The sequence below is a fragment of the Netta rufina genome (genome assembly GCF_964035555.1).
Source record: "Netta rufina genome assembly, chromosome: W".
NCBI classification, from domain to species: Eukaryota; Metazoa; Chordata; class Aves; order Anseriformes; family Anatidae; genus Netta; species Netta rufina.
Window position 1 is genome coordinate 9,938,444 of NC_140139.1, and position 70,488 is coordinate 10,008,931.

General features: G+C 45.9%; 2 protein-coding genes across 3 annotated transcripts; both read right to left on the reverse strand.

The window, feature by feature from the left end:
* Window positions 1-10,349: 10,349 nt before the first annotated feature.
* Window positions 10,350-22,568, reverse strand: LOC311220833 (haloacid dehalogenase-like hydrolase domain-containing protein 2; the record flags this gene model as incomplete). Its single annotated transcript, XM_084304481.1, is given in 5 exon segments — window positions 10,350-10,442; window positions 10,444-10,460; window positions 13,071-13,279; window positions 19,923-20,024; window positions 22,316-22,568. Coding segments are annotated over 4 exon segments (420 nt in total). The 5' UTR covers window position 20,024; window positions 22,316-22,568.
* Window positions 22,569-30,893: 8,325 nt separating this feature from the next.
* Window positions 30,894-49,060, reverse strand: LOC311220759 (immediate early response 3-interacting protein 1-like). 2 transcript variants are annotated; one of them, XM_084304316.1, is made up of 3 exons: window positions 48,732-49,060; window positions 34,219-34,320; window positions 30,894-31,094 (listed from the first exon to the last, which is right to left on the reverse strand). In XM_084304316.1, exons 1-3 carry the CDS (start codon window positions 48,991-48,993, stop codon window positions 31,039-31,041), a joined length of 420 nt encoding a protein of 139 aa, XP_084160442.1. In that variant the 5' UTR covers window positions 48,994-49,060; the 3' UTR covers window positions 30,894-31,038. The 2 variants fall into 2 exon arrangements, with proteins under 2 accessions (XP_084160442.1, XP_084160441.1); XM_084304315.1 differs by lacking the exons at window positions 30,894-31,094; window positions 34,219-34,320 and adding an exon at window positions 47,980-48,353.
* Between the last annotated feature and the right edge of the window lie 21,428 nt (window positions 49,061-70,488).

The following is a 70,488-nucleotide window of genomic DNA, read 5'->3' on the forward strand; positions in this document are numbered from 1 at the left end:
GCACTTTTCACCTTTTGCTTAAAAAATGCCAGGTAGGATGAATCAGTTGTTTTCCAAGCTGAGTTGGCTTTTGGCCTAACTGAGGGTCGGCAGATAACGGGATGTCTCAGTTAACAAGACATAACAGAAGGTTGACTCAAGTTATCTCAAGTCTCAGCCTGACTGAGGGTCGACAGATAACGGGATGCTTTAATTAACAAGAAGCTTCAACATAACAAAAGGTCGACAGGTAACAAGATGTCGTATATTTTGTTCTCATTAATTTTTAACCACAAGATTTATTCTATCCTAAAGTGAGTCTATACAATATCACCAGGTATGAGTCCACCCTTTCTCAGCCGTTCTTACTGTCGTCTCAGTAGTCAGGAGCACTTGGAACAGTCCGTCCCACTCAGGTTGCAGTTTCGATTCTCTCAATGTTCACATCAGAACCCAATCTCCTTCTCGGAATGGATGGATCAGGGCTACCGAGGGTGGGTTTGAGCTAACAGTCCACGGGTCCTGAGAGATGACAAAGAGGACGACAGCCTGAGTATATAGTTCTTAAGAAAAGCATCTTTTGTCTCAAATTGAGGTAATTCATTCCCTTTGTACAGCAATCCAAATAATATTTCACATGGTGAAACTCCCACATCGTTTCTTGGTGCAGTTTGAATTCAGAGAAGTGCCAAAGGTAAGCGCTTTGTTTGGGGAAGCCGAGTTTCCAGAACTTAGTCAATTGCTTCCTTACTGTCTGGTCCTCTCCACCCTTGCAGAAGAGGAAGGATGCCAAGGAGTGTGAAGTTTCCACTTGATTCCTAGAGTCCACATTAGCCCTTGCAATATTTCTGACATAAAGTGATTTCCTCGATCAGAGTCGGTATTTTCAACAATTCCATACCTGGTAGTTATTTGTTCTAGAATTATTTTAGTTACCATGTTTGCAGCAGCAGATACTGAAGGGAAAGCTTCCACCCACCCTGACAAATGATCTACTGAGACTAATAAGCATTTAAATCTACCTACTCTAAGGAGTTCTGTAAAATCTACCTGTACATTTTGGAAGTGTTGAATTCCTGGTTCTCGCCCCCTTTGGGCTGACTGTGGATAATTTTCCTATTTACCTTTTGACATACTACACAACTCCTGCGTACTCGTTCAGCCAGAGCATATATATATATTCCTACACATACATATTTCCATAGCACAGCGTCACACATTGCTTGAATTCCCCAATGACCCTCTTGATGCAAAACAGTTAATATTTGCCTCGTTAGCACTTTCTTTAGCATTTCTCTCCCTTCAGGGAGTATCTATTTTCCTTTGGAGTTTGTGACTCCTAATTCCTTAAAAACCTCTTTCTCTTAAAACTTTTTAGTTCTTTTTAGTTTTGGGTAGGGGTAGCTCAACAATTCCCTGAATCCCCTCTGGATTTATTCTTCATTCCCCCTCAGACACTAGATGCCCTAAATACTTGACTACTCTTTCTACAAATTTAATTTTAATTTCCAATATTTTCAATCCCTGTTTTCCCAGAAAGCTGAATAGCTTGTTAGTGGCTTCCTTCACAGATGTTTTCTCCTGTCCTGACAATAAAAGATCATCCACATATTGTAACAGTAACACCTCCTGTAACTTGATTATCTCCAACCCAACCAACACATCCTGTTGAGCAGACAATTGTGATAACTACCTGCTGCAAGATAACAATTGCAGTAACTGAAATGCCCAAATAAGGAAAGGACGATCAATCCGCAACGCAGAGGAAGACTATGACCTTCATCCCCGTGACCACCAGAGAGCCCGTGACGACCCCCTAGCAACTGGTTGCGCAACCGCAGAAGAAACCAGGATGTGCCACTCAACCCGGGACCACTAGACAATAAAAGGGGACCCTGGCAGGGGTAAGATGCGCGTCTTGGTGGAGCAGAGACTCCCGGCGCACCCAGCGCTGTTTGCTTACCTCTATTCATTTAATAAATTGTAAACTTTGATTGTAACCCTATTTGGGACTCAGTCATTTATAACAATATGAAGGAGTTCGATCTGCTTCGGAGGTGGTCGATACTGAAGCTGGTCCTGCGGATGGACAAGAGCCAAGGAGCAACTGAGTCTGCGCAAAGACAAGATGTCAACCATCAGTGATGAGGAAGAGTCATCAGTGATGAGGAAGAGTCATCAACCATCAGTGATGAGGAAGAGTCATCTCCTGGAAGAGCCAGGAGACGCTCTGCTCGGCTGTAGGATTGACTGCGGAGTGGACGCTCCTAGGTGCATCCGGAGTATTTTCCTCGGAGGAGCCTCCACTCTCAGCCGCTCACCGCGGAAGCAGACAAAGACCTCCTGTTTATGGAAACTTATGGAGTTTATGGAAATGACTCCTTGGAACTAAATTTAATAAAAATTAGTTCGAAGAAGTCATTTCCATAAACTCCTCCCCTCTGCGCTTGCGCGGTGCCTTCTGGTGGTGGGCGCTGAGGGTCGTGAGGATGAAGTAAGATGTCTTCATCAGGGTTGAACTTTTCACATCGTCTCCTTGCGCATGCTCTCTGAGCCCCTGGTCACAATCTGGGCCATAAGGTTGCTTTGGTCCGGTTCTCTGGGTCTGAGGGGCCCCTGTTATCTCAAGGCCTTGCATGTTTTACATCCTCTTTTAAGAACAGTCCTCCTTATCTCTGAGCCCTTTTTCACAGTCCAAACCATATGGTTGGTTCGATCTGGTTCTTGGGGTCCCAGGGGCTCCTGTTACCTGGAGGCCTAAGCACAGCACAGGCACATCGCAAATGTAGCACATATTAAGCAATGAGTGTTGCCTACTGTCGTGGTTTAACCCGGCCGGCAGCTAAACACCACGCAGCCGTTCGCTCACCCTCCCCCCTCCCTCTCTGGGATGGGGGAGAGAAATGGAAAATGAAGCCCGTGAGTTGAGATAAAGACAGTTTAATAAGACAGGAAAATAATAATAACAAAATAATAATAACAATAATAATAATAATAATACAATGGTGATAATGGGAAAATTATAATAATATGTACAAACAAGTGATGCACAATGCAATTGCTCACCACCCGCTGACCGATGCCCAGCCTAACCCCGAGCAGTCCGTCCCCCTCCCCCCGGCTAGCCACCCCTATATATTGTTTAGCATGACGTCAGATGGGATGGAATACCCCTTTGGCTAGTTTGGGTCAGCTGTCCTGGGTCTGTCCCCTCCCAGCTCTTACTGCACCCCCAGCCTGCCTGTTGGCAGGACAGAGCGAAAGGCTGAGGTGTCCTTGGCTTGGCATAAGCACTGCTCTGCAACAATTAAAACATCGGGGTGTTATCAGTACTCTTCTCATCCTAAACCAAAACACAGCATTCCACCAGCTACCAGGAAGAAAATTAATTCTGTTCTAACTGAAACCAGGACATCTATCCACCCCTTATTCCATACCATTTATGTCATGCTCAGGTTACACTCTTTTCCATACATTCTAATTAGTCACCTACAGTAGTCATGGTAGTGATAACATACAGTATTATATAGTAATTAACGTGGTACAATTCAGTTCATGGGCTATTCTCACCCAGTATTAAATCTCCTTGAGGTACACACCGGACCTCTCCCTTCTTTTGCATCACCCACCAAGTGTATCCAGGTCGCTGAGCGAAAACAATTCCACGAATGGGATTGCCTTTTCCTGAGGCAGAAGTAGCCCAGACTGTTTTACCCAGCATATTTCTTACATGCACTACAGGAACTTTATCCCCATCTACAGTACGTAACAGGTTTGATTGGGCAGGTCCAGCTCGGTTGGCAGATCCCCTAGTATTGAGTAACCAGGTGGCCTTCGCCAAATGCGTATCCCAATTTTTGAATGTCCCAGCGCCCATTGCTTTCAATGTAGTCTTTAACAGTCCATTGTATCGTTCAACTTTCCCGGAGGCTGGTGCATGATAGGGGATGTGATACACCCACTCAATACCATGTTCTTTGGCCCAAGTGTCTATAAGGTTGTTTCGGAAATGAGTCCCATTGTCTGACTCTATTCTTTCTGGGGTACCATGTCGCCATAGGACTTGCTTTTCAAGGCCCAGGATAGTGTTCCGGGCGGTGGCATGAGGCACAGGATATGTTTCCAGCCATCCGGTGGTTGCTTCCACCATTGTAAGTACGTGGCGCTTGCCATTGCGAGTTTGAGGGAGTGTGATGTGATCAATCTGCCAGGCCTCTCCATATTTATATTTCAGCCATCGTCCTCCATACCAAAGAGGCTTTGACCGTTTGGCTTGCTTGATTGCAGCACATGTTTCACAGTCATGAATAACCTGTGCTATAGCGTCCATGGTCAGGTCCACCCCTCGATCACGATTCCATCTGTATGTTGCATCTCTACCTTGATGGCCTGAGGTGTCATGGGCCCATTGGGCTATAAATAATTCACCTTTATGCTGCCAATCCAGGTCCACCTGAGCTACTTCAATCTTAGCAGCCTGATCCACCTGCTGGTTGTTTTGATGTTCTTCAGTAGCCCGATTCTTGGGCACATGAGCATCTACATGGTGTACCTTTACATCGAGGTTCTCTACTCGAGCAGCAATATCTTGCCACAATGCAGCAGCCCAGATGGGTTTGCCCCTGCGCTGCCAGTTGTTCTGCTTCCATTGCTGTAACCATCCCCACATGGCATTTGCTACCATCCATGAATCCGTAGAGATATAGAGAACTGGCCACTTTTCTCGTTCAGCAATGTCTAAAGCCAGCTGAGTGGCCTTCATTTCTGCAAACTGACTCGAGTCACCTTCTCCCTCAGCAGCTTCTGCAACTCGTGGTGTAGGACTCCATACAGCAGCCTTCCATCTCCAATGCTTCCCCACAATACGACAGGACCCATCAGTGAACAGGGCATATTTCTTCTCATTTTCTGGTAACTGGTTGTACAGTGGGGCTTCTTCAGCACGACCCACCTCCTCCTCTGATGATATCCCAAAGTATTTGCCTTCTGGCAAGTCCATAATCACTTCCAAGATTCCTGGGCGACTGGGGTTTCCTATTCGAGCCCGCTGAGTAATCAGTGCAACCCACTTGCTCCAGGTAGCATCAGTTGCATGATGCGTAGAAGAGACCCTTCCCTTGAACATCCAGCCTAGTACCAGCAATCGGGGTGCTAGGAGGAGCTGCGCTTCAGTACCGACCACCTCCGAAGCAGATCGAACTCCTTCATATGCTGCCAATATCTCCTTTTCAGTTGGACTATAGCAGGCCTCAGATCCTCTGTATCCCCGACTCCAAAACCCCAGGGGCCGACCTCGAGTTTCCCCAGGTTCTTTCTGCCAGAGGCTCCAGGTGGGGCCGTTCTCCCCGGCTGCGGTGTAGAGCACATTCTTTACATCTGGTCCTGTTCGAACTGGCCCAAGGGCTACTGCATGGACTATTTCCTGCTTGATTTGTTCAAAGGCTTGTCGTTGTTCAGGGCCCCATTCAAACTCATTCTTCTTACGGGTTACTTGGTAGAGCGGGTTTACAATCAGACTGTAATTTGGGATGTGCATTCTCCAAAACCCCACAACACCTAGGAAAGTCTGTGTTTCTTTTTTGCTAGTTGGTGGAGACATAGCTGTTATTTTGTTGATCACATCCATTGGGATTTGACGACGTCCATCTTGCCATTTTATTCCTAAAAACTGGATCTCTCGTGCAGGTCCTTTAACTTTATTTTGGTTTATGGCAAAACCGGCTTTCAGAAGGATTTGGACTATTTTCTTCCCTTTCTCGAAAACTTCCTCTGCTGTGTCACCCCACACAATGATGTCATCGATGTACTGCAGGTGTTCAGGAGCTTCCCCCTGCTCCAGCGCAGACTGGATCAGTCCATGGCAAATGGTAGGGCTGTGTTTCCACCCCTGGGGCAGCTGATTCCAAGTATATTGGACTCCCCTCCAAGTGAAGGTAAATTGTGGCCTGCACTCTGCTGCTAGAGGGATGGAGAAAAATGCATTAGTGATATCAATTGTGGCGTACCACTTGGCTGCCTTCGATTCAAGTTCGTACTGAAGTTCCAGCATGTCCGGCACTGCAGCACTCAGTGGTGGCGTCACTTCGTTCAGGCCACGATAGTCCACTGTTAGTCTCCACTCACCATTAGACTTTCGCACTGGCCATATGGGACTATTGAAAGGTGAATGAGACTTGCTGATCACTCTTTGGCTCTCCAATTGACGAATTAGCTTATGGATGGGAATCAGGGAGTCTCGGTTGGTGCGATATTGCTGCCGGTGCACAGTTGTGGTAGCAATTGGCACTTGCTGTTCTTCGACCCTCAGCAACCCCACAACAGAGGGGTCCTCTGAGAGACCAGGCAAGGTAGATAATTGTTTAATGCCCTCTGTCTCTACGGCAGCTATACCAAAAGCCCACCGGAACCCTTTTGGGTCCTTGAAATATCCTCTTCTAAGATAGTCTATGCCAAGGATACATGGAGCATCTGGGCCAGTCACAATGCGGTGCTTTTCCCACTCATTCCCAGTCAGACTCACTTCAGCCTCCAATACAGTCAACTGCTGAGATCCCCCTGTCACTCCACAAATACAGATGGGCTCTGGTCCTTTATAGCTCGATGGCATTAGAGTACATTGTGCACCGGTGTCTACTAAAGCCTTATACTTCTGTGCGTCTGACATGCCAGGCCATCGAATCCACACAGTCCAATAAACTCGATTGTCCCTTTCCTCCCCCTGGCTGGAGGCAGGGCCCCCCTAATCCTGGTCAGAATCTTCTTCGTTTCTGTGTTTGAAGGACTGTCTGCTGGAAGTTGGAGCAGCAAACTTTTCAGAGAATCCCTTTTTCTTGATTGTTTTCTTTTGCAACTCACGTACCCTTGCCTCTAGGGTCGCGGTAGATTTTCCATCCCATTTTCTCATGCCCTCTCCATGGTCTCGTAAGTAAAACCACAGGGTGGCACGGGGTGAGTACCCACCATATCGTCTTCCTTGTGTGGATGAACGCCTACCCCTGATAGCTGAGACACTGCTTTGTACAGGTGCGGAGGAGAATAATCTCTCTTCAAGTTGGTGAACCTTTTCAGAAAGTTTCTCCCAAGTGTTCTCTTTTGGTCGGTGGACACTGGTTGGTTCAGGTGGGGAGGACGATAGATTCTCTTCAAGTTGGTGAACCTTTTCAGAAAGTTTCTCCACAGCTGAGATGCAGGCCTGTAAGGAAGAGGAGAGACTTTCTTCGTACTGCCGGAGTTGTTTAGCCACTTCATCCACTGTGGGTTCCTCATCCTCTTTCCAGGCCATTATTGCCAATGAGCTGGCATATGATGATGGTGCACTCCGTACAAACTTCCGCCACATGGGTCGTGTACACCTGACTTCATCTGGATCTTTGGATGTTTGTCTGAGGTCTGGATCCTCATAAATCACTTCCCGTATGGCTAATTCCCTCAGGTACTGGATTCCCTTCTCCATAGTGGTCCACTTGCCTGGTAGACATACAAGTTCTTCCTTGAAGGGATACCTTTCCCTCACAGCTGACAGGAGACGCCTCCAGAGGCTGTGAGATTGTGCTCCATCTGCAATTGCTTTGTCAATGCCTGCGTCTCTAGCAAGAGATCCCAGTCGCTTGGCTTCCCTGCTGTCTAATTCCACACAATTGGCTCCAGTGTCCCAGCATCGGAGCAGCCAGGTGACAAGCTGCTCACCTATACAACGACCAAAATCTTTTCGCACATCTCGTAACTCACGCTCGTTTAGGCTTCAGGTAGTTACTGTTGATTTTTCGGCATCCTCATCTTCCTCCTCCTGAACCCTTGATGGCCCAGCGTCGTCGTCATCGTCTCCGTCGTCTCTATACCTAGATTTGGCAGAAGATTCTCTGCATTCTAAACGACCTGAATCTCTATACCATTTTTTCACCTTCTCTACAGGGGCAGCTTGCACTGCTACTGCTCGTTTCTCTGACCCCGTTACAGGGTCTGTCACAGAGGTTGGAATACCCTCTGCAGGGTCAACTTGCACTGCTACAGCTCGTTTCTCTGACCCAGCCACAGGAACTGGAGCGGCTGCAGGAGCTGGAGCAGCTGCAGGAACCGGAGCTGGAGCAGCTGCAGGAGCTGGAACTGGTGCGGCTGCAGGAGCTTGAACTGGAGCGGCTGCAGGAACCGGAGCTGGAGCGGCTGCAGGAGCTAGAACTGGTGCGGCTGCAGGAGCTGGGACTGGAGCGGCTGCAGGAGCTGGGACTGGAGCGGCTGCAGAGTCCACCGTAGGGGTCACAGCGGCCGTTGGATCTGTCACAGGGCTTGGAGTGGCCGCAGGGTCTGTTACTAAGTTGATAGCAGTATCCATGGCAGCTCGATAGGCATGAGCCAGGCCCCAGCATGTTACAATGATTTGTGTTACTTTGGAACTGCCAGAATCGCGACACCTTTTTTTCAAGCATTCTGCCAGTTTTTGAGGATTTTGCAGTTGTTCGGGGGTGAATTTCCAAAACACTGGGGGTGCCAACTGCTCTAGATGCCTGCCCATATCCTCCCATACTCCCTGCCACCCACAACTATACTGCCTCCGGGCAGATCTCCGGATGAGCTTCCTAAGTAGTTGTTCAGTTCCCAGTTCAAACTTGGAATGGAATCGATCTAAGAGGATTATGGGAGGGGGCTTTATGGGCAGTGATTGGTTTGCGAAAATAAGGATGGTTGTATTGGGGATATGTGGAGGATTGTTAATAATTCCATGTTTAATACCTTGTATTACCAGACTAATACACTCGGTTATACAAGGAATGCAAATATCTGCGGTACCTGTTGACCCAGAACCAGGGAAAGAGAAAACCCATTCCCTGATGATAATAAAAATAAACAAAGATCCAAAATTGGTATCAATTGGTATCAATTCGACAAGTATTGACTTGATTAGAAAGGAAAACACGAATCAATGCCATGAAAAAGGAGATGGGGGATTGTGAAATATGTTCATCTGATTCGTCTCAGTATGGAACAATGCTAGGACCGCATGGTATGATGAATGTGACCTTCTGTCTTACATACCCTTGTATAACCACAAGTCTAAGAAAAACAGAGTGGTTAATGTATATAATTCTTGTATCTTGCAAAGGAATGTTTTAGCAATTCGTGTCAATAGAGAGCTCGAAGGGAAATGTATTTGTAGGCTTTTCCTTGAAGTCTCTGATATCTGGGGGGTTTCAGAATAACTGCTAACTATTATGACTATTGCATGGGACACTATGCAAGTCTCTGATATCTGGCCAGAAGATTAAGGAGACGGGGAGAGCTGAAGAACAACTAAAAGACAAAGCTTGCAGGGGATGCTGCACAAGTCTCTGACATACAGCCAAGTTGGACAAAGGAGAAGGACAAGAGGGAGGAAGACTATGAGCCTTCAGCACGAGAGACCCACAGAGGGACCACTGGAGACTGATACGCATGCTCCAGTAGGAGGGTTTGGATTCCGGAAACTAATTATGATAACCCTGTTTTTTCTAGAAGTAGTACTGAATATGTATTAGCCTAGGAGCATAAAAATCAGCTGCTTGATGTAACTGGCGTGCGTCTTGGTGGAGCAGAGACTCCCGGCGCAACCAGCGCTGTTTGCTTACCTCTATTCCTTTAATAAATTGTAAACTTTGATTATAGTCCTATTTTGAAGACTGAGCCATTTATATCAATGACTTACAAGCAGCTCCCCTCTCCCTCAGGAGCCCAGGTCACCAGCTCAGATACAGACATCTGCACTGTAGGTATCTGCATTTAATCAGGTTCACCTTAACATTCTGCACACTGCAAATCCCAAGGGACTTAATTAGCTGAGCAGTAAAGGACAAGGCATATGGACATGACATAAGGCTCAAGAAGAGAATGCAGCCAGTAGTTAATGCTTCCTTTAGACCAAAGGAGACTGACACCAGCAGCAGTTTACTCACCACTTAGTCTACAGACAAACAGCGTACTAGATGTAAAACAGACCAGATGAAGTCCATAGCCCAACATCCTGTAATGGCCGCTCCTGAACACAAGATGCTTCAGAAACAATTGCATTTCCTTCCCTCTAAGCTGCGGGCCCTGAAGAGTCAGCTTTGAACACAGCAGCAGTCTTTCCTCTTGAAGCACTGCTAACTCGTTTCACCTTGATGACAACTAAGGCTGCACTTTTGTAGGTTGTTTACAGACTGAAAGCTATGAAACCTGGGGCCAGACTGCCTGAAGTTCACAGTTAAAGCCCCAAATGCACAAAGGTTCTCTCAGACACAGGGGAAGACACCACAATCCTCACTATGTAATGGCAATACCGCTACCAGCCTCTTCTCCCCACATGGAAGGATTTCCTTGCACTGTAGGGATGCAGCACAAGACAGCCACCCTTCAAAAAGTCACAAGGAGAGGCTGACTTCCCAAAATGCCTCATTCATCATCTTGTAGTGAAAGTGCTCAGGAGACAGTCTTATGACCACTGCATGCAATGGGGTCATCAGTGGCTATCCCTGGAAAATCAAAACATGGTACCAATGGTTATTCTGAGTGAAGTGAATCTTGGTCATACTTAGCAATGCACAGCCAGCGAGTGCAACAAGAGCAATTTAATCACTTTACAGCAAAAATGAGCATTTTCTGTCACAGACATCTTGTAGACGAGATTTATCTATGTTAGAAACAAGGTAAGTCTCTGTGGAAAAGGTGTTGATGTACACAGACTGTACCATCCTTCACAAAGCACACATCTGTGTCTAGATGGTCAGTGACTGTCTAGCAATGATTCTCCCACTGCCTCCACCGAGATGCTGCAGACTATAAATCACTTTTTTCACTGAACAACTTTTTGTGAGAGTCTCTCTCTCTCTTTCCACATACATTCATAGGCATTGCAAGACAGTAAAGCAGGAACATTAGTGAGTTCCACCCAGTTCTCTCACGTTCCTCTGGTCACTTAAGATACAAAGCCTGACCATTGTTCTATCTTGTCTGGTTATGGTAGCAAAGATGGTGTTGCAGCATGGCCTAGCACAGTTGTCTCACCAGGTTAGTTTTGGCTCTTCTGGAAGGTTCTGGAAGGCCTGTTTTTAATGCAGGCCAGTCCCCTTGAGAACAGCTTGCACCTCCTGTGTCCCTCACTAGGGGAGCATGATTGTTTTACATAGAAGTGTCTCCTCTGAAGGAACTAGATACAACCCTAAAAAGCCTGTGAAGAACTAAACCAGCAGTGAAAGAGTATCTGCAGAGTAGTATCTACAGGAGAAACTTAACCTGCTGTAAATAAATCTCTCATACTCTTGTAACAGCTGCATTTCTGCTAACATTTTTGGTCTTCCTTCACACAGCATATCCCCTACACCTTTACTATGACAGCTAAAGCTCCCAGGTCTCCAGAGAGTGTCATCACAGCCTCCTGGCTGATGTCTCATGCCACATGGCTTTCAGTTAGCTCAGACAGCAAAATGTTACATGCAGAGATGTCGTGGGGATTTGCGACACCACCCAAAAGCATCTGGCTCCATTAACTACGAATGGATTACATTCATCTATCTGTGACCAAATTTAAAGAGAGATTATCCAAGACTAATTCAATAGCAGTCACTAACAGGAATTTAAAACATTCTTCAGCATACTTAAATGTTTCAAGAGCAGCACTGAGAGAGTGTGAGCCAAACTGTTTGCAGAAAAAAAGAAACAAAACTATAACAGATCCAAGCAATGCAGAAAATGCCACCAATGTATTCTTCTGATATCTTTGCTGTTTTATACAGAATTAACATCAGCTACTGTGAAACTGATGGAAAGATCAGAAATATATAAGAGATTAAACTGATTTAACTTCAGTAAAATCAGCTGCCATCTCATCTGTTTCTGACCCAAGAAAGCCTTCCTGAGAACACAAGCACAGAATATTGCTGGGGGCCTATTTCTCTGGATACAATATCAGGTGGAACAGATTATCAGGCGTTATGGCTTTCACAGCACACAGAGGCTTTTCTCTTGAATACCTATCTGTCCAAAGATTACTGAATAGAGCATGGTACTAAAATTTAACAGGAAATGTTCAATTTTATGCATGTCTTGCTCCTAGAAAGAGTAGAACCTACTTAACACAACAGTGAGGATTTCAGTTCATAAGGCAAGAGGCAGGGAGCAATGGCAAGTCAGCTGCATTTTCACTGCCTAGATGCTCTAGATGAAAGACTACTCACAATCCAATATACTGATTCCAACTCTGAGCACATTAGATGTGTGAATTTCTTCACTACTCTTGAAATGAAGATGTAGTTAAATCAAGGACTAACTGTTCTAGTTTCAGGCACCTGCCTGAGGTATCCAGAATGGATCACCTTCTGCTGCCCTTATTGCTGTGGGAGGGAAATGGGCACATCTGAAAGGAAAGCAGCTTCTAACTGGGTCTTTAGAGGTGACTATCTGGGGAAGTCAGGGTGACAAAGCACCCATTTAGGTGTTACAGTTATGAAGTGAGAGATAGGTGGTCAATACAAGGTTTTACATTTAATAATCATCTATTAAGAGAGAAGTAGCCTCCAGTATGTGCCCACACATCAGCTTCTCAGCAACTTGTGTCACTGCTGGCCTAACAATAAATGCAGGACGCTTTGATATTGAACTTTCCCTAAGAAAGATCTCCACAAGACAGTAGGACAAAACATGCTGCAGCAGCATAGGACCAACATCAGACACGTGAACTACTAGAAGTACTAGTTCTTTATAGACATAATCTCTCTACGATAGCTGAGGGAAATCTGGTTTCCAATAAATCATCACATTATTGCTTTAAAACATTTCAACATTGGTAGGCGCAATAAATCTCCAATGATCTAATGATAAATATTACTTTCTACGCTGGAAATTAATAAAAAAAGGATCAAGTTCTTTCTGAATTCCTGCCTATTCTCACTACTCCTCAAGAAGCTATCACAACCGCAACTTCAAACTACTTAATGTTAAATTTAATAGAAGAAAGGATCAGGAGAGTCCATGATTCAGGCTTCATCGTGGCTAGCAAAATGCAGATGGCTGTCATTCCACAAAACAGAGTTCAGAATGTTTCCTTATTCAGCACCTTCTCCCATGTTGTTCTCCATGCACCTCACCTGTGAAGTCAGGAAGGGCCTTCTTGTCTACCAGGAGGAGAGGCTGCACCTGCTTCTGCTCCAGAAGATTTCTGATTGCTGTCAGAGATGTGAAGATTTCATTTTCAGCAATGTCAAAGCCCAGTTTCGTCAGCCTCTCCAGGAGGTCTCTCTTGCACTCCTTCATTGTGTTGGTCACAAACCAAATCATAACTGGAGCGCTGCGCAACCTCATGGATGAAGAGCAAAGACAAATTTGCCACAGAACGCTTTACATTCACACACTTCTTATGGCTCTTTGGGACTGAAAAAGGAACGTTCGTCTAAAGGCTGCACATGAAAAAATTGTATACATCCTAAACTATTGGTGCCAGGCTCAAAAGAAACAAGGCTGTTAGCTTCTGTGTGGAACGGAGGGCAATGTGAAACAGATAGCAAGAATTACAGCTACCTAGAACAAGATCAAGACATCCCTGCTTTGCTTCTACCAGGAAAAGGCTGGAGGAAAATGGTGATTATAAACTCCATCTTCACAGCAATATCAAGCACATCTACAATTAACTGCAACTAGTTTGAAAAGCTTTTTAATTCAAACAAGGTAATAAATAAATCAGGCCTGTGTCCTGGATCAACAGCATCCTAAAATAAAATAAATTGACAAAAGAAGCTTGCTGCTACGTTAACATACAAAACTCCACACGCTGGGTGAATTTCACAGCAGCTATAGCTCACTCAGAAGTTGCAGGATGCTCTAGGAGCTTGTGTTATCTTCATGGTGATTTTATGTCAGCTTTTGCAGCCATTTCTTCCTTTCCTGAGGAACAATGATCCTCACATAAAACCACGTTATTGCCCTACCCTGATAGTACATACTACTTAACAGCCGAATAATTTTAAGTGACAATTTCAGTGGCATCTTCTTTAATTATTCCCCTACCATCACTTTCTCTGTTGCTATAGAAACAAACACTGGCACCAGGACTGCATGGAGAACATCAGGATAAAGTTGGTCAACGCTGAAGACTTTCTTGCACCTGCCACTTCTTTTTCATTTGTTCTGATGTGCAGAAAGATGCACTGACCTTTCACAAGTATAAACTGACAAAAAAAAAAAAAAGCCCATGTTTGCTAATAAAGTTAAAATTATTATTATTTACTTTAACCTCAATACTAAAAGGTAACCCTAAAAATGGAATCTATCCATTTGTTCCCTAAGCAAGCCACAGGCCAATCATTTCAGCTTCTCTTTAAGAAGGACAGTGACATGGATGAACAGAAAAGAACATAAGAAAATATTTTTTTCGAACCTCTAAGCAAAAAGTCCTGGCTGTTCTTTGCAATGAAATGACATCTGCTCTGCATACCTGTGAGAGTTGGCTGAGGCTGACAAATGGCACCAGATGCTCCCTACACCTTATCCCTTCCCTAATTCCCTCCCTTGCCAAAACTAGGGCAGAGCCTGCCTGGGCACAGCTCAGTAAGAATCGAGCAGAAGCGCAGCAGGACACAGAGAAGAATCAGTGGATTTATAAAAGTTTGTCTTCTCATTCTGCAGAAGCCATTTCCTCTGTCCTGCCTGCTGCCTGGGGGTTTGGAGGTGAGCAGAGCCCAGGAGAGATACTGAGTTGCTCTTGACGGCATTACCACTTTACAATAGATCTATAAATACACAAAGCACACAAAAGTATGTACACACACATGGATTTCTGAGAATGCTGACTCTCATCTGGCACAAGTTCTCTCTGCAGCACAAATCACCAGGCAGACAGGATCCAGTGAATGAACGAGTAACAAAGGAACATCCAGCACTTCACTAGTTTTCAGTTCCTTGAAATTTTACATCTTTAAAAAATAAATATTGCCACAAAATTATCTGTGAAAAGTAAGGCAGTTTCCTAATACCTCTGAGCTTTCCATTCAAACAACAGTCTAACTTCAGGAGTCCATACAACTTCAGTAAAAATTTCCCATGCTTAACTCAGCCCTATTCCTCTCTCCTGACTAATTCTTATTGCTCCCCACACACACACCATGGCAGCACACATCTCTCTGTGTTACCTTTCTTCATCATTTGCAAGCTTAATCCTCCAGGTAAACAGCTTCAGAAAAGAGTACAAAGATCCTTGGGGTTCCACAGCCTACTTTGCAACTGACTAGGCTAAATTATTTTACTACACCTCAGTTTCTTTAGACATCCCTTTAATGAGAAGAAAAATAGGTACTGTCCTGGTTTCAGTTAGGACAGAGTTAATTTTCTTCATAGTAGCTGGTAGAATGCTATGTTTTGGCTTAGGATGAAAAGAGTGCTGATAACACCCCGAAGTTTTAATTGTTGCAGAGCAGTGCTTACAACAAGCCAAGGACATCTCAGCTTCTTGCTCTGTCCTGCCAACGGATTCTGACCAGGACTAGAGGGGCCCTGCCTCCACAGAAGTATAAGGCTTTAGTAGACACCGGTGCACAATGTACTCTAATGCCATCGAGCTATAAAGGGCCAGAGCCCATCTGTATTTATGGGGTGACGGGGGGATCTCAGCAGTTAACTGTATTGGAGGCTGAAGTGAGTCTGACTGGGAATGAGCGAAAAAAGCACCACATTGCATTGTGACGGGCCCAGATGCTCCATGTATCCCTGGCATAGACTTAGAAGTGGATACTTCAAGGACCCAAAAGGGTTCCAATGGGCTTTTGGCATAGCTGCCGTAGAGACAGAGGGCATTAAACAATTATCTACCTTGCCTGGTCTCTCAGAGGACCCCTCTGTTGTGGGGTTGCTGAGGGTCGAAGAACAGCAAGTGCCAATCACTACCACAACTGTGTACCGGAGGCAATATCGCACCAACCGAGACTCCCTGATTCCCATCCATAAGCTAATTCGTCAATTGGAGAGCCAAGGAGTGATCAGCAAGACTCATTCACCTTTCAATAGTCCCATATGGCCAGTGTGAAAGTCTAATGGCGAGTGGAGGCTAACAGTGGACTATCGTGGCCTGAACGAAGTCACGCCACCACTGAGTGCTGCAGTGCTAGACATGCTGGAACTCCAGTACGAACTTGAATCGAAGGCAGCCAAGTGGTACACCACAACTGATATCGCTAATGCATTTTTCTCCATCCCTCTAGCAGCAGAGTGCAGGCCACAGTTTGCTTTCACTTGGAGGGGTCTCCAGTACACCTGGAATCGGCTGCCCCAGGGGTGGAAACACAGCCCTACCATTTGCCATGGACTGATCCAGTCTGCGCTGGAGCAGGGGGAAGCTCCTGAACACCTGCAGTACATCGATGACATCATTGTGTGGGGTGACACAGCAGAGGAAGTTTTCGAGAAAGGGAAGAAAATAGTCCAAATCCTTCTGAAGGCTGGTTTTGCCATAAACCAAAATAAAGTCAAAGGACCTTCACGAGAGATCCAGTTTTTAGGAATAAAATGGCAAGATGGACGTCGTCAAATCCCAATGGATGTGATCAACAAAATAACAGCTATGTCTCCACCAACTAACAAAAAAGAAACACAGACTTTCCTAGGTGTTGTGGGGTTTTGGAGAATGCACATCCCAAATTACAGTCTGATTGTAAACCTGCTCTACCAAGTAACCCGTAAGAAGAATGAGTTTGAATGGGGCCCTGAACAACGACAAGCCTTTGAACAAATCAAGCAGGAAATAGTTCATGCAGTAACCCTTGGGCCAGTCTGAACAGGACCAGATGTAAAGAATATGCTCTACACCGCAGCCGGGGAGAACGGCCCCACCTGGAGCCTCTGGCAGAAAGAACCTGGGGAAACTCGAGGTCGGCCCCTGGGGTTTTGGAGTCAGGGATACAGAGGATCTGAGGCTCGCTATACTCCAACTGAAAAGGAGATATTGGCAGCATATGAAGGAGTTCGATCTGCTTCGGAGGTGGTCGGTACTGAAGCGCAGCTCCTCCTAGCACCCCGATTGCTGGTACTAGGCTGGATGTTCAAAGGAAGGGTCCCCTCTACACATCATGCAACTGATGCTACCTGGAGCAAGTGGGTTGCACTGATTACTCAGCGGGCTCGAATAGGAAACCCCAGTCGCCCAGGAATCTTGGAAGTGATTATGGACTTGCCAGAAGGCAAATACTTTGGGATATCATCAGAGGAGGAGGTGGGTCGTGCTGAAGAAGCCCCACTGTACAACCAGTTACCAGAGAATGAGAAGAAATATGCTCTGTTCACTGATGGGTCCTGTCGTATTGTGGGAAAGCATCAGAGATGGAAGGCTGCTGTATGGAGTCCTACACCACGAGTTGCAGAAGCTGCTGAGGGAGAAGGTGACTCGAGTCAGTTTGCAGAAATGAAGGCCACTCAGCTGGCTTTAGACATTGCTGAACGAGAAAAGTGGCCAGTTCTCTATATCTCTACGGATTCATGGATGGTAGCAAATGCCATGTGGGGATGGTTACAGCAATGGAAGCAGAACAACTGGCAGCGCAGGGGCAAACCCATCTGGGCTGCTGCATTGTGGCAAGATATTGCTGCTCGAGTAGAGAACCTCGATGTAAAGGTACACCATGTAGATGCTCATGTGCCCAAGAATCGGGCTACTGAAGAACATCAAAACAACCAGCAGGTGGATCAGGCTGCTAAGATTGAAGTAGCTCAGGTGGACCTGGATTGGCAGCATAAAGGTGAATTATTTATAGCCCAATGGGCCCATGACACCTCAGGCCATCAAGGTAGAGATGCAACATACAGATGGAATCGTGATCGAGGGGTGGACCTGACCATGGACGCTATAGCACAGGTTATTCATGACTGTGAAACGTGCTGCAATCAAGCAAGCCAAACGGTCAAAGCCTCTTTGGTATGGAGGACGATGGCTGAAATATAAATATGGAGAGGCCTGGCAGATTGATCACATCACACTCCCTCAAACTCGCAATGGCAAGCGCCACGTACTTACAATGGTGGAAGCAACCACCGGATGGCTGGAAACATATCCTGTGCCTCATGCCACCGCCCGGAACACTATCCTGGGCCTTGAAAAGCAAGTCCTATGGCGACATGGTACCCCAGAAAGAATAGAGTCAGACAATGGGACTCATTTCCGAAACAACCTTATAGACACTTGGGCCAAAGAGCATGGTATTGAGTGGGTGTATCACATCCCCTATCATGCACCAGCCTCCGGGAACGTTGAACGATGCAATGGGTGCTGGGACATTCAAAAATTGGGATACGCATTTGGCGAAGGCCACCTGGTTAGTCAATACTAGGGGATCTGCCAACCGAGCTGGACCTGCCCAATCAAACCTGTTACGTGCTGTAGAAGGGGATAAAGTTCCTGTAGTGCACGTAAGAAATATGCTGGGTAAAACAGTCTGGGCTACTCCTGCCTCAGGAAAAGGCAAACCCATTCATGGAATTGCTTTTGCTCAGGGACCTGGATACACTTGGTGGGTGATGCACAAGAATGGAGAGGTCCGGTGTGTACCTCAAGGGGATTTAATACTGGGTGAGAATAGCCCATGAATTGAATTGTATCGTGTTACTTACTATATACTACTGTATGTCATCACTACCATGATTACTGTACCCTAGATGAAAATGGTGATTAATTAGAATGTATGGGAAAGAGTGTAACTTGAGCATGACATAAATGGTATGGAATAAGGTGTGGATAGATGTCCTGGTTTCAGTTAGAACAGAATTAATTTTCTTCCTAGTAGCTGGTAGGGTGCTATGTTTTGGCTTAGGATGAGAAGAGTGCTGATAACACCCCGATGTTTTAATTGTTGCAGAGCAGTGCTTACACCAAGCCAACGACATCTCAGCTTCTTGCTCTGTCCTGCCAACGGGCAGGCTGGGGGTGCAGCAGGAGCTGGGAGGGGACAGACCCAGGACAGCTGACCCAAACTATCCAAAGGGGTATTCCATCCCATCTGACATCATGCTAAACAATATATAGGGGTGGCTAGCTGGGGGAGGGGGCCAGACTGCTCGGGGTTAGGCTGGGCATCGGTCAGCGGGTGGTGAGCAATTGCATTGTGCATCACTTGTTTCATGCACATTATTATTATTAGTAGTAGTAGTATCATAGTTGTTGTTATTATTATTATTGTTGTTATTTTCCTGTCTTATTAAACTGTCTTTATCTCAACTCACAGGCTTCACCTTCCTGTTTCTCTCCCCCATCCCAGAAAGGGAGGGGGGAGGGTGAGCGAACGGCTGTGTGGTGTTTAGCTGCCGGCTGGGTTAAACCACGACAGGTACTTAACTGTCCTGTTTATGAACACGTTGAAATTCCCACATAAGATGAACTGCATTATCAAACATTTCTCCAACTAGCAGAAATAAACTTAAAAATAAATCAAATCCACAGCTGAAAGAGCACATGAAATGAGGACTCTGCAAAAAATGCCTCAGTCACCAGGCCATAATGTTCTCCCTGTTATTCCAATTTAGCTCACCACAGGTTTAAGGGCTCAGACATTTTAGCAGGTTCCTGCAGCTAAACAAAGCACTGAGCATCAGGTGAGCTGAAGTGACTAGAATGGGGTAATTCAGGTTAACACCTTCCACTTCGGGCTAAGGCTGCAATCCCATGATTGAATGAATTAGCTGGTTTTGAAGTCTTTTTTTTTTCTTTCTAGAAAAGACTTAGAAAGGACCTAGATAGCAACCTAGGAAAGCTGCAGGGGCTCAGGTGGTACATGGTGGCATGTCACTGTCTATGCCCTCTGCTGAGTTCTCCTGGTGTTGTAAATGAAAGCAGAATTTGGCCACACATTTGCTTATCCATACCAGCGTAAAAAGGCAGAATCTTCAGGCCTGTTTACTTAAAGAAATGTCTTTGTGCAAGCAGCACTGACACAACCTATCAGAGGAAATCAAAAACGGTAGCTTGCCTTTTAAGAGCTTCCTGCATGCCTGGCACAGCTGAGTCTTCAACGTGAAGTGTGCCACTGAGATCCACCAAGACAGCTTTCAGTGCATGCTGAGCCGCCATCCTTCCTTCCCCAGGGAAAAGGCAAATAAATGAAACAACAGAAAACTGGTTAGCAGACAATGGATAATAAAAATAAGGAACTCAGTTAAGCGCCTTATTTGTGCCAAGCCCGGTATTACCCAGAACATTACTTGTAGTATTAAATGGGCCCCTTTAGACATAATAAAATACATAATTGATGGGGGTGGTATTTTCCCAAAGATGTTATATATGGAAATCAGGTGCCATTTGTTTTTTAAGTGCCTTTATTTGTACGTGTCAAAAATTCTCTAAACAACTAAGACTGTTGGGAAGAGGATCATTAGGTCTGGTATTGCTGGTTCAAGGCCTCAGCAAGCACATTTTGGCAAGTCCCAGCAACACCAATGGTGTTGTTCAAGTAAAATACAATACCACTAAGCAATGATAAATGGCTCTGACTATAAAGCTCAAAATGCTCTGAAAAAGTGGGTCCTGATAATTTTATTTTTGCAAACTGGATCTGCAGCAATCCAGCCCGCAGCGCAATTCAGGTGTCCTAATTCATAGGCTATGCAGTGGCTGACTACCTGCGTTCCAGCAAGGATTTTGCAGACTACTGCTGGCCTGGAAGTTCTCAGGGCTCCAGGACACTCAGCACCCAGAGGGGTTACTCCCTCCTCTTGCAGAGGGGGCACTCGAGCAGCTTTTCTGTCACACAAATGGGTGCACAAGAATTGGCCTCAAATAGAGGCCAGCCCTCGAAGTATAAAGGCACAGGGGAAGAAAACAGTGAGGTTAAGTGCAAGTCACCTGGCTAAAAGCTGTCTTCAGAAACTACTGTTTTATAGGTATGTTGCAAGTGCTGTTTATTTTTCCACACACAAGTTTTCCAAGCCTTCCTTAGCAAATATCCAATACAGAATCTTTTTTCCTGCTTGTTGCACAGTAACACCCATCCAATCTGTCATCATTGCATGTCCTTCTGATTTTCTGTTGGGCTGTTGTGGTTACAGGCACAACATGTAGCACGTATGTACTTTTTATAATACTTAAAATAGCCAGCACCATGACCAGAACTTGCCTTACTACATTTAAGTTTCTCTTGTGACATTTTTATCTTTGCAGATGGATTTATCAGCGATCAAGATCACATGAGCTCGATGTCTAAGGTACAAGACACACGCACAGAACTTTATGAGGTGCCACCTTTGTTATTCCTGCCAGTTCCCCACAATAAGAAAAAAATGCTTATTTTATAGTATGCCTGTGGCTACACAGGCCAAGGTTACGTATCAATGATAAGAAGCTGACACAACTTCTACAGGAGCATCCTCAGTTGCATGGGAAGAGGGTCTCTTCTCCAAGTTAAACATTTGTGCAGGTAAAGTGCTTGAATGGAACAGAATTTCAAAAAATCGCCAAATGGCCGAGGTTGGCAGGGACCTCTGGAGATCACCCAGATCCTGCCCAGCAGGATCACCCAGAGCACGTTGCACAGGATGGCATCCAGGTGGGTGTTGAATATCTCCAGAGAAGGAGACCCCACAACCTCCCTGAGCAGCCTGTCCCAGTGTTCTGTCACATCCTAGTAAAAAAATGCCCCCTCATATCCAGCCGGAACCTCCTGTGCTTCAGTTTATGCCCGTTGCCTCTCGTCCGGTCACTGGGCAGCACTGAGAAGAGACTGGCTCCATCCTTCTGACACCCTCCCCTTGTAAATTTATACACACTGATGGTTGTTTTTTTGCACAACTGCATGTTATCACTGTGACAGAAGAAAATAGATGGTGCAATTGAGAGAGGGAGTGAGGAGAATCTTATCAAGTAGAGATAGAGCACCGATGGCATTGAACTAGGCTGCTACTTAGTGCCTTTGCATTGTCTATGGCGCATTGTACAAATTAACTAAACAAGCCTTGGGCCCCTTACCAAGGTCAGCCTCCTAATAAGAGTGTGAGCCTATCTTAAGAAACTGGCAGAAACTGGTCCTGCAGATGGACAAGAGCCAAGGAGCAACTGAGTCTGCGCAAAGACAAGAGATTAACTAGCAGTGATGAGGAAGAGTCATCAACCTTCATCCCCTCGACCCCCGACAACCACCACCAGGAGACACTGCGCAAGCACAGATGGGAGGAGTTTATGGAATTGACTCCTTGGAACTAATTTTAATATGAAGAGGGACAGGTTATGAATATGCATAGGCGAATTGTAAAACTTCATGCATAAGTAACTCTTTACTGCATAGAACCAAGGCAAGTTGCCACATCAGGTGCACACGACCTTGGCGGGACTACCCCCCCGTGCTGCCCAGTGCTGAATAAACATACCTACTTTACAGTCTTACTGATTGTGCAGTCCGTTTTCCGCAAGTCACAATTGCATGAATCCCAGAGCCACCAGTGAGAGCTGGCCCCTTTGGGGTGCCAGCCATGTTGCCAAGGTCAGGAGGACACAATCACCACCCACCCCACTTCCACAGAGGTAATACCGCCTCACTCCGCGGCTTTACAAAGGGCAGCTGGGTCGGTCCACTCTCCGGAAGGGGTCTCCGTGATTAAAGCTCCCCCCTTCTGTGCCCTGCGTAGTTCCGTCCGTCCCGTTGTTGCTCTGAGAGGGCGGGCGCACTCGGCCGGGGGTGGAGCAGAGCGAGGGTACCCCGAGCTCCCCCCACCCTCCACCAACCTGGCTCCGTAAGCCTAGCGCCCCGCGGGGCCCTAGCGGAATGGGGCTACCAACCCCTGCGCCGCCTCGGCGGGAGGCAGCGGCGCTGAGGGGCGGCCTCGCTCTGCCCTCAGGGGCTCCCGGCAGGCACCACGTAAGACAGCCCGGTCCTTGCCGCCGTTGCCTCTCCTCAACGCAGCGGCTGAGGGGCGGTTGCCGGGCTCTCTGTGTATATATAGTTATATATTTATTTATACATATATTGTCTGTGCCCGAGTTAAAGCCTTCCTGAGGGATTATTTCACTCTTTAAAAAAAAAAAAAAAAGAGTGAAAAGGGTTTTTGTTGTTGTTGTTGTTTTTTCCACTCTTATTTCTTTTACGCTCTTTTCAGCAGTGTCCAGCGACAGGATGAGAGGCAGTGGGCACACTGCCTCTCGTCCAGTGGTTGCAGTGATTGGCAACCCTGCCCAGAACAGGGGGGTTGAAACTAGATGATCCTTAAGGTCCTTTTCAACTCAGGCCATTCTATGGCACACGGTGTGTAGAAAGAAAACTTAGGTACATTCAATCACATTTGAAGCTGTATGTGGCGTTGTGAGTAGGATTACTTAAGGGATGAGGGCATAGCTGTGAACTAAATTATGTATATTGACGGTTTTGTGTTGTGGTTGTACATCAAAATCCATGCTATCACTGTAAAATCACAACACTGCAGTGTAAGGTGTCACAGAATCACAGACACAGAATTGTAGGGGTTTGAAGGGACCCCAAGAGATCATCGGGTCCAACCCCCCTGCTAAAGCAGGTTCCCTAGAACAGGCTGCTCAGGTAGGTGTCCAGACGGGCCTTGAATATCTCCAGAGAAGGAGACTCCACAACCTCCCTGGGCAGTCTGTTCCCTCACAGTGAAGAAGCTCTTTCACATGTTGGTGCAGAACTTCCTGTGATCCATTTTGTGGCCATTGCTCCTTGTCCTGTCCCCACAAACCACTGAAAAGAGGTTGGCCAAATTCCTCTGTCTCACATATGTAAGATATTTGTAAACATGTATAAGATCCCCTCTCAGTCTTCTCTTCTCAAGGCTGAACAGACCCAGGTCTCTCAGCCTTCATAGGGAAGATGCTCCAGGCCCTGTATCATCTTTGTGGCCCTCCGCTGGACTCTTTCCAGGAGATCTCTGTCTTTTTTTGTACCAGGGAGCCCAGAACTAGACACAGTACTCCAGGTGAGGCCTGACCAGGGCAGAGTAGAGGGGGAGGATCACCTCCCTTGACCTGCTGGCCACGCTCCTTTTAATGCACACCAGGATCCCATTGGCCCTCTTGGCCACGAGGGCACAGTGATGGCTCATGGTCAACCTGTCGTCCACCAGGACCCCCAGGTCCTTCTCCTCGGAGCTCCTCTCCAGCAGGTCGTTCCCCAGCCTGTACTGATACTTTGGGTTGTTCCTTTCCAGGTGCAGGACTCTACACTTCCTCTTATTAAATCTCATTTGGTTTCTTCCTGCCCATCTCTCCAGCTGCTCCAGGTCTTGCTGAATGGCAGCACAGCCTTCTGGCATGTCAGCCACTCCTCCCAGCTTTGTGTCATCAGTGTACTTGCTGAGGGCAGACACTATTCCCTCATCAAGGTCATTGATGAAGATGTTGAACAAGACCGGACCCAGCACCGACCCCTGGGGAACACCGCTAGTCACAGACGGACTCTGCACTGCCGATCACCACCCTCTGAGCTCGGCCAGTCAGCCAGTTCTCAACCCACCTTACTGTCCACTCCTCTATCCCACACTTTCTCAGCTTTGCTAGAAGGATGTCATGGGAGACAGTATCAAAAGCCTTGCTGAAGTCAAGGTAGATGACATCCACTGCTCTCCCCTAATCTACTCAGCTGGTGATGCCATCATAGAAGGCAACAAGGTTGGTCGAGCATGACTTCCCCTTGGTGAATCCATGCTGACTACTCCTCATAACCTTCTTCTCTTCCAATCACTGGGAGATGGCCTCCAGAACAAGCTGTTCTAACACCTTTCCAGGGACAGAGGTGAGACTGACTGGCCTGTAGTTTCCCAGATCCTCCTTGCCGTTTTTGAAGACCGGAGTGACATTGGCTATCCTCCAGTCTTCAGGCACCTCTTCTGTTCTCCAAGACCTTTCAAAGATGATAGAGAGCGGTTTGGCGATCACCTCCACTAACTCCCTCAGCACATGTGGATGCATCCTGTTGGGGCCCATGGATTTGTGTGTGTTGACCCCACTCAGACACTCCTGAACCACTCCCTCGTCAATCAGAGGGGAGCTGTCCACTTCCCAGACTCCTCCCTCCAGGATCCAGGAGTCCCGGGGAGGACTCTTTGAAGCAAAGACTGGAGCAAAGAAAGTATTCGGTATCTCCGCCTTCTCACTGTCTCCCGTTACCAGGACACCCCCCTCGTTCAGCAAGGGACCCACATCATCCCTAGTCTTCCTTTTACTGTTTACGTACTTAAAAAAAAAAAAAAAAAAAAAAAAAACTTCTTAGCATCCTTTCTCTCTTTTGCAAGCTTCACCTCCAGGTGGGTTTTAGCCTTCCTTGTCGCGTCCCTGCAGGCCCTGACAACACTCCTATACTCCTCCCAAGAGGACAAGCCCTTTTTCCACATGTCATAGACCTTCCTCTTCCTTTTGATCTTGTCGATGAGCTCCTTGCTCATCCACGCAGGTTTCCTGCCCCCCTTCCCTGATTTCCTGCTCTTCGGGATGCACCAATCCTGAGCTTGGAAGAAGTGCTAGTTAAATGTAGCCCAGCTCTCACATGCACCCTTGCCTTCTAGCAACCTAGCTCATGAGATACCCCCAAGTAGGTCCCAGAAGAGGTCGAAGTTGGCTCTCCAAAAGTCCAGGGTTGCAATCCTGCTTTTAGCCTTACTTCTTCCACCAAGTTCCATCTTGAAGTCCACCATCTCATGGTTGCTGCATCCCAAGCTGCCCCCAACCTTCACATCCCTAACAAGCCCATCCCTGTTGGTAAGAACAAGGTCCAGAAGCACCCCCTGCCTCGTTGGTTCCTCCACTACCTGCATCAGAAAATTGTCTTCAATGCATTGTAGGAACTGTTTGGACTGCGCGTGCCTGGCCAAGTTGCTTACCCAACAGATGTCTGGATAATTCAAGTCCCCCATGAGAACAAGCACCTGGGATTGTGAGGCTACTTCCAGCTGCTTGCAGAAGGCCTCGTCAACCTCCTCCTCTAGATCTGGTGACCTGTAGTACACCCCCACAACAGTGTCCCCCATATACCAGCCCACCCCTTAATTCTCACCCACAAGCTCTCCACTTGTCCTTCACCTTCCCCCAGGTGGAGCTGGGTATATTCTAGTTGCTCCCTCACATAAAGGGCAACCCCACCCCCTCACTTCCCCAGCCTTTCTTTCCTAAAAAGGTCATAGCCCTCCATGACAACGTTCCAGTCATGCGAGCTGTCCCACCACATCTCTGTGATTGCAATGAGATAGTGGCCCCACAATTGTACACAGATCTTGAGCTCATCCTGTTTATTTCCCATGCTCCATGCATTGGTATACAGGCATTTTAGGGAAGCAGCAGGCACAGTTACCCCTGGAGGGATGCAAGAAGAAGATTCTGGATGGGGTATCAGGAATATTACCTTCTCTGAGGAGCCCTCGGACAATCCTATGGGACAACTCGGAGGAGGACATTTGTTGTCGACGGAAGGAAGACAAGCGCACTCAATATGAGTGATCAGCAAGCTCCATTTTATTGCCCGAATAGCCTAACTTTTATAGTGAACTTAACAGGGGCAGACAGTGTCTCACACAAGATCATTGGTCAAAAGAACTCAGACAAACAGTTACAAGAAAACAACCCCACCTGCAAGAAAACAACCCCCTTGTGATTAGCAGTCACGTAGACCTTGTCCTTGAAGCCAGCTGCTGGTAACAGTATTTTTCTGAGTTCCTTAATTGGGCGATATGATAGTCATTGCCGTGGGAGCTTCTCACAGTTACTCTGGTAGCTTGGTTTGCTCAGCTACAGCAGGCCATGGGATTCTTACTGTCTCAGCTGCTTTATGTCTACGTGACCTATTTCAATTAACCATTCCTCTACAGGAGATTTTTCCCTACTATCTTCATCAGTGACAGCAGTGACAACTTCACCCAGCCCTTCTCCGTCACTTTTAGCTCCCCTCCCTTCCCCTGTCAAATCTAGTTTAAAGCCCTGGTAATTAGCCCAGAGAGCTTGCTCCTCAACACACTTGTGCCCCACTTGCTGAGTTGGAGTTGGTCAGCAGCCCACATACCTGGCTTCTCAAAGTGCTGCCCAAGATTAAAATACCCAAAAGCCTTGGTCCAGACACCACCCCCTCACCCAGTCATTTACCTGTCCCGTTCTCCTTCTTTCTGGGTCCTGGTCACCCATGGGGAGAACAGATGAGAATACTGCCTGCACCCCTGATCCCTTCAACAACCTTCCCAGGGATGCAAAGTCCTTTTTAATATTACTAATTTTTCTTGTTGCAGCTTCCCGGGACCCAGCCTGAATGACATCAAGGGGATAGTAATCCTCCGGTTTAATGAGCTGTGGCAGAGCCTTCCTAACGTCTCTGACACGCGCTCCAGGAAGACAGCACACCTCTCTGGAGAGGTTATCCGGGCAGTAAATGGGAGCCTCAGTGCCCCCCAGCAAGGTGTCTCCAATCACTAAGACTCTCCACCCTTTTTTTGTGGCACTGGTTTTGATGCAGTGCTCCACTCGGCCCCGATCCCTGTGCTTGGTACTTCCCTCATTCTTGACATGCTTCTTGGGGCCTGGGTTCCAACTACTGTCCAGACCATCATCCTTTTCCTTTTCCTGCCCAAGAGCCTCAAGTCTATTACCCAGGGACACCGTGGGGGTTGGGGGCAGACGCCTCCTTCTGCTTCGAGCTGAGACAAGGGTCCAGCCCCTTTCCTCTCATAGGCAGTTGAGCCCTCTGTCCTGCAGGTGAGCAGCTGGATCGGCTACTACCCCTTGCAGGGTAATGTCACAGGCAAACTGAATGTAAGACTCCTTTGTGAGCGTACAAACCCATTGCCTTCCTACCGTTCCCTTCACCTATTGCCATGCCCTCCAAAACCTTTACAGGCGCACAGAACCAGTCCATTATCCTTGCCTGTAGTTGTACTAAAGACTCAGAAGAGTCCCCCAAGGTTCATTTTAAATCCAGCCAGCCACGCTAGGAACCACCAAACTGCGCTCTGGTGCTGTGAAAGCTTCTTCTGTTTCCAAATGCTTCCTAGAAACGATCTGGCAATTACTCTGTGGTGGGAAGTCACAGTCTTCATCCTGCTCTGTTCTGGTTATTGTCAGTTCTGTGCCAGGTACGAGTGAGAACGCTCTTTGTGCTTTGAAGTGACTACTGGAGTGCAGGCCCCTTTGCAAGCGTAGCTCCTTGCCAGGTGGAGACTATCCTCTGTGTTCCTGTTAGTGAAGAACCTGAGCCCCGGCCAGGTTTGAGGGCAGTTACAGCACAGTCACCTGTTAGAGGTGGAAAACTCAGGTATTGCAAGTAGGAGGCTAATACAAAAGAAAAAAAAAAAAAAGTGAGGAAGTGCTTTGCCTGGGTTAAACCTCCTGTTACAGTAGGCACTTCAGCTCAAAGCCACACAAGGAGGCAGTGTAGTTATTCCCCTGCTGTAGCTCTCTACAATCCTTCCTTCCCTGCCCATTTGCTGTCTACCTTCTTGCCCTCTTTTATTCTCATTACCTGGAGATCTGATTTCCAGCTGCTGTCCCACTTTGTATCACTGTTTTGCAGCTGGCAGGTAAAACTGTCCCAGTTTTGCCTCAAGTGAAGGATTCCTGCTGCACAGAGCTACTGCTTCTTCCTACTGCATGCATGAAATAGATTTTGAAATGCTCCCTGGGCTGTAAGGCATGTGTTGAGGCTTCAGCTTTCCTGAGAGGACAGGAGGAAGGCGGAAATCAGTTTTTACCCATCTTTAAAGCTGCTGCTTGTAATCTTTTATTTTCATAAGAACTTGTGTTTTCAGTCAAATCAGATGAAGAGGAAATGATGTGCAGGCAGTGCCTCAGACCAGCTCAGTGTTCCAAACCAATGCATCAGCAATAGATAAATCTGCCACTGCTTTTCTATCACTGGCCAGCGCACCTTCAACAATCAGTAGCCAAAGCACTGAAGTGCAACACAGCACAGTTCAAACACTGGTTATCCACGTTTTATTTGTTCCACATAAGTACTATCCAGTTAACATGAAAAGACAGATTTATGAAAATAGGTGATCCAGACTATACCCTAGTCAGCTCTGAATTACACAAAGATTACTTTGAGGAATACTTTATAACAGATCTACCTACCCTAGAACCTAGCATGACCCTGTTCTGCCTCTGGGCAGTTACCCTAGCTCGTTGGCTTTGCTACATCAGACCAAAATACAACTTCATAGCAAAGCTGGTATGAATAAGTGCCATGGTGATAAGAAAAAAAGTATTTAATGCAACAGTAACTTTGGTACCTGGAGCAGGATGAAGTTGAGTTTTGAGATACTTCCACTGTACACGGATATAGAGTGAATTATGAAAGAGAGTGCTTAACTTCGAAATTCAAAATTTATTTACAGGTTTTCACTAAAAAAAGGAAACAAACTCTCCTTCTGGATATAGTCTGCTCTGCAAAACACTGGAATTAGAGATCATTAAGTTCATTTACACATTTTACAGATTTATCTTTGTATACAACAATGTACGCTTTAGTCATCAAGACATCAGAAGAAGAGATGATAAACTAAGCTGTTTTAAAATAATGAAACTGGCAGGTTTCCTTTGGCTTTCTCCACTTGAAAAATAAGCTAAAACAATTTAAGACACTTTAGCAAAGTTGAACAGAAAAGACAAAAAGTCTAACTTTTCTAAAAAGGTATCTGAGGATCAGTAATCTTAAACCCAGCCTTGCTATTTAACACAGGACCTAACCCAGCAGCCATAACTGAGGCAAGATCCTTGCCAAAGGCCTTAACAATATTCTCTGTGAAAGAACTACAAGATGATACCCATAGTTTCAGTGAGTTGTTAAATGAACAAAGGCAGATGGAGAGGGGGAGAAGCAGCAGCAGCAATTGTCAAGTCTGCAAATTTGCCTTTTTTTAAAAAATAAAATGTTATTATTATTATTATTATTATTATTATTAGAATTTGAAAAGGAAACATTCTCTCACATTACCCAGAAAGTCATAATACAAATGGTTCCCCACTTCCAACACACTACTTACTCACCATGCAGGTTTAACACACTTAGAAAAAAAAATAAAAGGCAATGCCTGACAGAACAATAACAAATGCTAAACACTACTACCATCTGCTAAATAAACACAGAATTGCCTCAGTTTACATACAGATTTTTAGATTTTGCATAGCAGTCACACCTATTTTCATCTGCTTCACACCAAACATTACCTATTTGAAAAGGCTATTGAACACCAAGAGAAAAATCCCAGTCTCAATCAAACCAAGAACACTCTGCTTCCAATTTGAATAGAATCAGAAATTTACCCATCTGGTTTTATCTCCCTCGCTATCACGAGACTTCAATAATTTTTAACATGCTTGGAGCCTAATCCATATTCCCTTAAATCATAGAATATCCCGAGTTGGAAGGGACCCACAAGGATCATTGAATCCAGCTCCTGGCACCGCACAGGTCTACCCAAAAGTTTAGACCATGTGACTAAGTGCACACTCCAAATGCTTCTTAAACTCCAACAGGCTTGGTGCAGTGACTACTTCCCTGGGGAGCCTGTTCCAGTGTGTGACCACCCTCTCAGTGAAGAACCTCTTCCTGATGTCCAGCCTGAACCTCCCCTGTCGCAGCTTGACACCATTCCCGCAGGTCTTATCACTGGTCACTAAAGAGAATAAATTGGCACCTGCCCCTCCACTCCCCCTCATGAGGAAGCTGTAGACCACAATGAGGTCTGTGGTAAATAGTACTGTGGTAGTAACTGAAATAAAAATCACTTTTTTTTTAATTTAGGAATAATTTGGGAAGTATATTGAAGGAAATTCATCCCTGAGTAACAAGACATTTAAAAACCGCATCCTATTGATACTCATTGCAACACGTTACGACGCATTCTCTAACAGTCAACGCGATTAACAGGCAGCAACAGAACTTGTCACAGTCCAGTATATTTGCAGCACTGTTGCATTAATCCCATTATCTTGTTTAATGAAACTGAAAGTGAACATTAGGAAATAGGATAAATAGAAATAGTGTCTTTATTATTTTAAGTTGAATGTCAAACTGGCAGCTAAACCATGCTGGATCCCAGAAAACTCAGAGCAGTGACAGCTAGCAACTTGCTTCTTTGGATGTCCAAAAGATTTTGCAACAGGTATCTTCAACCAAACAACAGGAGGAGCACAATGGTAATGGAGTTCACTGCTATTAATGGCACTGCAGAGAAAGAACAAGAGTAATTGGAGACCACCTTCTAAGGAGCAGAAGTTTAAAAAATACACCTCATTTTCTTATGCAGGATCAAGATTAGTGTAAGGAATTCAGGATCACAGCCTAGGGTTCTAAAAGCTAGTAGGAAGCAACAGTACAAATATTTATTGCCTCTTAACTTTGGCTCAAACATCCCTTTCTCCAAATGTCTGTTTCTGTCCCTGTTTTTACTACAGTTTAGAAAAAATGTACCAGTTTTTACTTGTCTTGCCCACCACAAAGTAAGATTTGTTACTTGCTGTTTATAAAATACATACTTGCACTTATAAAATGAATTTTGATATGCTTTATAGTGAAAAACTATTGGTAACTTATAAGTTAAGAACGTTCCCCCTCCCCATCCATCTAAGCATGGGCTTACCTTTAAGAATCCCAAGAATTACATTTCCCTCACCTGGTACTTCACATAAAACTGCACTGAGCCAATGTGAACCTGTTCCATACTAAGCTTCCTCCCAGACCCCAGGAAAAGGTAAGATGCCACAGTGGCACCTTACAGATGCAGATGTCCAAATCGGCCCTGCCTGAAAAGCAGGGAACATTTTACGCTTCAACAAACTTAGAGCATAAGCACTGCACACTGCAACATGCACCTTCCTATAGAATCCATGCATGAACCCAAAAGAAGGACAGACTGGATGATAAGCAGAGAGGAAGGAATTAGCCATAGATCTGTTGCTGTTGGGATTTTAGAGAGGGCAGAACGATGGAAATGAAAGGAGCTGTTGTGGCAGAAGAGAGGAGTGGGGAACTCGAAAATGGATGTAGAAGGGGAAATCTAAGCCAGATTTCAGACCATTAATTTTTGAAATAAACCCAAGAGCCAAAAAGGATGGAAACTGAAATTGAAAAGGGTGGAAGTGGATGGAGAGTGCTGGTGAGAGAAGCAGTAAGATATGGGATCCTGCAATGACTTTACTGCAAAAAAGTGAATAATATCTGAAATGACAGTGCTGTGGTCTAGCAGTGTGGGGCTACACTATTCCATCCTTAGATCCATAGGGCTGGGTTTCAGCATCAGCTCTGTGAAGCAGTTTGGGATTGTCCTTTGGTAGATAAACACCCATGAGTTAATTAACTGAGCTGCAAGATTTTTGAAGAAAAACTAGTTGACAGGAATGCCCTCCTAACTCACAGCTGGTCAGTCACCCCTCTCAGTCCATGGTTTGCAGCAGAAGGACCTGTGTGCAACCTGTGACAACCTGGGGTCCTTTTGCAAAAGGTTGCATTTCCTAAAGCTGCTTGTTGGCAAAACTCACCTGTGGTTTCCATCTGCTTTTCAAGGTTCATCACTGATTACTTATAACATTATCATAGTGTCTCTCAGTGGCAGTCTGTTACTGTTGGTTGTGATCAGCATAGCAGTGAAAGTTCTCCTGAGGTGAGTGGCAGCAGGGGAGGACCCAGGGTCACCAAGGAAATGTGTGCAGTGAGGAATTCCTGCAGGAGCCAAGTATAATCAGGGGAGCCCATGGAAAGAGCCTGCCAAAACCCATTGCGTCTTGGGGTCCTCGGTTACACAAATTCTTTCTCCATCAGCCTTACAGTGGGGTGCATTAACGGTGGCTAGAGAACTGCTAGGGCACTTGTTTGGGTAACACCATTTTAGGGAAATGACATTTGGTTTTGTTTTATATCTGAACCAAATTCTTTGACCTCTCCCCAGATTTTATATATGTATATGTATATTGAAAATTTATTAAGGAATATTAAGAGACCCAAGCCCCTAATTTCTCACTACTGACAACATTTTCATTTTTGGAAGAACAACCAGAAATCACAAGATAAGAGACATTCCTTGAGATGTGTATTTCTATAATGAGGAAATAGGTAATATATTTTGAGAAATCCCTTCAAATAAAAATTTTGTTCAGCTTTAGTTTGAATGCAACTAGCCAAATGGAGAAGAGGATAAGACCCTTTTAATGTTAAAGGACGAAAAGATAAGAGGCAGTGTAAAAGGACACCTCCATAATTAATTAAATCAGCTCTATCACCAGCACCCCAGCTATCAGTTCTGTACTGCTGTTAGCTATATCCTGTTATTAATTGGTTTGGCTTCAAATACAAATGGCTCTTTGCGGGAAAGGAATTCACAGATGGCTTTGCACTGTTTCACACGTCCCTGAATTAGAGATAATGAGGAAATAAGTGGTAGAAACAAAAACATGAGCAAGGTCGAGATAAATTAACCTGGCTACAGTGTTAAAGATGGCCAATTGCTGGCTGGCTTGAGGCGCATGTCTGAGGGTCTCTAACCAATTGTATGACAGATTCGGGCGTGTGGGCAGCGCATGGGGCTACGGGGAAAGTATATGTAGTGGAGGAAAATGGCAATAAAGGTCTTCTGTTCAAGAGCCATCTTGAACAGAAGAGTTCAGAGAGAAGAGAACAGAGTCCGTGTCTTTCATCCCTTCAGCTCTTCATGCTTAATCTAATACCTAATGATTTGTTTCATCCCATTTCTGTCGCACCAGGCACTGCACCTCACATTACTCCTCCAAAGACCTTGGTACACATGCAGTGGTCCTGGAAAATACTGCAGTGATGAACAAAAGCTCTGATAAGATTTCAACAGTGGATTTGACTGGCCCGGTGTGTGTAAGTTACATTTCTGACAGGCACACTGTATCCACAGAGTTCGCCAACTCTGAAGAGACAATTTCCATTTTTGTGTTACTGTTCTTCTCCTTCTCTGTCTCGATAACACCCCTGGATTCACCACCAGAGCAGTGACAGCCCCCAGCTTGTCTCGTCAGCAGCTTTCTTCTGGAGAGAAAAGTGCACAAAGGGCTCAGGGGTGTATGCTGGTGTGTGATGGACGGATGTGCCCCACTTCCCTTCCACCACCATAGCTTTGGACTGTGAACTCGTACCACACCAGTATTAGAAAAAGAAGGAAACTGGGATTTTTTCTGGAAGTGGAGAAAAAAGAAGGACAGACTGGATGACAAGCAGAGAGAGCAGCTGTTTGGTAAAAGAAAGAGACACATGCCGGCATTATGTCATTAAAGCACAGAAACAAAACTTCACAGATGAGAGTTTAAACAAACGATCATCATCATCTTACCTCTCATAACGGTTCGTACAGATTGAACGAGGTTCGTTAGCTGTGCTTTAATTCCTGGTGCGTCTCCAAATCCTCCAATCCCTTGATCACTTGCCCAGCCAACTGTGTCACATGAAAATAGGCAGCCATGTTAACAACAACAACAAAACGAAGCCATTCAACAAACGCTATCAGCGATATTAACGAGTGATCTACCTTGAGTATGGTTGAGTTTATCACTAACATTAGAAAAGCAAACTACAAACCAATTAGCTTCATTTCAGATTCTATTGCTTGAAACAATATACCACAAACTGTTAAACATCTTAATGAACGCAACGGTAACAAGAGATCAATGTTTCTGCAAAGGAAACCCTTACCTTTTTAATATACTACTATTCTCTGCATGACAGAGAACCAAGTGAGTTTATTTGGACTTTAGAAAAGCATCCGCCAAAATAATATTAAAAAGATTGCCTACATCTGCTCACAGGCCTTTACCAGAAGATAAAAGAACAAGTAATTGCTGGGTATGAAGCAACACTTCAGAAACGAGCTACGCGATGGAAACAGAACAAATTCCAAACTGGGACGATGATTTTCTGAAGTGCTACAGAAATGACTCAAACTTTTTGGGTGGCAGCTCAGCAACTGAGCCAGTGTTGACAAACATTGCGATGGGAATGAACATTTAGAGATGGGCTATCTGTGGCTGGCCTGCCTGTCAAAGAACAACAGAGCTGAGTGCCACTGGAAACAGCCTGAATTGGCTTTGCTTAGTGTGTAGTGATGTTTAAAGGCAAACAGTGTCAGGATGCACAAGGAGTCACTAAGAAAACATCAGAAGGTTTAAAATGGCTTTCTCTAAATCATGCAGACTGCCTGCAGGGACATTTTTAATTCTCTGAGCACAGACAAACATAAAGCAAGCAGTGAGGCAGGTTTCATACTTCGGTATGAAATGCCACCACACCAACAGGAGTGGAAAACACAAAACCCCAGGAAAACACAAAAACAGGAGGGCATGAGAAGCCTTCCCTGCCAAGGCAGTGGGGAGATGAGCTACAAGGAGACAGAGCACAGCACCATCCCCCAGCAATAGGACTGCGTATTTTTGGTCCCGCTGCTCACAACCCTTACACATTTGGGGATGAGCAGGGCAGACATAGGAGGGACTGACCCTGTGCAGAGCTGCACGGTGCAACCTGTGAATTTCTTTCCTCCAGAGACAGCTTGGGAGCGATTTCCTTCTCTTTCACCCCTTTTTCCTTCCTTGTCTCTCTTGCTCTGCTAGCACCAGGCTGGGTGCTGTGCTCCCACCTGGATAAGCCTGCGGTTATTCCCAAGACTCACGCAGGCTTGGTGAGGGGCTTGACCCCTCCATCATCCCACACGTCTTGGGGTTCCTGGAGCTCCAGGAAAGGACAAGTAAAACCAAAGCCCCAGCTGAGTCCCACCAGGGGGCAGGCGGAAGGGCCAAGAAATGTCACTCCTGCCCAAATTCCCGCTTCGGCCTGACTTAGAGCAACCAGGACTCTGAGTGAGGAGTCACAAAATGGAAAACCTCATCAGGAAACCTTGGATGAGAGGTCATCTCCATCTCAGGTCATCTCCTGGGACACCGAACATCTTGGCTGTCTGGGGCTTTTCTGTGCTTTATGGTTGGTTTCTGTTGATTGTTTATTTTTGCTCCTAAAGGCCGGTGATGCCCAGCCTTGGGTGCAGTGGGAAGCAGAGCGTGACTCCACAGAGGTCCCTTCCAGCGAGTGGTGCAAGGCAGAGGAAACTGACTTGCGAAAAACGGACTCCACAATCAGTAAGATTGTAAAGTAGGTATGTTTATTCAGTGCTGGGCTGGGTAGTCCCAGCTTTGGGGGGGGCAGTCCCGCCAAAGTCGTGCGCACCTGACGCGGCAACTTGCCTTGGTTCTATGCAGTAAAGAGTTACATATGCATGAAGTTTCACAATACGGCTGTACATATTCATAACCTGTCCCCGCTTCGTATTAAAGTTAGTTCCAAGGAGTCAATTCCATAAACTCCTCCCATCTGCGCTTGCGCAGTGTCTCCTGGTGGTGGCCCTCGGGGGTCGTGGGGATGAAGATTGATGACTCTTCCTCATCACTGATGGTTGACATCTTGTCTTTGCGCAGACTCAGTTGCTCCTTGGCTCTTGTCCATCTGCAGGACCAGTTTCTGCCAGTTTCTTAAGATAGGCTCACACTCTTATTAGGAGGCTGACCTTGGTAAGGGGCCCAAGGCTTCTTGCTTTAGTTAATTTGCACAATGCACCATAGACAATGCAAAGGCACTAAGTAGCAGCCTAGTTTAATGCCATCGGTGCTCTATCTCTACTTGATAAGATTCTCCTCACTCCCTCTCTCAGTCCCTCCTTTTCTAAAAAGTTAGTAAATTCTTTCACTATTTCTAGGTTCAATACAGTGTTGGTTGGACACGTTATCCACATCCCCTCCTCCCAATCCATTGCTGCCAGTGTGCTGGCAGGTGATGAGGGTGCAGCCCGTACAAACTTCCGCCACATGGATGTTGTGCATTGGACTTCATCAGGGTCTTTAGGTGTCTGGGCATTGTTTAAATCACTATAAAGCATCTCCAGCACAGCTAATTCCTGCGGCTGCTGGAGGCCCTTATCCATAGTGGTCCATTTGCCTACTTGGTATACAATATCTTCCTTGTGGGGATACCTTTCTTTCACAGCCGTTAGGATTCGCCTCCAGAGGCTGAGAACTTGTGCCTCTCTCCCAATTACTCTATCAATGAGCCTTTCTCTAGAGAGGGATCCCAGCTGCTTGGCTTCATTGCCTTCTAGCTGTTGGCTATTGGCCCCAGTGTCCCAGCATCGAAGCAGCCAGGTGAGGATGTGCTCACCTGGATGACGACTGAAATCCTTTCGTATTTCTCACAGCTCACTCAAGGATAGAGATCGAGTAGTTTCTGATTCATCTATGATTTCAGTCTCTTCTCCCTGATGTTGCCGTGATGATGCTGCTTTAGAGCTGCCTGCCTTTTCCTCTTCTCCCTCATCCTTAGGAGGAGCTTCTTCCCTTACTAAACGACCTGATCTCCGTTTCCACTGTTTTGTCTTTACTATAGGGGCGACTGATACCATAGATGGTTGGTCCTCTGGGGTGGTCATAGTGTGTGCTATCTCATCATCAAATTCAGGAACCTCCCTATCCCCTTGAGGGTGCTGGGCAATGTTAATTGACATTTGATAGGCGTAAGCCAGACCCCAGCAGAGTGCAGCAAGCTGGTGGAGTTCTCTAGTATTGCCAGGGTCAGGGCATACGTCTTTCAAACATTCTACCAGTTTTCTTGGATTTTGCACTTGTTCAGGGGTGAAGTTAAGAACCATTGGAGGAGAAAACCGTGATAGGTACCTGCCCAAATCCCCCCACACACCTTGCCCCCCACAACTACTTTGTCTGGGGACAGGTCCTTGGATAATATTCTTAATAAATTGCTTTACCTTGGGGAAGAAGACTGTCGTGGTTCCGCTCGAGTGGGCAGCCGAGCTCCACCACAGCCGCTCTCTCACTCCCCCTCCTCAAAGAGGAATGGGGAGAAAATATGTAAAAAGGGCTCAAGGATTGAGATAAGGACGAGAAAATCACGCAGTAATTATTGTAACGGGCAAAACAGACTCGGCATAAGGAGATAGTAAGATTTATTGCCTATTACTAACAAGCGAGAGAAGTGAGAAAACGAAGGAAAAAACAAACCAAAAGCACCTTCCCCCCCATCCACCCTCTTCCACCTCCTCCCCCCGAGCGGCGCAGGGGAACGGGGGAATGGGGGTTATGGTCAGTCTACAGCACTTCTTCTTTGCCGCTCCTTCTCGGTCACTCTCGTCCCCTGTGCTGTGGGGTCCCACCCACGGGATGCAGTCCTTGATGAACTGATCCGGCGTGGGCTTCCCACAGGCAGCAGCTCTTCCAGAACTGCTCCAGATATGGGTCCGTACCACGGGGTCCATCCCTCAGGAGAAAACTGCTCCAACCTGGCTCCCCTACGGGCAGCAGCTCCTGCCAGATCACCTGCTCCTGCGTGGGCTCCTCTCCACGGGCTACAGGTCCGGCCCAGAATCTGCTCCGGCAGGGGTCTTCCACAGGCGGCAGCCTCCGTCGGTGCAGGGCCACCTGCTCCACCGTGGTCTCCTCCACGGGCTGCAGCGTGGAACCCTGCTCCACCGTGGTACTCCATGGGCTGCAGGGGGACATCCTGCTTCACCATGGTCCTCACCACAGGCCACAGGGGACTTCTGCTCCGGCGCCTGGAGCACCTCTCCCCCTCCCTCTACACTGACCTTGGTGCAAGGCTGTTCTCTCACTCCCTTGACTCTCCCGGCTGCTGTGTGGCGCAGCGTTTTTTCCCTGTCTTAAATATGCTCTCACAGAGGCGCAAAACAACATCGCTTATTGGCTCGGATCTGGAAAACAATGGGGCCCTTCCCAAACATGGGGCAGCTTCTAGATCTTTCTCACAGAAACCACCCCTATGGCTCCCTGCTACCAAAACCTTGCCACGTAAACCCACTACACTAGAACTAGTAATAGGAGGATAATATCCGACCAAGGGTATCCAAAATACTCAAAGGCTGCTGTAATTAGCCCACAGGGAGAAAAGAAGAAGGCACCACCCCCGATATTATTCACTGATTGACTGCTAGGGGCAAAAAAGAAGATGCTGTAATTCTTAATATTTCCAAAAAGATAATCTCCAGGAGACCAGGAAGATAACAGTGCAGGGCCTGAGTACCAGACAAAACTGAAGGCCAGCATGTTACAGCACAACATGATAAAGAAACCAAGCACAGACTTCAACACTTTCTCCGATCGGATGTAAAGGAAAAAAGAGAACAGGGAATGGACTACATACAACATAGTCACACAGAAAAATATTAACAGAAAACCGAACATTGTGACTACCAGTATGTTAGTTGTAAATACTTCAACCAATGCTATTGTTTTCTTAACCCTCGAGCCCCACGTTGGGCGCCAAAAAAGACTGTGGTGGTTTTACTCAGGTGGGCAGCCAAGCTCCACCACAACCGCTCTCTCACTCCCCCTCTCCTCAAAGAGGAAGGGGGAGAAAATACAACACAGAGAACTCGAGGTTTGAGATGAGAAAGGTTTAATTAAAGGGAAAGGGAATGGGGAGAAAAAAGAAACAAAAGAAACAATAAGTCCGCGCGGAAGCACAGAGAGAGGGGGAAAAAAAATTATTCTCTACTTCCCATCAACGAGCGATATTCGGCCACGTCCTGGGAAGCAGGGCCTCAAAACGCGTAGTGGTTGTTCAGGAGGAACAGTCCCCTCCCCCACGAGAGCCCCCCCCTTTTTATTGCTGAGTGTGACATCAGGTGTTATGGAGCATCCCTTTGGTTGGGTTAGGTCAGCTGCCCTGGCGATGTCCCCTCCCCATCACTTGCCCACCCCCAGCCTGCTGGCTCTTGGGGGCTTGGAAGGAGTCCTGATGCTGTGCCAGCACTACGCAGCAATAGACACAACACTGGAGTGATATCAGTGCTGTTCCAGCTATGAGTGCAGAGCACAGCACTGTGTGGGCTGCTGCAGGGAAAAGGTGACTCCAGCTCAGACAGACCCAACACAAGGGCTAAGACAGCCCCCAATACAATGACCCTTCCAATTTAAGGGTAAGCTTTTCTAGCACGCCCATCTCTACATAGCCAATAGAATCCTTTTTGTAGCTTGCAAATTTGCGCGAGAGAATTGAGGCTATGAGATTCTGAGTTCGTATCCTTTTTATCAGCACATATTGTGACACCTACACCATAATCTCAAGTTTTAGTAAGATTAAAAGTTACATGTTAACATTTTCGCATGGGAGTAGTTCAGATCTCTCCCCTAGATGTTCGCAATCATCCTTGCCAAATGGACATGTTCCATTTCTTGCGTGCGCAAAGGTCAATGTCCAATTCATACTGGGTATGCCCCATATGGGGAATTCTAGGTTGCCTCTAGGCAGCAGTGTGCACACCCAACAGTCAGAAAGGTTGAAACTATCACTCACTGCCTGGGTGAGTTTCACATAGGTATTGTGCACCCACTGTTCAGTTTCCTTGACCAACGATACCATTAAGACTGTGAGAAATGTAACCTTCCAGGTCACACCTGAGTAATGTTCCATGGGGTCTTGGGTGCCTTTTTCACTTTGGTGTGATGGATCCAGGCATTCTGCTCCTTGATTCTGATCTCTGTGACCTGGAACGGTCCTTCCCACTGAGGTTCCAAGGTCTTCTCTGCAAGACACTTTACATGTACATAACCTCCAGCTTGTCTATTGTGCAGTGGTCCATCTAACCCTCTACCCGGAGTCCCACTCACATGCTTTCCAATTTCATTAAGCTGTTTACCTAAGACCACCATATAGGAGGTCATGGGTTCATCCCCAGCTTGCATGGATATTCCTCTTTGTATTCCATAGGGTCGTCCATATAAGATTTCAAAGGAGCTTAGCCCTTCCTTTGCCCTTGGTATATGCAAAAGGGCTAAAGGAATAGACTGAGGCCAGACCAAACTTGATTCTTGTCCCAATTTCACAATTTTCTGTTTGATTAAGTGGTTCATTTTTCTACTTGGCCACTCGACTGAGGGCAATATGTGGTATGAAGTTGCCAGTCTATACCCAAATGGCAGCTAATTTGTTGTACCACTTTTGCCCCTGTCAGAGGATATAGTTGCTGAAACTGCAAAATGAGGTTTTATTTCTTGTAATTACCTCCAGAGCCTTGGCTGTTCTGGTCAGGAATGCTTCTGGCCATCCTGAAAAGGTGTCAGTTAATACCGACAAATACTGATACCCCCTTTTCTTGGGAGTTCAAAAAAAAAAATAATTTACCGCTGTTTGGAGCTTGATTACTTTTATACCTGTCTAACAATGGTATACAAATTAGGCCCTATCCATTTGCTATTTAAAAACTCTTACACTACTTCAGCTCCCCAGCATGCTTTATTATGTTCTCCAATTACCATTCAATTTAATATGGTATCACAATTCTCCCATCAGAAAATTAACTCTGTCCTAACTGAAACCAGGGCAGTTATTTATGTTAAACCTGTAGGTAAGATTTTCCGTTTACATCTTAGAGTATTCTACTCATTTTCGAAAGCTTTTGTTAATGCCTGGTTTTCTGTTCCTGATACTAATGCCAAAATTTGACTCTCAGATGCCCGTTCTGCTACCCCTTTGGCTCCTGCATCAGCCATTCTATTTTCCCTTTCAATATCAGTATCCCCTCCTTGATGTAGGCAGGTATACTGCAATATCTCTTCTGCATGTTTAATTGAGGAAGATAAAAGTCCTCTCTCCTTCCAAATTGCCCCGTGTGCATGCACCACACCAAAGGCATATTTCAAATCTGTCCAAATGTTTGCCAGCTCAAAAGCTCTTATCAAGGCAATGATTTCCACCTTTTGGGCTGATGTTTGTTACCGCATATCCTGTGAGGCGAAATTCCTGGCGGATGAAGCTGCTGCCATCTATATACCAATCCTCCGCATCTTCTAGGGGTGTATCCTTTAAGTCTGGTCAGCTGGAGTATACCGTGTCCGTGGTCTTGATGCAATCATGAATGGGTAATCTGGAAACTCTGTTACTAAGGAAAGAGGCTGCTGGGTTCACAGTATTAGTGCCGAAAAAAAAAAAAAAAATTAGTAAATTAATAGTCCATTATACACATTCCTTTTCTTCTTCAGTGGCTATCATTTGTGTGTTGCAACAATGTCCCCTTTTCCCAAAGGGGTCTTTCAAGCTTCAAGATCACAGTGCCAAATATGGTGGGGCTATTCTTGAACCCCTGTGGTAACACCGTCCAAGTAAGCTGAGTTTCCCATCCTCTATTAGGATTTTCCCATTCAAAGGCAAAGAGTTTCTGGCTTTCAGTTGCCACAGGAAGGCAGAAAAAGGCAGCCTGTAAATCTAGTACCGTGAACCAAACTTGTCTGTTTTTCCCATTTTGTAATTCCAATCATTTTTCCCCAATTTAAATTTCAAGCATTGCAAAAAAAAACCAACAAAAACAACAACAACAAAAAACAAACAAACACGCCTTTTCCTGTTGGCCAGTTGTTCCTCTTACATTTACAGACTACTTAACACGGAAAGAAGCTCCCTTAACCAACAAAAAATTCCAGCCTCTCTCTTCGTTTCCTAGTTTTTCTTCAACTAGTGGACCTGCTAGGGTAGATGCCCCAGGTCCCCGTCATTCCTGACTGTTGTAAATTTATTTTGCAGCCTAGGACAATTTCTTTCTGATATCAGGGGCCATTTGCCCTAGAAAGAGGCTAGCCAATTGCCTCTGTTTGTATTCTGAAGCCAGGTCCAAATTCTTTTTGTTTTGTTTTGTTTTCCATTGCATTTTGAAGTTGGTCCAAAAATTCCATAGGGGTTTCTTTTGGACCTTGTTGGAACAGATTCTCAATTCCCAATTTAACCAGATTTTGGTATTTACATAACCGTTCATTATTTCCGGGGTGATTAGGGTCTCAGTGGGGGGTCGGTCAGGGGAATGCAATCGTTAATAGTTCCCTGAGCGGTCCCACTGGCAATCTGAGCTCACACATGAACTCAAGGTTGTTTTAAGAGTTAACTGCTTTTCTGTTTCCGTGACAACTCTCTCGGACCCATCATGGTCCCTCTGCCCCAGAGGGCTCACACCCGTGATTTTGAGATTTCGGCCTCGGGTTGAGGCAGAACTATTAACATTCCTACATCCTCTTTCCCTGCTCATTCAACTTCAAACAGCTCTGTCAAATACTACATGCCACACCTTTAACACCTTCGACAACCCTTTTAACCCTTCCTTTATCTTTCTCCAGCCTGTGCTTTTGTCATGCCAACACCAAAGGCTCAGTCAGGGGCCAACTTAATTCCACGCCTTTTCCATCCAAGATGCTGACAACATTTCATCCTATTTCCCTTCTCTCCTCAAAACCAACATTATTTGCAAGATAGTGTTATAGTCGATTGGCCCATAAAGTGGCCGTTTAGCTTATGTAGTGGCCAACATTGATTGCAATACTTAATGAAAGTCCTCTTGCTTTCTGTGCCCCCAGTTCTAACAATATCCTTCCAACGTGCCAATATGCACCCAAGGAGGCTTTCTTTAAAACGTCTTTGTTTTGGATATTACCCATTTCCTTGATTTCCCATTCATTCCCTTTTATTTATTTATATTAGTTACTGTCCCTTGTTTCAATTTCCACGCAAACCTTTTTACTGCGGGTTTTTACTATCTTTTCCTAATCTTCTTCCCAAATGTCCCAGTTCTCTGGGATTAAACTCTTCCTTCCGCATACAAACTTTACTATTTCATATTGTTAATGAGCCCTGTTCCAATCATAAATCCACAGGGCTTCAGGAAAACACCTGAAGCACTCAGCCTTCTGTCTTCTAGACAAACAATACCACCTTTTCCACAAAACTTTCATTTCAACAGGACTGAATTTCAAACCGAATGACAATTTTTCTCATGCACTTTGTTAGTAAGCCCACACAAAACAAGGAATCACTTCTGCATATCTGTCAATATGGGGGTTAAAAAAAGTATTGAGGCCTAAATAAATTTGCTCTCCCCCTTCTTACCAAATTCTCAGAGCTCAAGCCCAAACCACTAAAGAAGTGACTCTCCATTCTACCGCTTTGATAATCAGTCAGCCCCCCTCCTATTTATTTATTTAATAAATATATGCATTTATGTATTTAAGAACAAAAATAGGATTACAAGATGCACTGCCAGGCCCGTATATCGGGCACCACCAGCCAACACTTGGATAAAACACCACTTCTTTTCGGTCTGTCATGCGTTTTGTTCGTCTCTGGCCGATCCCCTCACGGAGAATATGGAACCGCGGATCGGAACTCTGCATTCGCTTTGCAGCGATGCTGCATCTCACTCACACAGCACAATCATGCAATCACACAGAGAGGCCCCTTGCACTTCTCGTTCATACCACAAGAATATATCACTTAAAACAATAACCAAACTGGTTTGTATCGTCTCTGACCGTGTTCCTCGTGGAGTAATTCACTTCACAACAATACTTTGTCTCAAACACATACGCTTACACAAATGCTTTCAACATGAGATACCCAGCCATCCCCAAATAAGATATACAATTATTACCACTCCAATTAATATCCCTCCAGCAGCTGCAAATATCATCCAGATAACCTTGTCACAATTGTGAGAGGCCCGCTTACCCTTCTCCTGCTTCTTATAGTCGTTAGCAGGTCCGTCCTGGCTCCCAAAACTGGGATGCAGCAGTAACCTCGGATTTGCTCAATCTACTCCCAAGATCGCTAGTGGCCGCTCTACCGGTCAGCCTGTAGAGTACCCTCCTCCCATATGGGGACTGTGCTGCACGCCAGATGTCTCTGTGTGATTTACCAGCTGCCCTGTCCACGCGTACGACTTACAGGCCCTTTGATTAAGGAGGTATTGTAAAACAACTGTAGGCTGTAAAACAACCAGAAAAAGTAGCTATCATGCATTGTCAGGGACACCAAAAGGGGAACACCGATTTTGAAATTGGAAATCGATTGGCAGAGGCTAAGCAGGCAGCTGAAATAACTGAGGTGAAGGCATTGTCTTTGATACCAGACAGTAAAATCCAAACTATATCCAAATTATACAAAAGAAGACTTAAAATTAATTGAAGATTTGAAAGGTAAAATGAAACCAGATGGATGAGTATATTTAAAAGATAACCACATAGTAATACCCTCTAGTTTGACATGGCCCATAGTTCTTACAAAACACAATAAAACGCATTGGGGAGCTGGCACACTGCATAAGAGCCTGAGTCAGACATTAGTGGGACGATATGATAAAACAAGTAACTCAACAATGTAGCATTTGCTTACACAATAACCCCAATACCAAGAATAGAATAAAATTTGGAATAATCGGTAAAGGAAATTATTCGGGGCAACAGTGGCAAATTGATTTTTCAGAACTCCCTAGAAAAGGGGGGTATCATTATTTACTGGTTCTGACTGACACGTTTTCAGGAAGGCCTGAAGCCTTTCCCTGTCGAACAAACAAAGCAAGAGAAGTGGTTAAAGTCTTGTTAAATGAAATAATACCATGCTTTGGGATTCTAGTAGCAATGTCTTCTGATAGAGTTTCACATTTTTGTGCACAAGTGGTAGAACAGATAAGTAAGATTCTAAAGATAGATTGGCAACTGCATACTCCTTATAGACCACAGGCAAGTGGACAGGTAGAAAAAATGAACCATTTAATTAAACAATAAATAACTAAAATTGGATAAGAAGCTAATTTGTCATGGCCTCAATCCCTCCCTTTAGCATTACTTGGAATTAGAGTTAAACCTAGAATAAAAGGGAATTTGAGTCCCTTCAAAATCTTATATGGAAGGCCGTAGCAATTTCTATTTAGTGGAGAGGACCTAACGCAGTTAGGATCAGAATATTTATATGCTTATATAACTGAACTTCAGAAACAATTAAATAAAGTACATAAATTTGTTTTAGGGATCAGGGCTAGAGGGTTGGATCAACCAATCCACCCCTTTAAGCTCGGGGATTATATATATATAAAGACTTTTTCAGGACAACCACTACAGGAAAAATGGAAGGAAAGTGGACGGAACCATACCAAGTATTACTGACAACACATACCGCCATTAAAACTAAGGAGCAAGCAGCTTGGATCCACAATTCAAGGGTGAAGAAGGCCCTGGCGAGGATATGGACCACCACTCCAATTGGACCAACAAAAGTTTTCCAGAAAAAGTTTTCTGTTTTTCCAGATCCTAATGATTGCAGAGGTGCGGTTCTCGGATTCGGGGTGGGCAACTTGGGATGAGAACTTACACCTGACCTTAATACAAACAATTTCTCAAGTAACTAATAAGACGAACTGTTGGGTATGCACCCATCTGCCACAGCATGGGAATAAGGGTGTATCGTTAATCGGGATTCCCTTGCCTGCAAACTTATCTTGGACTAATTTGTGGGAAAACACATCTTGGGGTCGAAAATATGAAGAAGTTTTGGAACTAGAAGTTAGTAGCTTCATGCCGTTGGAATCTTACTATGTATGTGTACAAAGGTGTAACCCGCCTAAGGGTATGGGAAAACAGGATTGTATAAATACAGGTACTACTTATGTGGGGAATCAGACATCTTGTAATTGAAAAATTGATATTAGTACAACTAGCAGTTGGGCAAATTCAACCAGCTGGCCAGTACCAGAAGGAAAAGGGTGGTATTGGCTATGCAATGATACAGCCTGTAAGGTCTTGCCTGAGAATTGGAAGGGAACTTGCACTCTTAGAGCGGTAGTCCCCAATATGACAGTACATGATGTAGTGCCTCGAGGTTACTTGAGAAATCATATGCGGAGAATCAGACGAAAAATTAACAATCCATTGATAGAGAGACACACCGCTTTTCATAGTTTTGTTTGATGGTTTATCCCATGGTTAGGAGTGAGTGAATTGGAAAAGGCAATAGTTAATATTTCTGCAATTATAGAGAAGTTAGAAAACAAAACTCTGGATGCTATAAAGGCTCAACAAGAAGAGATATCTAGTTTATCACAGGTAGTATTACAAAATCGGATGGCCCTAGACTTGTTACTGGCCGCTCAAGGGGGAGTCTGTACAGTAATAAACACAAGTTGTTGTGTGTATGTAGATCAGAGTGGAAGGATTTCTACCGACCTGGAAGAAATATGGAAGCAGACAAGGGTCCTACATGAGATCAGTAAAGATGATCTTTCATGGAGTTTTAGTGAAATATGGAATAAGTTAACCTCCTGGTTGCCCAATTTCCAATGGTTGAGACAAGTGTTCATTGCTCTAATCACATTAGTAGTGTTAGGAATATTTGTGTGCATGTTGTTTAGATGCCTGCTTTGTTGTGTTACTGTAAATAATGAAAGTATCTGATGCAAAAGAATTTGCATGGGAAAAGAAAAGGGGGGATTGATTAAGGAGGTATTGGGGAGGCATTGGGGAGGCAAGGACAATCCCCAGACATGGACTGTATATCTCGAAACAAGATACTGAAACTCATGATAAGGAAGCGGCAGACGGACAGAGAAACAAACGTAAGGACTATAAATCTCAAAACTGGACATTGGAATTCATTATAAAGATACAACAAACGGAAGAATTGGCAACAACCAGCTCTCGCAATTAAGAAACCTGCCAATTCAGCAGATTCCTGACCAAAGGTGAAAAGTACACTGTGAGGAAGACTCGGGGTCTTCCTCCCAGAGACCCCTGCCCACGTCCCAAAGACCCCTGCCCACAATTCTTGGAAGGCTCTACGCAGGCGCAAGGTGCCAAAAGGCTAATTGGCATGAGAAGCGAGGGAAGGCGGGGATAGGTAATGCATATGTATAGGTGCTTGTAGAATATTGATAGATTGATTGTATAAATTCAAGACTGCTTTTTGCTTTGGGTATGCACGATAGGTAGAGAGATCCCCCGTGCATCCAGCGCTGCAATAAAGAATATACCACTTAAAGGAATTACGGCTTCGATCTTTGAATCACCTTCCTCTACTGTAAAACATACCTTTTGTCTGTGGCTTCAGGAGGTTTTTGTCTGCTTCCGCAGTGTGCGGCTGATAGTGGAGGCTCCTCCGAGGAAAATACTCGGGGTGCACCTAGGGGCGTCCACTCTGCAGTCAATCCCACAGCCGAGCAGAGTGTCTCCTGGCTGGCTCACCAAACTGACTTGAGGAAAACAGACTCCACAATCAGTAAGACTGTAAAGTAGGTATGTTTATTCGGCGCTGGGCAGCACAGGGGGTAGTCCCGCCAAAGTCGTGCGCACCTGACGCGGCAACTTGCCTTGGTTCTATGCAGTAAAGAGTTACATATGCATGAAGTTTCACAATACGGCTGTACATATTCATAACCCGTCCCCGCTTCGTATTAAAGTTAGTTCCAAGGAGTCAATTCCATAAACTCCTCCCATCTGCGCTTGCGCAGTGTCTCCTGGTGGTGGCCCTCGGGGGTCGTGGGGATGAAGATTGATGACTCTTCCTCATCGCTGATGGTTGACATCTTGTCTTTGCGCAGACTCAGTTGCTCCTTGGCTCTTGTCCATCTGCAGGACCAGTTTCTGCCAGTTTCTTAAGATAGGCTCACACTCTTATTAGGAGACTGGCCTTGGTAAGGGGCCCAAGGCTTCTTGCTTTAGTTAATTTGCACAATGCACCATAATTAGCAAAGACACTAAGTAGCATCCTAATTTAATGTGGTCAGCGCTCTATCACTACTTGATAAGATTCTCCTAACTCCCTCTCTCAAAACAGCTCAGAAACATACAGGGGAGAAGGGGAAGGAAACAACAAGAAGGGTATAGAAAAAGGGGACACAAAGCAGTGACAGGAGCCCAGCCGCCATCTTCAGAGACGGGGCCCGGGACCGTGGCGGGGGGGGGGGGGAGGGGGACAGGACGGGGCCCGGGGCTGGCGGCGCTGAGGGCGGGCAGGGTAGCGGCGACTCACCGTTGCGGAGGAAGCGCTCCTCGTGCAGCACGGCGACAGCGTTGACGACGAGCAGCCCGGCCTGCAGCAGCGAGTACAGTGTGAACGCCATGACACCGCCGCGACGCGCCAAAAGGAGGGAGTGGCGCTCGAGTGGGACGTTGAAGGACAAGGAGGCCCCGATGGGGCGGACACAAAATGGCGGCCCCGCCCTACCGTTGCCATAGCGGCAAACGGGTGGCTGTGGGGGAACGGGGCCCGCTCCGCAGCCTGAGTGAATCATGGAGTCATTAGGGTTGGAAAAGCCCTCCAAAATCGTCTAGTCCAACTATCAACCTACTGAAACATGGGATTAGAAGTCAGAGAGCGATTGATTAAGAATGAATATATGCTACATTTGCGATGTCCTGTGCCTGTGCTGCGCTTAGGCCTCCAGATAATAGGAGCCCCTCGGACCCTGAGAACCAGATCAAAACACCTTATGGCCCAGATTGTGACTGTGATATATGAAGTAATAATTCATGTCAAGAAGATGGTTGATGTTAATAAAGAAGGGGGAGATGTGGGAGTGTGGCCATGGGGGTCGACAGGCCCCATGGTTGATGATAACATCAGACTCTTAACGATGAGGCAATCATGAAACATGGGATTAGAAATTAGAGAGCGATTGATTAAGAATGAATATGTAGGTGTCCTGGTTTCAGTTAGAACAGAATTAATTTTCTTCCTAGTAGCTGGTGGAATGCTGTGTTTTGGTTTAGGATGAGAAGAGTGCTGATAACACCCCGATGTTTTAATTGTTGCAGAGCAGTGCTTATACCAAGCCAAGGACATCTCAGCCTTTCGCTCTGTCCTGCCAACAGGCAGGCTGGGGGTGCAGTAAGAGCTGGGAGGGGACAGACCCAGGACAGGTGACCCAAACTAGCCAAAGGGGTATTCCATCCCATCTGACGTCATGCTAAACAATATATAGGGGTGGCTAGCTGGGGGGAGGGGGACGGACTGCTCGGGGTTAGGCTGGGCATCGGTCAGCGGGTGGTGAGCAATTGCATTGTGCATCACTTGTTTGTACATATTATTATTATTTTCCTATTATCACCATTGTATTATTATTATTATTATTGTTATTATTATTTTGTTATTATTATTTTCCTGTCTTATTAAACTGTCTTTATCTCAACTCACGGGCTTCATTTTCCATTTCTCTCCCCCGTCCCAGAGAGGGAGGGGGGAGGGTGAGCGAACGGCTGCGTGGTGTTTAGCTGCCGGCCGGGTTAAACCACGACAGTCTTTTTTGGCGCCCAACGTGGGGCCCGAAAGGTTGAGATAATGGCAGATCTGACCAGAGTGTGTTAAACTAAAATTGGTTTAAGTGTTAAACCTGCTTAATAGTCACTTGTCATAATGCTGATTGCTTTAATCTCAACTCTGCTGCGCCTGTTTTCCAAATTGAGTATTATAGTACATTATTTTCCGTATTTGCTCTCTGTCATGTTGTTTATCCTCTCCGGGCCCTGGTTTCAGATCATTATGGTACTGAGTGTTGTAGCAATGGCTTATGAGACGATGAGATATCTGGTCATGACTCTAACTTGGTATTTGTACTCAGTAACATCGTCGACTCTGTATTTTGGAAACTGTATCTTGGAAACTATTAGCAATTGTACCTATTGTTTTTTTCCATTAGGGAGTCAATCTGTGGAGGGGAAAGGGGAAGATATTTTTTCTTACTTGATCACTCTCCCTTTCTCCTTCACCACCCCTGTATCCTCCTGGATCACTCTGCCTTCCTCCTTCACCACCCTCTTATCCTCCGAGCTTGTTACAATAGCTCTCCAAGATATTGAATATCCTTGGGATACTCAGACCAGCATAGTCTTGTTGTTCTGCCTCCTGAATGCACTTCAGATTCTGCTTAAAGTTAAACAACTACTTAGGAAGCTCATCCAGAGATCTGCCCGGAGGCAGTATAGTTGTGGGTGGCAGGGAGTATGGGAGGATATGGGCAGGCATCTAGAGCAGTTGGCACCCCCAGTGTTTTGGAAATTCACCCCTGAACAACTGCAAAATCCTCAAAAACTGGCAGAATGCTTGAAAAAAAGGTGTCACGATTCTGGCAGTTCCAAAGTAACACAAATCATTGTAACATGCTGGGGCCTGGCTCATGCCTATCGAGCTGCCATTGATACTGCTATCAACTTAGTGACAGACCCTGCGGCCACTCCAAGTCCTGTGACAGATCCAACAGCCACTGTGACCCCTACGGTGGACTCTGCAGCCGCTCCAGTCCCAGCTCCTGCAGCCGCTCCAGTCCCAGCTCCTGCAGCCACTCCTGTTCCAGCTCCTGCAGCCGCACCAGTCCCAGCTCCTGCAGCCGCTCCAGTCCCAGCTCCTGCAGCCACTCCTGTTCCAGCTCCTGCAGCCGCTCCAGTCCCAGCTCCTGCAGCCGCTCCAGTTCCAGCTCCTGCAGCCACTTCAGTCCCAGCTCCTGCAGTCGCTCCAGTTTCAGCTCCTGCAACTGCTCCAGCTCCAGTTCCTGCCGCTACTCCAGTCCCAGCTCCTGCAACTGCTCCAACTCCAGTTCCTGCAGCCGCTCCAGCTCTGGTTCCTGCAGCTGCTCCAGCTCCTGCAGCCGCTCCAGCTCCTGTGGCTGGGTCAGAGAAAAGAGCTGTAGCAGTGCAAGTTGACCCTGCAGAGGGTATTCCAACCCCTGTGGCAGACCCTGTAACGGGGTCGGAGAAACAAGCTGTAGCAGTGCAAGTTGACCCTGCAGAGGGTATTCCAACCTCTGTGGCAGACCCTGTAACGGGGTCAGAGAAACGAGCTGTAGCAGTGCAAGTTGACCCTACAGAGGATATTCCAACCTCTGTGGCAGACCCTGTAACAAGGTCAGAGAAACGAGCAGTAGCAGTGCAAGCTGCCCCTGTAGAGAAGGTGAAAAAATGGTATAGAGATTCAGGTCGTTTAGAACGCAGAGAGTCTTCTGCCAAATCTAGGTATAGAGACGACGGAGACGACGATGACGCTGGGCCATCAAGGATTCAGGAAGAGGAAGATGAGGATGCCGAAAAATCAACAGTAACTACCCGAAGCCTAAACGAGCGTGAGTTACGAGATGTGCGAAAAGATTTTGGTCGCTGTATAGGTGAGCAGCTTGTCACCTGGCTGCTCTGATGCTGGGACACTGGAGCCAATTGTGTGGAATTAGACGGCAGGGAAGCCAAGCGACTGGGATCCCTTGCTAGAGACGCAGGCATTGACAAAGCAATTGCAGATGGAGCACAATCTCACAGCCTCTGGAGGCGTCTCCTCTCAGCTGTGAGGGAAAGGTATCCCTTCAAGGAAGAACTTGTATGTCTACCAGGCAAGTGGACCACTATGGAGAAGGGAATCCAGTACCTGAGGGAATTAGCCGTACGGGAGGTGATTTATGAGGATCCAGACCTCAGACAAACATCCAAAGATCCAGATGAAGTCAGGTGTACACGACCCATGTGGCGGAAGTTTGTACGGAGTGCACCATCATCATATGCCAGCTCATTGGCAATAATGGCCTGGAAAGAGGATGAGGAACCCACAGTGGATGAAGTGGCTAAACAACTCCGGCAGTACGAAGAAAGTCTCTCCTCTTCCTTACAGGCCTGCGTCTCAGTTGTGGAGAAACTTTCTGAAAAGGTTCACCAACTTGAAGAGAATCTATCATCCTCCCCACCTGAACCAACCAGTGTCCACCGACCAAAAGAGAACACTTGGGAGAAACTTTCTGAAAAGGTTCACCAACTTGAAGAGAGATTATTCTCCTCCGCACCTGTACAAAGCAGTGTCTCAGCTATCAGGGGTAGGCGTTCATCCACACAAGGAAGACGATATGGTGGGTACTCACCCCGTGCCACCCTGTGGTTTTACTTACGAGACCATGGAGAGGACATGAGAAAGTGGGATGGAAAATCTACCGCGACCCTAGAGGCACGGGTACGTGAGTTGCAAAAGAAAACAATCAAGAAAAAGGGATTCTCTGAAAAGTTTGCTGCTCCAACTTCCAGCAGACAGTCCTTCAAACACAGAAACGAAGAAGATTCTGACCAGGATTAGGGGGGCCCTGCCTCCAGCCAGGGGGAGGAAAGGGACAATCGAGTTTATTGGACTGTGTGGATTCGATGGCCTGGCATGTCAGACGCACAGAAGTATAAGGCTTTAGTAGACACCGGTGCACAATGTACTCTAATGCCATCGAGCTATAAAGGACCAGAGCCCATCTGTATTTGTGGAGTGACAGGGGGATCTCAGCAGTTGACTGTATTGGAGGCTGAAGTGAGTCTGACTGGGAATGAGTGGGAAAAGCACCGCATTGTGACTGGCCCAGATGCTCCATGTATCCTTGGCATAGACTATCTTAGAAGAGGATATTTCAAGGACCCAAAAGGGTTCCGGTGGGCTTTTGGTATAGCTGCCGTAGAGACAGAGGGCATTAAACAATTATCTACCTTGCCTGGTCTCTCAGAGGACCCCTCTGTTGTGGGGTTGCTGAGGGTCGAAGAACAGCAAGTGCCAATTGCTACCACAACTGTGCACCGGCAGCAATATCGCACCAACCGAGACTCCCTGATTCCCATCCATAAGCTAATTCGTCAATTGGAGAGCCAAAGAGTGATCAGCAAGTCTCATTCACCTTTCAATAGTCCCATATGGCCAGTGCTAAAGTCTAATGGTGAGTGGAGACTAACAGTGGACTATCGTGGCCTGAACGAAGTGACGCCACCACTGAGTGCTGCAGTGCCGGACATGCTGGAACTTCAGTACGAACTTGAATCAAAGGCAGCCAAGTGGTACGCCACAATTGATATCACTAATGCAATTTTCTCCATCCCTCTAGCAGCAGAGTGCAGGCCACAATTTACCTTCACTTGGAGGGGAGTCCAATATACTTGGAATCGGCTGCCCCAGGGGTGGAAACACAGCCCTACCATTTGCCATGGACTGATCCAGTCTGCGCTGGAGCAGGGGGAAGCTCCTGAACACCTGCAGTACATCGATGACATTATTGTGTGGGGTGACACAGCAGAGGAAGTTTTCGAGAAAGGGAAGAAAATAGTCCAAATCCTTCTGAAAGCCGGTTTTGCCATAAACCAAAATAAAGTTAAAGGACCTGCACGAGAGATCCAGTTTTTAGGAATAAAATGGCAAGATGGACGTCGTCAAATCCCAATGGATGTGATCAACAAAATAACAGCTATGTCTCCACCAACTAACAAAAAAGAAACACAGACTTTCCTAGGTGTTGTGGGGTTTTGGAGAATGCACATCCCAAATTACAGTCTGATTGTAAACCCGCTCTACCAAGTAACCCGTAAGAAGAATGAGTTTGAATGGGGCCCTGAACAACGACAAGCCTTTGAACAAATCAAGCAGGAAATAGTCCATGCAGTAGCCCTTGGGCCAGTTCGAACAGGACCAGATGTAAAGAATGTGCTCTACACCGCAGCCGGGGAGAACGGCCCCACCTGGAGCCTCTGGCAGAAAGAACCTGGGGAAACTCGAGGTCGGCCCCTGGGGTTTTGGAGTCGGGGATACAGAGGATCTGAGGCCTGCTATAGTTCAACTGAAAAGGAGATATTGACAGCATATGAAGGAGTTCGATCTGCTTCGGAGGTGGTCGGTACTGAAGCGCAGCTCCTCCTAGCACCCCGATTGCTGGTACTAGGCTGGATGTTCAAGGGAAGGGTCTCTTCTACGCATCATGCAACTGATGCTACATGGAGCAAGTGGGTTGCACTGATTACTCAGCGGGCTCGAATAGGAAACCCCAGTCGCCCAGGAATCTTGGAAGTGATTATGGACTTGCCAGAAGGCAAATACTTTGGGATATCATCAGAGGAGGAGGTGGGTCGTGCTGAAGAAGCCCCACTGTACAACCAGTTACCAGAAAATGAGAAGAAATATGCTCTGTTCACTGATGGGTCCTGTCGTATTGTGGGGAAGCATCGGAGATGGAAGGCTGCTGTATGGAGTCCTACACCACGAGTTGCAGAAGCTGCTGAGGGAGAAGGTGACTCGAGTCAGTTTGCAGAAATGAAGGCCACTCAGCTGGCTTTAGACATTGCTGAACGAGAAAAGTGGCCAGTTCTCTATATCTCTACGGATTCATGGATGGTAGCAAATGCCATGTGGGGATGGTTACAGCAATGGAAGCAGAACAACTGGCAGCGCAGGGGCAAACCCATCTGGGCTGCTGCATTGTGGCAAGATATTGCTGCTCGAGTAGAGAACCTCGATGTAAAGGTACACCATGTAGATGCTCATGTGCCCAAGAATCGGGCTACTGAAGAACATCAAAACAACCAGCAGGTGGATCAGGCTGCTAAGATTGAAGTAGCTCAGGTGGACCTGGATTGGCAGCATAAAGGTGAATTATTTATAGCCCGATGGGCCCATGACACCTCAGGCCATCAAGGTAGAGATGCAACATACAGATGGAATCGTGATCGAGGGGTGGACCTGACCATGGACGCTATAGCACAGGTTATTCATGACTGTGAAACATGTGCTGCAATCAAGCAAGCCAAACGGTCAAAGCCTCTTTGGTATGGAGGACGATGGCTGAAATATAAATATGGAGAGGCCTGGCAGATTGATCACATCACACTCCCTCAAACTCGCAATGGCAAGCGCCATGTACTTACAATGGTGGAAGCAACCACCGGATGGCTGGAAACATATCCTGTGCCTCATGCCACCGCCCGGAACACTATCCTGGGCCTTGAAAAGCAAGTCCTATGGCGACATGGTACCCCAGAAAGAATAGAGTCAGACAATGGGACTCATTTCCGAAACAACCTTATAGACACTTGGGCCAAAGAACATGGTATTGAGTGGGTGTATCACATCCCCTATCATGCACCAGCCTCCGGGAAAGTTGAACGATACAATGGACTGTTAAAGACTACATTGAAAGCAATGGGCGCTGGGACATTCAAAAATTGGGATACGCATTTGGCGAAGGCCACCTGGTTACTCAATACTAGGGGATCTGCCAACCGAGCTGGACCTGCCCAATCAAACCTGTTACGTACTGTAGATGGGGATAAAGTTCCTGTAGTGCATGTAAGAAATATGCTGGGTAAAACAGTCTGGGCTACTCCTGCCTCAGGAAAAGGCAAACCCATTCGTGGAATTGTTTTCGCTCAGCGACCTGGATACACTTGGTGGGTGATGCAAAAGAACGGAGAGGTCCGGTGTGTACCTCAAGGAGATTTAATACTGGGTGAGAATAGCCCATGAACTGAATTGTACCATGTTAATTACTATATAATACTGTATGTTATCACTACCATGACTACTGTAGGTGACTAATTAGAATGTATGGAAAAGAGTGTAACCTGAGCATGACATAAATGGTATGGAATAAGGGATGGATAGATGTCCTGGTTTCAGTTAGAACAGAATTAATTTTCTTCCTGGTAGCTGGTGGAATGCTGTGTTTTGGTTTAGGATGAGAAGAGTACTGATAACACCCCGATGTTTTAATTGTTGCAGAGCAGTGCTTATGCCAAGCCAAGGACACCTCAGCCTTTCGCTCTGTCCTGCCAACAGGCAGGCTGGGGGTGCAGTAAGAGCTGGGAGGGGACAGACCCAGGACAGGTGACCCAAACTAGCCAAAGGGGTATCCCATCCCATCTGACGTCATGCTAAACAATATATAGGGGTGGCTAGCCGGGGGGAGGGGGACGGACTGCTCGGGGTTAGGCTGGGCATCGGTCAGCGGGTGGTGAGCAATTGCATTGTGCATCACTTGTTTGTACATATTATTAGTAGTAGTACTATTATCATCATTGTATTATTATTATTATTTTCCTGTCTTATTAAACTGTCTTTATCTCAACTCACGGGCTTCACTTTCCATTTCTCTCCCCCGTCCCAGAGAGGGAGGGGGGAGGGTGAGCGAACGTCTGTGTGGTGTTTAGCTGCCGGCCGGGTTAAACCACGACAGACGTGCAATTTTCTTCATTTCTTTTACAAGTTCATTTACAGCTTTTCTTTCTGTTGTGGTTTAACCCATCTGGCAGCTAAACACCACATGGCCATTCGCTCACCTCCCCCCCTCCCTCTCTGGGATGGGGGAGAAACAGGAAAGTGAAGCCACCCGCTGTCCGATGCCCAGCCTAACCCCGAGCAGTCTGGCCCTCCTCCCAGCTCTTGCAACCCCAGCCTGCCCGCTGGCAGGACAGTGAGAAGCTGAGACGTCCTTGGCTTGGTGTAAGCACTGCTCTGCAACAATTAAAACAGCATGTTATCAGCACTCTTCTCATCCTAAGCCAAAACATAGCATTCTACCAGCTACTAGGAAGAAACACCCTCATCATCAATCTTTGAACAGCCATTACTAAAGTTAAATTTTCCTCCTTCTTGTGCTAGTAAATAATCTAAAGCTAAGCGATTTTGATACAAAACAGTTTTCATCTTGGTATTTTGCTTTGCAATTAATCCAAGTGCATCTCTGGTTTTATTTACAACTATTTCTATTACAGCTTGTAACCTAATTATTCTATTAAGCATATATATTGGGGTCCTATAGCCCCAGGATCTGTCTTCTGCCCACATAGCTGGATCATAATAGGCAAACACCTTCAATCAAGGGGTTGGGCCCGCTTTCAGGGTCGATTCAGGCTTGTGTTACCATTCAGCCTGTTGGGGTGATCCAGCTCCTGGAAAACAAATCACAATTTTATATGGGTTTAAAAAAAGAGGTTCTTATGTTATTTTCTCGGGACAACCTGACCTTAGTGTGGGAGAAGTCCGGTCGAGGCCCTCTCACTCGTCAGTCAATACCCATAGGGGTTGCCTCCCTCGGTAGACCATACACACCGCAGTGGAGGGTCCTGCCCCGGTCTTGCCTTCTCCCTTTCCTCCCTTCAGGCTTGTCCTCTTTATCTGGTGCCCTTAATTCATGCAGAGCCTCGTTGCCAGAATATTAGTTCTTCTTTAGCTTTAGTTTCAGTTCCCCAGGAGCGGATTCAACCCTCCAAGTTTTGGTAGTTACTGGTTGTCCTGGTTTCAGTTAGCACAGAATTAATTTTCTTCCTAGTAGCTGGTGGAATGCTGTGTTTTGGCTTAGAATGAGAAGAGTGCTGATAACACCCCGATGCTTTAATTGTTGCAGAGCAGTGCTTATACTAAGCCAAGGACATCTCAGCCTTTGCTCTGTCCTGCCAACGGGCAGGCTGGGGGGTGCAGTAAGAGCTGGGAGGGGACAGACCCAGGACAGGTGACCCAAACTAGCCAAAGGGGTATTCCATACCATCTGACGTCATGCTAAACAATATATAGGGGTGGCTAGCCGGGGGGAGGGGGACGGACTGCTCGGGGTTAGGCTGGGCATCGGTCAGCGGGTGGTGAGCAATTGCATTGTGCATCACTTGTTTGTACATACTATTATTACTTTCGTATTATCCCCATTGTATCATCATTATTATTATTGTTATTATTATTTTTGTTATTTTTTTTTTTCCTGTCTTATTAAACTGTCTTTATCTCAACTCACGGGCTTCACTTTCCATTTCTCTCCCCCGTCCCAGAGAGGGAGGGGGGAGGGTGAGCGAACGGCTGCGTGGTGTTTAGCTGCCGGTCAGGTTAAACCACGACAGTCTTTTTGGCGCCCAACGTGGGGCCCGAAAGGTTGAGATAACGGCAGATCTGATCAGAGTGTGTTAAACTAAAATTGGTGTAAGGATTAGACCTGCTTAATAGTCACTTGTCATAATGCTGATTGCTTTAATCACAACTCTGCTGCGCCTGTTTTCCAAATTGAGTATTATAGTACATTATTTTCCGTATTTGCTCTCTGTAGTGTTGTTTCTCCTCTCCGGGCCCTGGTTTCAGACCATTATGGTACTAAGTGTTATAGCAATGGCTTATGAGACGATAAGATATCTGGTCATGACTCTAACTTGGTATTTATACTCAGTAACATCGTGGACTCTGTACTTTGGAAACAGCATCTTGGGAACTATTAGCAATTATACCTATTGTTTTTCTCCATTAGAGAGTCAATCTGTGGAGGGGAAAGGGGAGGATATTTTTCCTTACTTGCTTACTCTCCCTTTCTCTTTCACCACCCCTGTATCCTCCTGGGTCACTCTGCCTTCCTCCTTCACCACCCTCTTATCCCCTGAGCTTGTCACAATAGCTCTCCAAGATATTGAATATTTCTGGAATACTCAGAATACCATAGTCTTGTTGTTCTGCCTCATGAATGCACTTCAGATTCTGCTTAAAGTTAAACAACTACTTATGAAGCTCATCCGGAGATCTGCCCGGAGGCAGTATAGTTGTGGGTGGCAGGGAGTATGGGTGGATATGGGCAGGCATCTAGAGCAGTTGGCACCCCCAGTGTGTTGGAAATTCACCCCTGAACAATGGCAAAATCCTCAAAAACTGGCAGAATGCTTGAAAAAAAGGTGTAATGATTCTGGCAGTTCCAAAGTAACACAAATCATTGTAACGTGCTGGGGCCTGGCTCATGCCTATCGAGCTGCCATTGATACTGCTGTCAACTTAGTGACAGACCCTGCGGCCACTCCAAACCCTGTGACAGATCCAACGGCCACTGTGACCCCTACGGTGGATTCTGCAGCCGCTCCAGTCCCAGCTCCTGCAGCCGCTCCAGTCCCAGCTCCTGCAGCCGCTCCAGTCCCAGCTCCTGCAGCTGCTCCAGTCCCAGTTCCTGCAGTCGCTCCAGTTCCAGCTCCGGCCGCTACTCCAGTCCCAGTTCCTGCAACTGCTCCAGCTCCAGCTCCTGAAGCCGCTCCAGCTCCAGCTCCTGCAGCTGCTCCAGTCCCAGTTCCTGCAGTCGCTCCAGTTCCAGCTCCGGCCGCTACTCCAGTCCCAGTTCCTGCAACTGCTCCAGTCCCAGCTTCTGAAGCCGCTCCAGCTCCAGCTCCTGAAGCCGCTCCAGCTCCAGCTCCTACTGCTGCTCCAGTCCCAGCTCCTGCAACTGCTCCAGCTCCAGCTCCAGCTCCTGTAGCCGCTACAGCTCCGGTTCCTGCAACTGCTCCAGCTCCTGTAGCCGCTCCAGCTCCTGTGGCCGTGTCAGAGAAACGAGCTGTAGCAGTGCAAGTTGACCCTGCAGAGGGCATTCCAACCCCTGTGGCAGACCCTGTAACAAAGTCAGAGAAACGAGCAGTAGCAGTGCAAGCTGCCCCTGTAGAGAAGGTGAAAATATGGTACAGAAATTCAAGTCGTTTAGAACGCAGAGAGTCTTCTGCCAATCCAGGTAAGGCTTCTGCCAAAACTAAGTATAGAGATGACGAAGATGATGACGACGCTGGGCCGTCAAGGATTCAGGAGGAGGAAGATGAGGATGCCGAAAGAGCAACAGTAACTACCCGAAGCCTAAACGAGCGCGAGCTACGAGATGTGCGAAAAGATTTTGGTCGCTGTATAGGTGAGCAGCTTGTCACCTGGCTGCTCCGGTGCTGGGACTCTGGAGCCAATTGTGTGGAATTAGACGGCAGGGAAGCCAAGCGGCTGGGATCCCTTGCTCGAGACGCCGGCATTGACAAAGCAATTGCAGATGGAGCACGACCCACCAGCCTCTGGAGGCGTCTCCTCTCAGCTGTGAGGGAAAGGTATCCCTTCAAGGAAGATATTTTATGTCTACCAGGCAAGTGGACCACTATGGAGAAGGGAATCCAGTACCTGAGGGAATTAGCCGTACGGGAAGTGATTTATGAGGATCCAGACCTCAATCAAACATCCACAGATCCAGATGAAGTCAAGTGTACACGACCCATGTGGCGGAAGTTTGTACGGAGTGCACCATCATCATATGCCAGCTCATTGGCAATAATGGCCTGGAAAGAGGATGAGGAACCCACAGTGGGTGAAGCGGCTAAACAACTCCGGCAGTACGAAGAAAGTCTCTCCTCTTCCTTACAGGCCTGCGTCTCAGCTGTGGAGAAACTTTCTGAAAAGGTTCACCAACTTGAAGAGAATCTATTGTCCTCCCCACCTGAACCAACCAGTGCCCACCGACCAAAGGAGAACACTTGGGAGAAACTTTCTGAAAAGGTTCACCAACTTGAAGAGAGATTATTCTCCTTCGCACCTGTACAAAGCAGTGTCTCAGCTGTCAGGGGTAGGCGTTCACCCACACAAGGAAGACGATATGGTGGGTACTCACCCCGTGCCACCCTGTGGTTTTACTTACGAGACCATGGAGAGGACATGAGAAAGTGGGATGGAAAATCTACCGCGACCCTAGAGGCACGGGTACGTGAGTTGCAAAAGAAAACAATCAGGAAAAAGGGATTCTCCGAAAAGTTTGCTGCTCCAACTTCCAGCAGACAGTCCTTCAAACACAGAAACGAGGAAGATTCTGACCAGGATTAGGGGGGCCCTGCCTCCAGCCAGGGGGAGGAAAGGGACAATCGAGTTTATTGGACTGTGTGGATTCGATGGCCTGGCACATCACGCGCACAGAAGTATAAGGCTTTAGTAGACACCGGTGCACAATGTACTATAATGCCATCGAGCTATAAAGGACCAGAGCCCATCTATATTTGTGGAGTGACAGGGGGATCTCAGCAGTTGACTGTATTGGAGGCTGAAGTGAGTCTGACTGGGAATGAGTGGGAAAAGCACCGCATTGTGACTGGTCCGGATGCTCCATGTATCCTTGGCATAGACTATCTTAGAAGAGGATACTGCAAGGACCCAAAAGGGTTCCGGTGGGCTTTTGGTATTGCTGCCTTAGAGACAGAGGGCATTAAACAATTATCTACCTTGCCTGGTCTCTCAGAGGACCCCTCTGTTGTGGGGTTGCTGAGGGTCGAAGAACAGCAAGTGCCAATTGCTACCACAACTGTGCACCGGCGGCAATATCGCACCAACCGAGACTCCCTGATTCCCATCCATAAGCTAATTCGTCAATTGGAGAGCCAAGGAGTGATCAGCAAGACTCATTCACCTTTCAATAGTCCCATATGGCCAGTGCGAAAGTCTAATGGCGAGTGGAGACTAACAGTGGACTATCGCGGCTTGAACGAAGTCACGCCACCACTGAGTGCTGCAGTGCCGGACATGCTGGAACTTCAGTATGAAATTGAATCGAAGGCAGCCAAGTGGTACGCCACAATTGATATCGCTAATGCATTTTTCTCCATCCCTCTAGCAGCAGAGTGCAGGCCACAATTTGCCTTCACTTGGAGGGGAGTCCAATATACTTGGAATAGGCTGCCCCAGGGGTGGAAACACAGCCCTACAATTTGCCATGGGCTGATCCAGTCTGCACTAGAGCAGGGGGAAGCTCCTGAACACCTGCAGTACATCGATGACATTATTGTGTGGGGTGACACAGCAGAGGAAGTTTTCGAGAAAGGGAAGAAAATAGTCCAAATCCTTCTGAAAGCCGGTTTTGCCATAAAACAAAATAAAGTCAAAGGACCTGCACGGGAGATCCAGTTTTTAGGAATAAAATGGCAAGATGGACGTCGTCAAATCCCAATGGATGTGATCAACAAAATAACAGCTATGTCTCCACCAACTAACAAAAAAGAAACACAGACTTTCCTAGGTGTTGTGGGGTTTTGGAGAATGCACATCCCAAATTACAGTCTGATTGTAAACCCACTCTACCAAGTAACTCGCAAGAAGAATGAGTTTGAATGGGGCCCTGAACAACGACAAGCCTTTGAACAAATCAAGCAGGAAATAGTCCATGCAGTAGCCCTTGGGCCAGTTCGAACAGGACCAGATGTAAAGAATGTGCTCTACACTGCAGCCGGGGAGAACGGCCCCACCTGGAGCCTCTGGCAGAAAGAACCTGGGGAAACTCGAGGTCGGCCTCTGGGGTTTTGGAGTCGGGGATACAGAGGATCTGAGGCCCGCTATACTCCAACTGAAAAGGAGATATTGGCAGCATATGAAGGAGTTCGATCTGCTTCGGAGGTGGTCGGTACTGAAGCGCAGCTCCTCCTAGCACCCCGATTACCGGTACTAGGCTGGATGTTCAAGGGAAGGGTCCCCTCTACGCATCATGCAACTGATGCTACATGGAGCAAGTGGGTTGCACTGATTACTCAGCGGGCTCGAATAGGAAACCCCAGTCGCCCAGGAATATTGGAAGTGATCATGGACTGGCCAGAAGGCAAATACTTTGGGATATCATCAGAGGAGGAGGTGGGTCGTGCTGAAGAAGCCCCACTGTACAACCAGTTGCCAGAGAATGAAAAGAAATATGCCCTGTTCACTGATGGGTCCTGTCGTATTGTGGGGAAGCATCGGAGATGGAAGGCTGCTGTATGGAGTCCTACGCGACGAGTTGCAGAAGCTGCTGAGGGAGAAGGTGAATCGAGTCAGTTTGCAGAAGTGAAAGCCATTCAGCTGGCTTTAGACATTGCTGAACGAGAAAAATGGCCAGTTCTCTATCTCTACACCGATTCATGGATGGTAGCAAATGCCCTGTGGGGATGGTTACAGCAATGGAAGCAAAACAACTGGCAGCATAGGGGCAAACCTATCTGGGCTGCTGCATTGTGGCAAGATATTGCTGCTCGGGTAGAGAACCTGGCTGTGAAAGTACGCCACGTAGATGCTCATGTGCCCAAGAATCGGGCTACTGAAGAACATCAAAACAACCAGCAGGTGGATCAGGCTGCTAAGATTGAAGTAGCTCAGGTGGACCTGGATTGGCAGCATAAAGGTGAATTATTTATAGCCCGATGGGCCCATGACACCTCAGGCCATCAAGGTAGAGATGCAACATACAGATGGGCTCGTGATCGAGGGGTGGACTTGACCATGGACGCTATAGCACAGGTTATTCATGACTGTGAAACATGTGCTGCAATCAAGCAAGCCAAACGGTCAAAGCCTCTTTGGTATGGAGGACGATGGCTGAAATATAAATATGGAGAGGCCTGGCAGATTGATTACATCACACTCCCTCAAACTCGCAATGGCAAGCGCCACGTACTTACAATGGTGGAAGCAACCACCGGATGGCTGGAAACATATCCTGTGCCTCATGCTACCGCCCGGAACACCATCCTGGGCCTTGAAAAGCAAGTCCTATGGCGACATGGCACCCCAGAAAGAATAGAATCAGATAATGGGACTCACTTCCGAAACAACCTTATAGACACTTGGGCCAAAGAACATGGTATTGAATGGGTGTATCACATCCCCTATCATGCACCAGCCTCCGGGAAAGTTGAACGATACAATGGCCTGTTAAAGACTACCTTGAAAGCAATGGGCGCTGGGACGTTCAAAAACTGGGATACGCATTTGGCAAAGGCCACCTGGTTAGTCAATACTAGGGGATCTACCAACCGAGCTGGACCTGCCCAATCAAACCTGTTACGTACTGTAGATGGGGATAAAGTTCCTGTTGTGCATGTAAAAAATATGCTGGGTAAAACAGTCTGGGCTACTCCTGCCTCAGGAAAAGGCAAACCTATTCGTGGAATTGTTTTCGCTCAGGGACCTGGATATACTTGGTGGGTGATGCAAAAGAACGGAGAGGTCCGGTGTGTACCTCAAGGAGATTTAATACTGGGTGAGAATAGCCCATGAACTGAATTGCACCATGTTAAATAGTATATTATACTGTATGTTATCACTACCATGATTACTATAGGTGACTAATTAGAATGTATTGAAAAGAGTGTAACCTGAGCATGACATAAATGGTATGGAATAAGGGGTGGATAGATGTCCTGGTTTCAGTTAGCACAGAATTAATTTTCTTCCTAGTAGCTGGTGGAATGCTGTGTTTTGGCTTAGAATGAGAAGAGTGCTGATAACACCCCGATGCTTTAATTGTTGCAGAGCAGTGCTTATACTAAGCCAAGGACATCTCAGCCTTTGCTCTGTCCTGCCAACGGGCAGGCTGGGGGGTGCAGTAAGAGCTGGGAGGGGACAGACCCAGGACAGGTGACCCAAACTAGCCAAAGGGGTATTCCATACCATCTGACGTCATGCTAAACAATATATAGGGGTGGCTAGCCGGGGGGAGGGGGCCGGACTGCTCGGGGTTAGGCTGGGCATCGGTCAGCGGGTGGTGAGCAATTGCATTGTGCATCACTTGTTTGTACAAACTATTATTACTTTCGTATTATCCCCATTGTATCATCATTATTATTATTGTTATTATTATTTTTGTTATTTTTTTTTTTTTTCCTGTCTTATTAAACTGTCTTTATCTCAACTCACGGGCTTCACTTTCCATTTCTCTCCCCCGTCCCAGAGAGGGAGGGGGGAGGGTGAGCGAACGGCTGCGTGGTGTTTAGCTGCCGGTCAGGTTAAACCACGACACTGGTCCTTTTATTCTGGATGCGTGGGTCCAACCCCTTTCTGCTGTTCTCACAGCTGTTTCAGTAGTCAGTAAAACAAGGTACAGTCCCTCCCATCGGGGGTTCAATGATTCTTCCCTCCAGTTTTTTTTTTATTAAGACCTTGTCTCTTGGTTGTATCTTATGAATAGCAAATCCTAAAGGTGGTGTTTGAGCCATCATTCCAATTTCTCTTAGCTCTTGTAATCTCCTTCCAATAGTAATTATATATTTCTGGATGCTATGATCCTCAACTACATTGTTCCCTAGAGGCATCCCTTGAGAAGAAGGCATACCATATAACATTTCATATGGTGATAATCCAGTCTCACTGTGTGGTTTAGTTCTTATGTTTAGAAGTGCCAATGGTAAGCATTTTGTCTAGGGCATTTGTGTCTCGATTATTAATTTAGCCAATTGTTGTTTTATTGTTTGATTCAATCTTTCTACTTTCCCTGAGCTTTGTGGGTGCCATAGAGTATGGTATTCCCACTGAATATCTAATGATTGACGTAATAATTTTATTATTTTAGAAGTAAAGTGTGTGCCTTGATCAGAATCAATGTACTGGATTATCCCATATCTAGGTATCAGGTGTTCTAATAGAATTTTTACCACCATTTGTGCCGTAGCTCATGCTACGGGATAAGCTTCTACCCACTGTGTTAAATGATCTACTATTACCAATAGATATTTTATCCTCCCTACCTTGGGCAATTCAGTGTAATCAACTTGTACTTTCTCAAAAGGCCTATAAGCTGTTTTTCTCCCTCCCGTGGCTGCTTGTCAGTGGCTGCTTGTCAAAACACTTTCTTATTTATCTTCTGACAAGTTAAGCAACGTTGTGTAATTTGCTTTGCTATTTCAAAAAAAAAAAAAAAAAAAAAACAATACAACCAAATTGTTTTAGTAAATGATCACTTAACGCCTTTGTACCCCAATGTGTCTGTGCATGCAAACGTTCCAATATTTGCTTCGCATAAGCTTTTGGCAATCTCTCTCGCCTGTCTGGCAGTGTCCATTTTCCTTGTTCTAACTTAGCCCCTATTTTCTCCAGTTTAGTTTGTTTGTTTTGTTTTGTTTTCCATTGCATTTCAAAGTTGGTCCAAAAATTCCATAGGGGTTTCTTTTGGACCTTGTTGGAACAGATTCTCAATTCCCAATTTAACCAGATTTTGGTATTTACCATTTATTATTTCCGGGGTGACTATAGTCTCAGCGTGGGGTCGGTCAGGGGAATGCAGTTGTCAACAGTTCCCTGAGAGGTCCCACTGGCAATCTGAGCTCACACATGAACTCAGGTTGTTTTAAGAGTTAGCTGCTTTTCTGTTTCGGTGACAACTCTCTAGATCTCGGCCTCGGGTTGAGGCGGAACTATGAACATTCCTACATCCTCTATTCCTGATCATTCAACTTCAAACAGCTCTGTCAAATACTACATGCCACACCTTTAACACCTTCAACAACTCTTTTAACCCTTCCTTTGATGAAGGTCACATTCATCATACCATGCAGCCCTAGCATTGTTCCATATTGACACGAATCAGATGAACACATTTCACAGCATCGTTCGTTTTCCCTCCACTAGTGCTTAAAGTAGGACAGATGAACTGTTGATTTAAAGATCAAAACCGAAATTTCCTTAAGTGGTATATTCTTTATTGCAGCGCTAGACGCATGGGGGATCTTTCCGCCTATCGTGCATGTTCGAAGTGACAAACTATCTCAAATTTATACAGCGAAACAATGAATATTCTATTAGCACCTATACATATTCATTACCTAACCCCGCCTACTCTCGCTTCGTATGCTAATTAGCTTATCAGTCCTTGTGCTTGCCCAAAGCCTTCCAAGAATTGTGGGCCGGGGTCTTCGGGATGTGGGCAGTGGTCTTTGGGAGAAAGGCCGTAGGTCTTCCTCGTGATGCACTTTTCACCTTTTGCTTAATCAGTTGTTTTCCAAGCTGTAAAAATGCTGAGTTGGCTTTCGGTTTAACTGCGGCTCAGCAGATAACAGGATGTCTCAATTAACAAGACATAACAGACAGTTGACTCACGTTATCTCAAGTCTCAGCCTGACTGAGGGTTAACAGATAACGGGATGTTTTCAAATAACAAGATGCTTCAACATAACAGAAGGTCAACAGATAACAAGATGTCCTTTACTTTGTTCTCGCTAACTTTTAACCACAAGTTTTATTCTATCCTAAAGTGAGTTTATACAATATCATTCCCCCCTTTTCTGGAAAATCTAGTAAATTCTTTTACTTAATATGAAAATTTTCTTCCCAGTCTTATGATATGTACCCCTCAATACCTTGCCATGCACAATTGTCAAGGAGGCTAACATGGACATTCGTTGTAACAATTTCCAATTCCAAACAAATAATACAAAAGACTACTATTAAACTTATACCAACTAATATCAATTAAACAATAATTGGGTGACACAGTGTGTTCAAAATCCCAGTTGCAGTTGGTGACCATCCAAAGAGTGTATCCCACCAGTTGTGACTTGTGTCTTGTTTTTTAACTAGTTGCTTCACTAGTGTGAATAACTTACGATACATTGTGTTGTTAGACTTGATCAGCTGATGGGATACCACTGGTGCCAGATATAGAATATCACACCCGACAATTCTAACAAAGTTACAAATACAGAAATTAGAATGATTTTTGCTATGGAGAGTTATGTTCTCCTTATCTACTTTTACAAAATCACAAGCAGTTCTTAAACACACACCCCCTTGACCAACATATACAAGCACAGTCTTTTGACTAGTATTTGGATGAATTTCAAAGTGACAGATACCTTGCTCCATGTCAAAACATGCATCCTGAGCCTCAATTGTATTGCTTTCACAAATAAATCCTTGTTGTTCCCGGGTAGCACATGATTCTAGATTTACAGACTGCCATTTCCCATTCTCCATCCGTGCCCATGTTCTATGCTCCGAAGGATAGAGCACTGTCTTCTCATGGTTTAATCCTAGTGCAATGATCAGGTGGATAACATAAACTGTGGCATTACGTATAGTAAGCACGAAGGCAGTAGCCATGTTAACAATCATAAGTACAATTTACCAGGGTCCACAAGGACTGGAACTTCTTCTCAAAATCATTGGCATTGTCCCAAACAGCCTTTCAGACTTTAGCCAGAAAAATGCCTTCACTTCCTTCCCTAATGATCAAGGCAGCCATTGCCTGCAACCATAACTGTGCTTGCATACAACTAAGAGCTAAGGATACATTATCTTGTGTCCACTCTTCTCCTAATTTTCGCCATTCTGATGGTTTATATAAATAGTTACCATTTGTTCACCAGATGACCATAACTGCTAACTTTCCATTAAAGTTCTTATCCTCTGTTGTTATGGCTTTAGTTCAAGGCCACCCACCATTCTCTATTATCACAGAGGCACCTTCTTGAATCACAATTACAACTATAAGCCATAAAAACAAAACAATTCTATGAACAAATTTTCTGCCAACCGTATTACCAAATACTCCCGACCATAATGTCCTCATTTTGTTCGACTAAGCTTTAGTTTCAGTTCATCGTCACCTAGTGTTACTTTCCAAGGAGCTCCTGGAGCCTTCTTCACTCGGGAACAGTGGATCCAAGCGGCTTGTTCTCTAATCTTGATAGCAGTGTAAGTTGTCAGCAACACTTGATACAGTCCGTTCCATTTTTCTTCTAGGGGTTGTCCTAAAAATCTTTATATATATATATATAATCCCCGGGCTTAAAGGGGTGGATTGGTTGATCCAACCCTCTAGCCCTGGTCCCTAACACAAATTTATGTACTTTATTTAATTGTTTTTGAAGTTTAGTTATATAAGCATATAAATATTCTGATCCCAACTGCATTAGATCCTCTCCACTAAATAGAAATTGATATGGCCTTCCATGTAAGATTTCAAAGCGGCTCAAATTCTCTTTTACTCTAGGTTTAACTCTGATTCTAAGTAATGCTAAAGGAAGGGATTGAAGCCATGACAAATAAGCTTCTTGTCCGATTTCAGCTATTTGTTGTTTAATTAAATGGTTCATTTTTTCTACCTGTCCACTTGCCTGCGGTCTATAAGGAGTATGTAGTTGCCAATCTATCTTTAGAATCTTACTTATCTGTTGTACCACTTGCACACAAAAATGTGAACCTCTCAGAAGACATTGCTACTGGAATCCCAAAGCGTGGTATTATTTCATTTAACAAGACTTTAACCACTTCTCTTGCTTTGTTTGTTTGACAAGGAAAAGCTTCGGGCCATCCTGAAAACGTGTCAGTCAGAACCAGTAAATAAGAATACCCCCCTTTTCTAGGGAGTTTTGAAAAAATCAATTTACCACTGTTGTCCCAGATAATTTCCTTTACCGATTATTCCAAATTTTATTCTATTCTTAGTATTGGGGTTGTTACGTAAACAGATGCTACATTGTTGAGTTACTCGTTTTATTGTTGTGTATAAATTTCGTCCCGCTAATGTCTGACTCATGCTCTTATGCAATGTGTCAGCTCCCCAATGTGTTTTATTGTGTTCTGTAAGAACTATGGGCCATATCAAATTAGAGGGTATCATTACGCGGTTATCATTTAAATATACCCATCCATCTGGTTTCCTTTTACCTTTCAAATCTTCAATTAATTTTAAGTCTTCTTTTGTATAATTTGTCTTTTGGTTCATGTATATAGTTTGGATTTTACCGTCTGGTATTAAAGACGATGCCTTCACCTCAGTTATTTCAGCTGCCTGTTTAGCCTCCTGATCTGCCAATCGATTTCCAATTTCAGCATTTCCCTTTTGGTGTCCTTGACAATGCATGATAGCTACCTTTTCTGTTTGTTTTACAGCCTCTAACAATTTTAAAATTTCTTCAGCATGTTTTATCTGTTTTCCCTGAGCAGTCAGCAATCCACGTTCTTTCCAAATCGCTCCATGAGAATGTACCATGCCGAATGCATATTTAGAATCTGTCCAAATATTTATTTTCCTTCCTGCTGCTAGTTCCAGTGCTCACGTAAGTGCAATTACCTCTGCTTTCTGGGCGGACGTCCCAGGGGGTAATGGTTTGGACTCGATTACCTGTTGAGCAGTTGTAACAGCATATCCTGCCTTACGTTGTCCTTGTTTTACAAAGCTGCTTCCTTCAGTATACCAAGATTCATCAGCATCTTCTAAAGGTTCTTCCTTAAGATCGGGTCGACTAGAATACAGAGTCTCCATTGTTTCTATACAATCATGAATTATAGGTTCATCCAGAGTTCCGCTAAGGAAAGAAGCTGGATTTACGACATTAGTGACCACAATTTCCACATCATCTTGTTCCACTAATATTGCTTGATATTTTAAAAATCTTTGTGGTGAAAGCCAATGGTTTCCTTTTTGTTCCAAAACTGTTGAGACCGTATGGGAGACTAACACTGTCATTTTCTGTCCCATTGTAAA

Coding starts and splice junctions, on each gene's coding strand:
- LOC311220759 (XM_084304315.1), bottom strand. CDS start 48,993: ATGATTCACTCAGGCTGCGGAGCGGGCCCCGTTCCCCCACAGCCACCC. Junction 48,354..48,731: donor GGAGCGCTTCCTCCGCAACG/GTGAGTCGCCGC, acceptor GCCTATCTTAAG/AAACTGGCAGAAACTGGTCC.